General features: G+C 33.5%; 2 protein-coding genes across 6 annotated transcripts; both read left to right on the top strand.

Annotated features, from left to right (window-relative positions):
- The first annotated feature begins 4,957 nt into the window (after positions 1-4,957).
- On the top strand, positions 4,958-6,548 carry LOC138934796 (uncharacterized). Its single transcript, XM_070298883.1, has 2 exons — positions 4,958-5,195; positions 5,731-6,548. The coding sequence occupies exon 2, from the start codon at positions 5,844-5,846 to the stop codon at positions 6,348-6,350; it is 507 nt and encodes a 168-aa protein (XP_070154984.1). The 5' UTR covers positions 4,958-5,195; positions 5,731-5,843; the 3' UTR covers positions 6,351-6,548.
- Positions 6,549-10,585: 4,037 nt separating this feature from the next.
- LOC138934546 (serine-rich adhesin for platelets) lies at positions 10,586-57,977 on the top strand. Of its 5 annotated transcripts, none has more exons than XM_070298414.1 (13): positions 10,586-10,877; positions 44,745-44,953; positions 46,325-46,861; positions 47,090-47,963; positions 48,347-49,213; positions 49,309-49,521; positions 52,877-53,064; positions 53,657-53,917; positions 54,005-54,160; positions 54,575-54,860; positions 54,933-55,164; positions 55,241-55,394; positions 55,656-57,977. In XM_070298414.1, the coding sequence occupies exons 2-13, from the start codon at positions 44,792-44,794 to the stop codon at positions 55,914-55,916; spliced, it is 4,191 nt and encodes a 1,396-aa protein (XP_070154515.1). In that variant the 5' UTR covers positions 10,586-10,877; positions 44,745-44,791; the 3' UTR covers positions 55,917-57,977. The 5 variants fall into 5 exon arrangements, with proteins under 5 accessions (XP_070154515.1, XP_070154512.1, XP_070154509.1 ...); XM_070298411.1 differs by having other exon boundaries at positions 10,587-10,877; positions 52,895-53,088; XM_070298408.1 differs by having other exon boundaries at positions 10,587-10,877; positions 52,877-53,088.
- Positions 57,978-60,948: the final 2,971 nt, after the last annotated feature.

Below are 60,948 nucleotides of genomic sequence, written 5' to 3'. Positions count from 1 at the left end.
AATTTTAATGTTGTTTTTTGAATATTTTTTCAGTATCTTTTGTTTCCTTTTTTCAGATTTTTTCCAAAAATAAGCAAAAACGAGCAAATCTCTAAAGGACTTTTTTCTTAATTCATCGATTCTTCACACGCCCCCGAAGTATTGACATTTAAATTCGTAACACCCTGTATGTATATACGCACAGGATAGCTCATCGAAAACGAAACAGGCATGCTTTTAGCATTTAATCTCATTTGTTCGAAAAACGCTCGGACAAGTTAATTTTATTTGCAAAGGCGACATGTTAATTGGCTATTTCCGTTCACCTAACTTTAACCTCAAAAGAGATGTTAATTTCACCCTAAAAATTTTGCCAAAAAAATACGCCCGTTTCATTTTCGGTGGGCCAGTCTGTATATGTGTATATATATATTATTTTTTTTGACATTTCTTGCATTATACGCGACATGTTAAAACATATTCTGCTTTGAATTTTGTATAGCCTAAAGTCGCACGCATATCTCAGAAAAAAAACGGATAGGAAACAAACGTGTATATATTACCATTTATAATACTCGTCGGTATAAAAAAAAAAAAAAAAAAAAAAAAATTGAAAACGAAGATCCTTCGCGATCCTGGCTTTGTTCGCTCGATTGCATCGTCGATATCTTTTTCGATCAGGATCATCGAACTCGTCCCCGTACTCCTCGCTCTTCTCGCCTCCTCACGTCGACTGTTGTCATTTTCATCCGAGGTCGCCACGTGCGAATATAATTTCTTCACAATCATTATGAGTAGCGAGAGCGAGGGGGAGATTATTAGCGACGGAAACAGGATAACGAAATGGATGACTGTGCATCTTTAGATGCATCTTTAGAGGTTCCACGGACGGGCGAAGGGTATTAGGCGATTTTTTTTTTTTTGAATATGGGGCTATAAAGAAGAGAGAATGGCGGTGTGTAAGTGGGTAAGTGGCGCGAAAAAATGCTCACGTGCTTATATATACCGCTTTTTTTTTTTTTTTTTTTTTCCTTTGGTCGCTGCACGTCGAGATAGCCGCCTCCGCGTCTGATTGCGATTCTTCCCGCGAACAATGGTACATTGCAAAACTTGCGCGCACAATATAACGATAAAACGCTTCTCTCCCTCGGTGAATTTAATCGTTCGGCATCTTCGCGTCAGCCTCACCGTGGTAACAGGTCGAACAGACGGGCGTTTAATAGATACAGGTTTCACTCATTAAAGTGAGATTTTCTGTCGTGTACCGAGTCTTGGGCGAAACTCGATTTACCGGCGTGCCCCGTTACGTTACATACCTCCGCGCGTCCACCGTTTAAAAAAAGAAAAAAAAAAAAAACAATATGAAGCGTGGATATGATCTTAATTAAAAAAAAAAAATACGAATTATATATGTACATTAATGACGACGATCGGAAATTACGATAACGTAAACGCGAATGTACTTACGATGTGAGTAACGTAATTATTTCGCGGAAAAACGGTTGTTTTAGAGTTTATTTACAGTCGATTAGCGCAGAGCCGCGCCCAAATTGCTGGAACGCTACTCGCGTAGAATTCCTCGCTAACGTATTACGAAACAATACTTGCGAATTAATGCGAGAAGGAGAAGATTTGTTCGCGAGTGTCAAATTAATTGACGTTGCTTAAAATCGTGTTGACTTTCTCGGCTCGTCGTCGTGCGTAAGTTGCACTTGAGCGACGTGAACGGGCTGAGAAATCGCGAATGAGAAAGAATTAAGCACAAATTTTCTTACGAACGTGAAATATGGTAATTACCAGAAACACAAAGAGCGACATGGCTTTCCTCGTCACCCAGGAGGTACCATGCCTGGACGCGTTCCCGTTTTTTTACATGGCGGGAATCCCCAGGAGGCCTACACCATGGCACACGCATCCCATATAGCACAGAACATTCCAATTACATTGCAGCAATGTTACAATCTTGCAAGTTGCAATGAAATATTGTTGAGACATTATTGGAATATGGAATTGTAATATTTTATGAGAATATTACAGCAACATTTCAAAAACATTACAAAAAACAGTTTTTGATAATCGCTACTTCGGTCGTTTACCACTATGCGGCGCGCGTTTCGTTATCTATCCCGTATTTAAGTTTTAATCGCGATGGTTATATAAAGCTTGCAAAAAGCGGTTAGTAATATTAAAGGTATAACAACTATTTTTATCAGATTAATTTGTCTGATACAATCCCAACACAGGAAATTCAGATATTGAATTGAGTGTTCAGAAATCGGACACATAATTATCCAAAAAAAGTTAAAATTATCCATTTATTGTCTGCTTAAGATATGGAGTTTAATATTCATATAAATAAAATTTTAATTGTTATGAATTAAATTATTTAATAATTATCAATTTCTTAAACTTGTAAATAATTTATAAAATAGCGATGTTAATTAGATAACAGAAAATTGTTTAATAGTTCCCATTTTTATATAAAAGCAAAAATTTGATAATAATATTTTAATATGCAAAATGCTTCAAATTTAATAGATAAACTTGGAGAATATATAAAGACATCCAAGAGAGACGAGAAAAAACTCGTTGTAATTGCGTAAATTCACAATCTTTTTTCTTATCTCTCTTGAATGTTTTTATATGTTCTCAAAGTTTATGTATTAAATTTGAAGCGTTTTGCATATTTGTAGCAATGTACTTAAATATTACAAATACATTGCACCGTAACATTACTGTAGTCTTACATTGAAATATTTCTGAGGGCGGACATTTCAACGTTGCCGCAGGCTTGCAGTAACATTGCAGAAACATTTCGCAACTTCTATGCAATATTATAATGTTTTAATGTAAGATCTATGCAACGTTTTTGCAATCTTTCGGTGCTGTATGGGATATTTAGTAGACGTGTGGAAAATAATACAATTGCGAAAATAGAAGGAATATACGTCGCATTTATTGCTTTATTGTCAATTAATTGCTCGTGAAAATGTGCGCAAAGCCTCGTAAGAATGTTCATATTTCTGACACAGCTTAACGTTAACCGCTCGCGAACGATATCAGCAAGACTGTATTTGCCGATGATGTTTTAGTAATATAATATTCATAAGTAATATCCATATTACTATTATATCATTACAACGTAATTAACCCTCAATTTATCGATCTTGGAAAATTTCGTAATGCAATCGAATCAAAGTGTTTTATAATATTTTACAAGGCGAAATAATGCGCGAGCTAGTAAGATCTTAGTCTTGTAATTGATTACGTAAACGTGCCTTTAGAAACAAATTTAAATTTATAAACGTATAGAGACGGACGATTAATAATATTTACCCCGTACTTGTCGTGACAGATATCGTGCACGTGTTTCTCAACGTTAATGAGATCCATCGATGGAAAATTGAAGCTCGCATCTCTCGCTTATTTTATCTCACTATTATCGCGAAATGCGTCACTTTAGTAAATATCGTCGTACCTGCTTGATTTTTTTTTTCTTCTAAGCTGCTGAGATCGTTCGTAACGGAACGGAGGAGACCTTACATTACTATGATCGATAAATCTTGTATAATTTATCGGTGTGCGTATCTTACACGCTAAGCACTTATATATACCCAGTGGATGTAATACCTTCCTGATGGTATCTGACGTACAGACCAATTTGAAACGTAGTCGGCCGACAACGCGATCGTGGGCCAAGGAGTCCGTTGGTGCGCGATAAACCGATCACGTGAACTCAAAGAGATGCTACACGCTACCGGAACAGAGCCTTATATATCCTAGAAGTTATTGATCATCTCTTCGCTTCCAGTCAGGTCAGGTCGGTCGCGCTCGGTGCACGTGCGCAGGTTCTTTCCGCCCGATGCGGACGAAGCGCGGAAGCGCTTCCTCTACTGTTACATATATATATATACCTTATTCAACGTTTTCAAATTGATAGATTAACCCATTGTGATATATACACACGGATTAATTTTAATACATGGGCTATTCTTAAATATGTATCTTGAACGCGATAGTCAATTTTTATTATCAGAAGAATATTATTGAAGATATATTTTCAGAATTTTGTATGAATGTTTAAACAAAGTAGCTTGTTAACTATAATTATATTTAATTGCTTTGAGTATTGGAAATACACGAAAAATTAACTATAACAAGTTTATAAACGATAATCGTTTTGAATTGAATAATGAAACACACGATTTCGACTTCAATTTTTTTAAATTTACTTTTACTTCGAAATACATATCGATTTGGAAATATTTTAACTCAGACGACGCAAATGTCTAAAGGAAATCTTCAGAATGTCTGAGATGTCTATAAAAGAACGTCTGAAAGATTAGGACGTCTGTTAGATGTCTGTTAAACTTTCACATTGTCGGGAAGCGAGACCAAGCATAATTGCGGTCATTTAAAATGAATACTCGAATTGTATTGTGGTTGTCGTGAAATTCGCATCTCAGGTTCTACATAACTAAAAACTGTTGTATAAATCACATCTACTTTTCTTTCTCTTTCTCTAATAATTCAATATAATCAATCAGCTATCCGGAAATTAATTATAATTAATAATTTTTATAAAAATTTTTACGCATTGTAATCATATCGATATTTTATCCATTTTAATGTTTAAATATTAATAAATATAATATTTTTCTTAGACTAATATTCCAGAATGAAAACCAGAAAGAGAAAAATATTCTTGAAAATGTCTTTAATAATAAAATAATTCTCGATTAACTTTATTTTATTATACTATTTTGTTATATTATAATTCCTCACTGTTTCTTAATGAACAAATCTTTTTTTACATTCTTTTTTATGTAACTTTCGATCGATTTTGATTTTTTTACAACTTTATATAAATTATTTAAAGCAAATATTATTGATAACAATGAGTGTATTTTTAAATTGACACGAACATCAAAATATACATATTTTTATAGTATCAAAATGATAAATAACTGAATTTGTATCAAACAAGTCTTCTTTTAACAGAATATCTTAACAAAATACAGCTAGATGGCGGGATATACACTTTCCAACAGTTAGCAGTCAGTGGCTGCAATAGATCACAACAAGCAATACGTGATTTCGTTCCATAACATTAGTCTAAGCAAAATGTTACATTTATTATAATATCCAGACATTAGAATAAGATTTAATGTACTGCATTCTGAACACAGCATTCTAAAAGACAGATATTTTAACAGGTATGTACGTTCTGATATTGTATATTGATGGTGTAAGTAGACGCTATACCAATTATAATACTTCCAGTTACTATAGATGGCGATAGCAGAATGATAACTATTGGATACGCTCAGGAAACACAACCGTTGCACAACCGTTGAGCATCGTCTTGTCAACACTCGACATTGATTTGTTGGTTCTAGAAATAAGAACCAATTACATTCAATGGCTACTCAACAGTTATGCAACGATTGTGTTTGTTAAACACACCCATCTACGCATTTTATTTGACGGTTCAAATAGCCGATTCTAAAAATGTTTAACAATTAAAAAATATAAAGTTTATAAATATAGTGATCGTTGCATTTGAATATAATTAAATGCGAAATTAAATTATTATATTAAATATAAATGCAATAAAAATTAGATTTAGAATCATTCTCTTCATCGCTGCAAAACTAGTAACAGACTGGACAATTACAATCTTAATAATCGAATTAGATACACATGTTGTATAATTAATTGATTAGTGTAATACTATATTTATGCTTCCAGGATATATTTTAATGAATTAAATACTAAGAAATGTATAATTTTAAAATTGACGTTTTGAAAAGAAGCGCGCTGATTAATCGCTAAATGATCGATAGAAAACTACTTGGCGTATAATGGGAAAAATGAAGAGAATATTGAGACCGTTGATAAAAATTAAGCGCCTTTCGAGGAGAAAAAAATTGATTCTATTAGGTCGCGAAATTGAGAAACATATACGATGGGAACGAGACAAAATGCAGACTACTTTGAAGGCCATCGCTACGGTTAATCTCAACACATTAAGAATTACAGCGAACTCAGATATTGATATGGACTATATCAAAGCCATGTCAACCGTATCAATTTACGATCATAATTATAGAAGTCCGGTACAAGAAAACATATCCGAAGTTTCCATACATATCAGACCCGACGTGATACATAAGTTGAGCAATTTAGATATCAGCGATGAAAATGAAACAGATTGTAACGCGAATGCGCCACAACAGGACATCGGATACAATATTTTACAACAAACTTCGTATCTTCGTATAAGCGACAATAACGAACCAGATATAAATGAAAGAATAAAGAATATTATCGTGTCGGAGAATGTAAATATCAATCGAAACAAATTTTAAAGATTTAAAAAAAAGATATTACCTGCATATTTAATATAAATGCTCTATTTATCTCACGTGTCGATTTATATCTATGTATATAAATGCGCATCTAACGCATATGCATGCGTATCTTTTTCTGTGACGTTATGCGCAATTTAATCTTATATTATATTAAAAATCTTATGTGTATATAATTATAAGTATTTATATAGTATTTGTAAACTAATTATTATTTTGGATAATGTAATTAACCAAATATAATTTTACATTACACACACAATCTCTTTCTAAAATATTTCTCTCTTCTTCGTTTCTGAGTATTTGTGTGTTGTGACAAAAATTATGATATATTTGCAGTGCCGTTACTACAATAGCTAGTACGCAATGTACGCTCTCTAGCGTAGGGCGCAAAATTTAGAGAGGCGCAAATAATTTTTTATAGGTGCCGATAATTTTTGAAGTGTCCAAAAATATCTGAAAACTGACCGTTCTGTTCGCGATGACTGCCCTTACTTGGCTCAATGCCGCTCGCTTGTAGAATCCTGTTTAACCATGTGGCGGCAAGTCAGAAAACATGATTTTTAAATTGCCTTTTTTATTTCATTTTTACAAAATGTATTATTAAAAAATAAGATATAAAATATATTCTATTAACCCTTGATACACATACACACATACACATACACACAATATCAAAACAAATACAAAAAGAAAATTAAAATTAAAAAAAATATATAAAAATTTAAAAATATGAAAAATATAAAAATATAAAAAATATAAAAATATAAAAAAGAAAAAAGGCAAAATTCTGGATAGCGCTAAAAGCAGGAATTTTTTAGACTAAAGGTCATAACGTTACCGTATATTCGTGAAAAATAGAATTTGTTCAATTGAAATGGATGATCGTCAGTTTTGCAAAAAGAAGTATCGGGTTGCCTACGAAGACAAGTACATTGAGATCAAGTCGAAGTATACAGCTGTAACCTTGAATTAAATATGTGAAGCGTGTTCCAATTCAACTAAACTATGAAAAATGCGAGAGCAGAAGATATTCAATTGACTATATACACTATATAAGCCCGTTTTACCGCGATTAAGATCCGAATAATCGATAGTTGTATTCTTGATATTTTGATTTTAAAATGATTAAGCCAAAACTTTCAAAATTGTCTCAGAAGAATCTATATCTTATTTGTTTAGTTTGATTTAATTTGTGAGATTAGATCAAAACGAAGTAAAGAATTTAATAGATAATTAGGCGACTTATAGAATTATATGTCTTGCTATTTATTACGCTACCATATATATTATATTCTTCTGAGGAACTAAAACGCTACACTATAGATTCTAGTGTGTCACGTATTGCGTTTGAGGCACTTTGGATGCAACTTGATGCATCAGAATCGATTAGGTAGCAAAGGTTGTTATTGAAATTTCAAGTTTCAGTATGGAGCCGTATGATGTTGCAACTACAAAATACCGGTTTTTTAGCGTTCTGTATTAAATAACCCCCCCTCCCCATCGCATTATAAATTATAAATTATTAATTTAATCCTTATCTATTTTAGATTGCATTTATTTCGATTATGTTTTAATTATAATAAATGAAGAATTTTTAGTAAAACAAAGATGTAATATTTTTTCCTTAGCTATAAATCACGATAAAATGAAATTATTTAATATTAAGGTAAACCACATAAGAATATTATTTTCTAGTTTAACAATTGAGATATAACAAAAAACGTAACAGCGATATTACTAATAACTTCAAGCGACACCGGAAATAAGTTGGCGCTCGAAGTTTATATTTTTTAATAATTAATAGCTCAAACGATTGCTTCTTAATTGCTCCGTCAGATTCCACAATCGCTCCCCTTTTAAAATTAATAGTTTTTGAAATATTTACAAAAAACGTAAAATTTATTATTTTTACTCAAAAACATTTTCAATCATTTTCTGCAACTATATCCACCATAAAACGATTGCTCCTTAATTACTCTATATTGCTCCATCATTATTTTCATGATTTATTGCATTTTTTATCGAAAATTAACAATTTAATCATTTTCCAAGCGACGCCGTCGCCATCTATCGGCCGCCTATCGGAACTATATAGCCCAGTAGCCAACGGCGAGAATATTCAACCATAATATAACAGCTCTATTGTTTATATGTTTATAACTATATCTCAAGGTGTTTAAACAACGTTCCTTATTGATTTTTTGGTAAAATAATTGCACCTCGCTTCCTCTATTATGATATTCGCGATCGCTCCACTTGTATAATTAATTTTTTTATGATATATTAGCAAAAAAACCAATCTTGTAGAAACATATTTTTCGTAGTCTACTGCAAGTATATCCAACATAAAACGATTATTCATTAATTGCTTCATATTTAAGATCGTCTTAAGTCCGTATCAGACTATGCATTAAAGATTGAGATTCAAGATCGAAATTTGACTAATCAGGATAAAGAAATTTTAATCCCTTTTGTTCTGATTAGTCAAATTTCAATCCTTAATCTTCAATCTTCGATTTTCAATGCGTATAGTCTGATATGGGCATAATGACGAGCCAAAACCACACTTAAAACCCGTATCAGACTACGTTAAAATGAAAAATTGAAGATTAAGGATTGGAATTTGACTAATCAAAACAAAAAGGATTAAAATTTCTTTGTTCTGATTGGTCAAATTTCAATCTTGAATCTTGAATCTCAATCTTCACTGCGTAGTCTGATACGGACTTAAGACGATCTTAAATATGAAGTAATTAAGAAGCAATCGTTTTATGTTGAATATACAATATTTGCAGTAGACTACGGAAAACTTGTTTTGACAAAAAAATTATTGGTTTTTTTGCTAATATATCATAAAAAAATTAATTGTAGAGCGATTGCGAATATTATAATAGAGCAAGCGAGGTGCAATTATTCTACCAAAAAATCAATAAAGAACGTTGTTTAAACTCTTTGAGATACAGTTGTAAACAATAGAGCTGTTATATTATGTTTGAATATTCTCGCCGTTGGTTACGAGCTATATAGTTCCGATAGGCGGCCGACAGGTGGCGACGGCGTCGCTTGGGAAATGATTAATTTGTCAATTTTCGATAAAAAATGCAATAAATCATGAAAATAAAGATAGAGCAATATGGAGCAATTAAGAAGTAATCGTTTCATGCTGGATATAGTTGCAGAAAACTATTGGAGATATGTTTTTGAGTGAAAATAATAAATTTTACGTTTTTTGTAAATATTTCAAAAACTATTAATTTTAAAAGAGGGGCGATTGTGGATTCTGATGGAGCAATTAAGGAGCAATCATTTGAGCTATTAATTATTAAAAAATATGAACTCCACAGCCAACTTATTTCCGGTCCAAGCGACTAATCGAATTACATGCAATTCTGGTTGTACCGACTGATGCGCTGCCGCTTGGCAGATAAACAAAGACAAAGAATTTACTCAATTGTAAACTAAAATTTTGACTCTAAATTGATGCAACCAATTCTAATTGCACTAGCAGAATTTCAGGATGTATCTTCATATATAGAGTAAGCCACATATAAAGAATTTTAATTAAAAATTAAAAAAGCTTAATTTTTAATATTTTGTATTAATTTCTAGTTTTTAATTTTTCTATTTATTTTCTTTTAATTTAATATTTTTTATGTTTGTATAATCCTTTTTTTATTAAACTTTTCAGGATATATGCATATAGTATATATATGTTCATTGTTCACACATTTTCAACGATTTTTTATAATAGATATATTATTAGATATATTTTTTCTTTTAATTTAATATTTTTTATTTTATTTTTTTGGGTTATAATATTTTTATAAATTATTTTCAGTTAGCGTATTTTTTTTAAGGGACTAGACAATTATTTTGTACCAATTTCTTTTGGTTAAAATATTTTTATAAGTGTTTATTTTTTTCAGTTGACGCTATTTTTGATATTATATTATTTTTGTAGGATATATTTTATACAATTAAAATAATGTATAGAATAGATTTTTACGGTTTAAAATAACACTATTTTGTGCAAATTAAAATAACTGATTTTCAAATAATACTATTTTGTAAATACATATAACATTTTTTTACATACAAAGAACGCAAAGAGAAATAACGTCGGTCGGAAGCGACCGAACCGCCGCCGTGTGTGCGGAACGAACGAGATGCAACAATAGAGGTACCGGGAGCCACGCAGGGTCGGCTCTGGAATGGAACTGGAAACGAAAGGCACGTCGAGCGGGGAATACTGGATGCCAGGCGTGTGTATACGTGTGTTGATGCAAGTGCGGTGGCTGCGGCAGCACCGAAGGAGTCGGTCAGTCAGTCAGTCAGTCGCAGTCAGCGAGTCGTTCTCGGTTATGCCGCGCAATCGCGTTGGCGTTTTGTCTTTTTTCCTATTTTTTCTCCCTTTTTTCTTATTCTATACGGTGTTTCAATTTAGTGACTCTGCAAAGGGCATCGCTTTCGCTACTCATCGACGGGATTATCGTGCGAAATTCGCCGTGTCGGATCTCTGAAAAGGTAAAGACATTTTTTTTGTTAATTTCGTGAATTAGCGCTAAAGCGTTTACATTTATAAAAAGAGCCATCTGTGAGTAGAATTCGGAGCAAATCAAGTCCGGCATTTCTACGAGGTCCGCTACGCATATAAAGTTGTGGATATCTAAAGCGGATCTTAAATTGTGGACTTGATTCACTCTGATACGCTACATGAATCGGCGATAGTAAACACGATATTCTGGATTGTATTTACGCAGGTTTTTAGCGAAGCTAATATGAAAAATTAGAAGTTCGAAATCAATCTTTCGAATCGGAAAATTCATGCTGGCTATCATTTCTCTTTTTTTCTCTTAGTTTTCATTGAGCAAGCATTGCGATCGCAATATGATCCAGGACAAATACAAGATAAGCATATTTACGACCGTATATATATGAATTGTAAACTGATGGAATTCCACTGAAATATGCCTATATGCTCACCCATAATAATACGGATCATCTAAGATTGTCGTTTACCTGTTTATATATGATAATGAAAGATGGAAGGAAAAGATCTATTATAGTGCATTATGCATATAATATACAAGTTCAAAATATTTTCCAGCACTATAATATGTATGTGCGTTTAGGGAGTGTGCGTATCTGAGTCATTTATTCGTCTGCGACTAAAAATTCTATAATTATTTTATTTTTGCGTATCTATCATGAATTTGCCAGCGTCTTAAATGTTTTATCGAGAGCATGAAAGAGTAAATAAGAACCGTATCTTTAAAAAATTTAATATTCCGAAATTAAAGATTTTTAGAAAAAAAAAAATGTTTGACATACAGATAGCCTTTTAAATTATCTTTATAAATATAAATTACGAAGAAAAAATCAAGGGAAAAATTTTGTATACATTTGATAAAAATTATTATGTTATTATATCAATGTCAAGAGAAATTCATTTTGCAAGAGAAAGAGAGTTTAAAATTATGTGAGCCGCAAAATTTCATAATTTTCTTATACATTTAAATATTTTATATAAAATATTAAAGTGGAAATATACATACACTTTTATCGCGCATGCGCATCTGTCATTATTCCTAAAATTTTTCAATTTTATGATCTTTTTAATTTACATTAAAAAAATCAGATTGGGTAAATAGATAAATATTTCTTTTTACCTCAACACAATTTTCATATATGAAAAAGAAATAAATGGATAGAACACTCGCGTTTTCCAAGACTCCATTCATACATGTAGTTATTAATTCAAGTCCGTTTTTTTTTCAGTTTCTTTAAATTTCACTATTCGTGTTTCCGCCGGCTTTCACGAGCACATTTTGTTGCGACACACTGCGTTACGCACCGTTATGATAAAATGTCTGGTGATAATGTATGTAACCCTGCGTGTGATAAAACCTAGAGCTTCTACTTTCGAACGAATCGCGTTTGCGCACCCGATGGCCAGAGGAGCACGTGCGCCTGGATTTACGCACGAATAAATCCTTAAATCGCTCCTGCATTTAATGTCACGTTTCGCGTTGCTACCGCATCTCATTCCCTCTTACGATATGTCATGCGTTTGTCATGCATAAAGAAGTTATGGAAAGATAAAGACAATGAGTACAACTTGGTATAAGTTATATATATATATATACTTCGTTACCCCTTTTTTTCTTGCACTTTTCGGATATTTTCATGTTACAAATATCTTTAATTTTTTGTCCGTGCGATTAAGGAGAGGTTCATTTGAACACAATGCAATTGAACGCAACTACTCGTATCGACCGGTGCCTAGGGTTACCAGCACGATTGACCAATCAAAGGGCCTCATTATCAACTGCCCAATAAGTATAGCGTTCAATTGATATACATCCAGATTAAGAGAGTGACTCGAAACCATGAACAAAAGACTCGAGATTCGTGCCGTAAATAAGAATTTATTTATATTCTATGTACTGTCATTCATGATGACTCTTACATGTATTACTCATACTTTTGCTACGTGAGCAGCGCTCGAGTTCTTTTTAAGTACAGTTTGCACGTTGCTAAACCAAGTCGTAATTACTTATGTCAATAATAACGGCTTTATTCATAACTTTATTTTTAATTCTATCGATCAAAATTATTTGCATTTCATAAAGATACAACATATATGCAGGCTGTCTCTGAAATAAGTTGTCAAATTTTAGAAGCGTATTCCGTTATCTTGAGAATTAAAAAAAAAATGTTTTCTACGAATATATTATCCTCTCCGTCAGAGCCACAAATAACTTTTTATTCGCGGCACAGAACTTATTTTCCAGATATATTTATATCAATCGGAGAAAAACGGTTAATCAATTCAATTTTTTTTTATTATTACATAAAAAATCGTTTTAGCGCATAAGCTATAATTTGATGCTATAATTTATTCTTTAGCAGATTTTGTTGCGCTCAAATCTCCGATGGTAGTACTTGTTTATCAATGTAATTAATCATTTATGTTTTCATACATATCGTAATAATGCTAGTCGTCCTAATCATGCTTCAATATACGTAAAACACATAGCATTTAATTTGTTTTATCTCCCAGCTGATTTCCGTATGCGTGAGTCATTTGTGTACTATGTTCTACCTCAATCTCTTTTTATCTTCTTCAATTTTTTTCGTTTAGCAATTCGTAATTAAACTCATAACTAATTCTATTTGCATGATATTATATTATTTTTGTATAGCAGTTATTTTATAATAGACATATAAAGAGCATTCAACTTGATTTATTTACCAATAGATTGCACGCACTTGTTCCATGACTTGCTTTCTATATCATATATGTTCTTGCCTTCTCTATCATATATTCTATATCAAGAAAAGATAAGTTAATATAATACTTTGGATGTTATTTCCTAAGAGCTTAAAATTTGAAAAAAAAAAAATGTTTAAAAATCTGCGAAACGTTGACAAAACACAAAATATGATTGAGAAACATCCTGTATAAATGAAAACGCACACGAAGCGTGCGCGAATAATTACGCGCGATGATTATATTCGAAATCATTCGCGTCATGTAGAAAATTTTCCGCAGTAAAATTTTTTCTGCGTCACTCGATACGGAATATTATTACTGTTGCGATCCGCGTAGAATGCAAAGTCTCACGTTACCTGCGATAGCGCTACGTAAGGAACATTTTCAATTCCTATATACGCATTCCGATGCCTCTCGAACGTGTCGAAAATGCCCTGTGTTCAATTCGCAAAACTTTTCTTTTCGTAACGATTAATACATTTGTTGTTCTTTTTTCTTTTCTAACTTCTCTCTTTGTCCTTGTATCAGCACAATAATCAACGGAAACGACTCGTATCTTTATTGCGGTAAAAGCATGACCGCGCGCGATGGATTTCGCATAACAGTTGAAAAGTTTCGCTCATAATTTAGAAATCATTATTATCGAAATCAATGCTCGTCTATACAGGATCCTAGAATTATACCGACAAACTTCAGATGGTTATAAAGGACACCAAAACAAGCCAATTTTATCAATAAACCTGTCTTCTAGGACACCCTAATAATTCTAGGACATCCTGTATAATGTGTAGGGCTGCTATCCGTCCGGTTTTTCCTGGATTTATCCTAGTTTTTCGAACGTCCAGGAACGTCCGGAGGGATTTTTCAAATTAGTCCGGGTTTTTTTGAGCGCGTGACACAATCCATACAGCACTGAAGCTTGCAACAACATTGCTGCAACATTGTAATATTGCATATTGCAGTTTAATGTTGCAGAAATATTGCAAAGACATTATTTTACAATATAACTTTAGCAATGTTACAGCAACATTCCGAAAATATTACAAAAAAAGTATTCAATAATCACTAGTTCATTCGTTTACCACTATGCGGCGCATGTTCCGCTATCTATACCGCATTTAATTTTTAGTCATGATGATTATATAAAATTTACAAAGAGCGGCTAGTAAGATTAAAAAGATATAATGACTATTTTTGTTAATTTAAGTCGTATGATATGACCCCAATACAGGGGCTCAGACATTGGACTAAGAATTCTTTTAATAGTTTCCATTCTTATATAAAATCAAAAATTTGATAATAATGTTCTAATATGCAAAAAAGATACTTCAGATTTTAATAAATAAATTTTGAGATTATATAAAGGCAAGAGAGACGTGAAAAAACTCGTATGCGTAAATTCACCACAATCTTTTTGCATCCGGATATCTGAATATTTCGGATACAAAGAAATTGTGAATTTACACAATTGCAAATTGAGTTTTTTCTTATTTCTCTTAGATATTCTCTGTCATTGAAGGAAGTCGAATGTGTACCGAAAAATTTACATTTTATAATTTCGTTATTATTATAATACAGAAAAACTATATACACGCTAGATCCTGACTGTTATAGGCCTAATTTCTTATTATTTTTTTCATATGTTAAGGATATTATATCGATAAATATACATAAAGCATTATTGCATATATATTATATTGCTATGTTGCTGCAATATTATATTGCAATATTTCTGTAGGCGGACATATTACTGTTGCTGCAATATCATAACAATGTTGCAGCAACATTTCGCAATGTTTCTGCAATGTTGCAATCTTGCAGAAAAATGTTGCTGCAATGTTATTGTAATCTTGCGGTGCTGTACGGGAAGAGGATGCGCGCGTCGCATTTTAAGGCTGGCTATATATGTTGTATTGTACATGCGATACTGTTCAAGCCTAAAGCCCGTATCAGACTACGCATTGAAAATTGAAGACTGAAGATTAAAGATTGGAATTTGATTGGACTAATCAGAACAAAAGGGACTAAAATTTCTTCATCCTGATTGGTCAAATTTCAATCTTGAATCTTGAATCTCAATCTTTAATGTATAGTCTGATACGGGTTTTAGGACATTGGAATCAGCAAACAAAATAATGTAGTATTACATTATTACTATTATTAATAATTCTTAATAATAATGACTATTAATAATATCATGGATTATTAATAAGTAAAATAAAAATTATTCTATTTTTATCGTTTTGTCAGCAGTTGCAATAATTTCACATAATAAATTATGGGTGTCCGGGTTTCGATTGGTAAAGTCCGGGGTTTTAAACCTTTCAGTCCTAGGTCTGTATAATTACAGATGGCAGTCCTGATAATGTGTAACTACAGTCTAAAATACTGATTGCTTCACATTGTAGTATCGTGCAAGTGCGGGAAGATTCGCGTTGTACATACGAGATTAAGTTTGCGGATGTGAAGAAAAACAGATCCATACTCGAACAGTATCGCGGCAATTAGTAGTATTGTTAAAGAAATTAATAATGCCTTTGCCGCTCGTACATTTTCAGACTTTCTATATAATTATTGCAGAAAATATAAGTGACAGTGAGAGCGAATGATTTATAGCTGAAGTTAAGAACGATCGATTTTGTAGAATCGTGTTTCCAGACCGGAAGATCTCGCGATGCGTACTATAAAGGTAAACTAAATAAGATAAAGAGTGCGTAAGCATCATAGAAAGTTACGATTTATTGTTAGTCGTAGACTTTCCAGTCGGCGATAGAAACGAAATGCGCATTCAATTAATATACGCCCATCGTCAAGAATGTCCCGGAAATCAGCGAATGCGTAGAAAGTTTGATTCGTTTGTCATTGTTTTTATCGCGTATTTGTGCACCACAATAAGGATTGTGAGTAAATTCAACGAGTTCCTTATCGTTTATCTACTTGTGAATCAGAATATGTACGGAAATTCAGAATTCTAAAAAAAATCGCGTTACGAGTCAAGAATTTCGAAATTAGATACGTTTCAAATACCTTCTTCTTTTTTAGTAGCACTTCAATACACTAAACGATATTTTATTCTCTAAACCCGCTTATCTTTTTATCGCGAAATCTGTTTATTTTATCCTTGTGTCAATTTTTTATTATAAAAAAAAGTATCAATAAATATATTAGAAAATTTTGTTTATTACTAAGATCTCAAATTTGTATCTTTTAAATATTGTGTGAAATTTTTATTTTTTGACTTGATATCCTACAGTATCCTCATATAGAAAATAAAATCTGTGTGTGCGTGTGTGCGCGCGAGCTATTTTTTATATATGTGTGTGTGAATATTTTGTGTGTGTGTGTGTGTGTGTGTGTGTCTGAATCGTTGCAATTACATCTGTTTTAATTGGGAGATTAAAGCGGCCTTTGGTAACGAACGAATTTTAAATGGAACGGAAAGATTCTCGCGAGAGCCGTGTGCGACTGCATTGTTCCTTGCAATCCACTAAAGACGATACCTGAGAGAACTCACATAGCGAAGAAGAGAAACAACCGCGCATGTGTGTGCAATTATACTTGTTTTCTCTCTTCCAGTATCATAATAAAATATCCGTCGAAAGGTTTGCATGTTTCGAGAAGAGAACGCCCTAGTGCGTCTAGTGTGGATTCAGGCGTTTACGATCGTGTGTTATTGCATGATCAGGTATCCGAAATAAATTCCAATGATAATTAAAATGTAGCTCTAGCCTCGATCTTTCCAAGAATCGTAGAATTTTCGTCATAAAAAAAAAACAGTGGTAAAATAAATCTAAAAAAATTTAGTAAAACATTTTAACCTTTTTTTTATTGTTTCCTTATTTACAACATCTGTCTAAGTTTATTTTAGTTTGATGTAACTTGTTGTCACATGACCATCTCTTCAAACTAGATAATCAAGATAGGGAGATATCAGAAAAAAATAGGGAGAGAGAAAGAGAGAGATTTCGAATAATAATCGAAAAAAAAAAGTTTTCGGGATTTCGAGCGATCGAATGAATCAACAAGTCCTAGATTTTTTTTTCTGCATATTCTTTTCGTAATATGAAATATCTTTGTAATGTTCTCTTCGTCTTATGACGTAATTACTTGGCGAGCAGTTATGCTTTCCGCTAACGGCGATGGCATTCCAATTTCGCAGCTGCGCGAAACAGATCGGCCATTTCCAGATGATTTAGCATCGATCAACGTTCCGGATCGATATTTTCCCTGGATGGCAAACTCGTCAGACTGTGTGTGTGTGTGTGTGTATGTGTGTGTGTGTGGCGACGTTTTCATTGGATTAATAGCTCTTCGTGTTAATTACCCGCGAGAAGAACGAATGCGCGCATGATGTTAGCCGTGAAAGCCACATAATTTAATAATTACGTAGATCGAATCAGTTTTCGAGGTGGCGAAACTTCTGCTTAATCATCGCTCTCCATGAACGGGCGATGTTTCACAAGAACATAACGTATCTTCACGCGATGCGTCTATCGCTGATCAAACTTTCGATCGAGTGTCTTGTAAGGCGTGTGTAATGCGTGTACCACGCTTTCCAGACGCGATATCTCTTTTTAGATTTCAAAGAGAATTATCACGATTTAAGAGGAAGTGCACGGAAGGATCGGCTATGCCAGAAGTTAATAAATCTAATACATTTCGAGATTAATAAATTTGATATTGCCCAAAGCACTTTCAGCATTTTAAAATATAAAATCAATAATTAATTTATGAATTAAAGTAAAGATCTGCCCTGTAAAATATAATTTAATCTCAAAATCGTAAATACTATTTTATATCGAACTAATTTTTTTGATAATGTCGTATAATGCGTTGATTTTTAATACCTTTACAACGAGCAACAAGTTCAATACTCCATACATATTTCGATATTATATTGTCTACAGATTATTTTAATATCAAAAACATGTGTGCAATAAATTATTTTAGTTACTTTTATTTAAGTGGATGACGCGACACTTAGTGTATAGTGATATTTATTAAATAATATAATTTTTGCAAAATGTTTTCACAGTATTTTAAAGCGATAAAATAGCAACAAATGCTGTAATTGTTTTTTTTATTTTTTATTCTATATATTTCTTTCATTACAGAGGGGGCTAATTTTGTTAAGCCAGCCCCCCTCCTCATTTTGAACTCAAATTCTTGTTAAATGGTTTGATCAACAAAATCCGATAAAAAATTAGCATATAATTAGCATTTAATTATTTGACAGACGCGATTTTATTCGGTGATAATAGGGGGCGGGAGGGGGGGGGGGGGAGGGTGGAGAGGCTTAATATGAGTCGAGTAACAAGAGTAAAATCTTTCACACAGCGTACACAGATACAGCATACCAGAAATAAGTTGCAGCGTGAAACACATCACGAAACAATTTCCAATGTATAGGAAAGAAGGCTCATCGAGTTGAATTCTAAATTTAGAGGCCGGCCTGTTCCTTTCGAAATTTTTCAGCCGGATGCTTTGAGATGCACTCGCGATGATGAAATAGCGTAAGAAAAACGGATAAAATAATAATGCGTGCTCGTATTAATCTCTATATAAAGAAGGCAAATGCCTTTAAATATATTATTTTTATTTTCTCAATATTGTCTCGCTAGTATCATCATCTTTTAGTTTTTGTGATTTATATTAGATTGATGAGAATCTATTTTCTCTAACTCTTAAGTTGATAAAAAATGTGCAAAAGTTTCGAGTAATTTGATAATTTATTTAGCGAGCATTCTGGTGTAAAAAGTTGAGTAAACACACGCATGTTGTTTATGTTTAGTAGAATGTTAAGTGAAAAGAATTTCGTGTACGAATATAAATAATCAATATTATTTTTTTTATTTAAATAATTTCCTAAAATAATATTTTACTGAAATCCTTTCACATTTCCTATTTCTCTCTCTATCCATAAAATACAGATAGTTTCATTGTTAATGCAGACATTCCGGACGATAACCTTTGATGCAATAAATGCAATAAAACATGTGCTTTTGTTTCGAAACGATCTCCCTCGCTTTCTTACGGGTATTAGAATGCGCCGATGCAGCTCAAAGGTTATCTCAATCACCGACGTTAGCGAAGCTTCATGATAGCAGGATTATCGACTTGTGTGCCTTTAATCGGAAAATCGTTACTGCTGCAGCACCGAGTTCTTCCGCAACAAACAATCAGTAATTAGGGCATTGACTCTGCCAGAGAGTTCTCTCTCTCTCTCTCTCTCTCTCTCTCGCTCTCTCTTGCTGAACAATGTTATAAGAAATATGGATTCACATATCATATGCAACAATAGATATAAAGCAGAAATTGCGTACAAATAGAGACAAGGGAAATACTTTTTACCATAAAATATAATCAAACGCGTATATTCTCTTGAACATAAAAACAGGAAGCGAACAGGTATCCTGCGTTTCACACGATTAAGTTTACATCTCTGATTAAATCTATAAATTGAATCTCTACTTTAGTAACATAAAGTTATATAGTCAATCTGACGATAAATCGAGAAAGTATAAAAAGAGTTTTTTATATTTATATGTTTGATTAAATTTTAATATTCATTGATGTATACATATAACTGAATTATACTCTTCTTCAAATATAATCGTATCGAAATAATATTTCCTATTTAGCGTTAATAATGAGATGCGACAAAAAGATCATTGGATTTGCGAGAGATAACGATGCTAAATTTAGATATCGCGACGAGAATGAAATTCGTACTTTATACGCATAATGATAGACGATTGTGCGACAAATAGAATTAGGTGAGATAAAGCAAGAGATTTTCAGACACCGTAAGTAAAAGCTAAAGAAGCGAATAAAAAAGAGATCAAGAACTAGGCTTTCTCGAGAGGATGCTTCGACGAAGGAGCTGAGATTCAACCTTCGCGGACGGTCAAGCGCATTCGATTATATTACTTCATAACGATCGCAGAGCTAAAGAAAGACGCAAATGTGCAAAAGGAACCCCGCGAGAGAATCTAATCAAGGCGGACACGGCGGGAAAGCGAGTGAAAGCAGTTTTTCACCGCGCCTTTAACATCAATTGAGCGATGCTGAAGATAATGAGCTATTCGAGTAAATAGAACGAATAAATGATCATTCAAATGTATGTTTCCTTCAAATGGAAACAGGGAGGTGCCTTTCGGCAAGAGAGATGCAGCTTTAAAAATATAGAGTGCCACGCGAGAAAATCTTTACTATGATTAAAAACACTCTCTCTCCCTCTTTCTTTCTCTCTTCTTTTCTTTATTTTTGACAACTTTGAAGGTTTGAAGTTAACTTCAAAGCTTCGAAGAATATATATTGGAATGGCGAATTCATTCAGCGAACGCTAAAAATATTGTAAATAAAAGAAATTAATTAATATATTTGCTCAAAAAATATATAATTATTTAACATTAATTATTGCAACATTAGAAATTTTATATTCAGATTTTATTATATAATTTTATAAATGTGTAACTCAATAATAATCGCGGTACTATTATTATTATATTATAAACATTAATAATTGTATAATTTTAATTTTTCGAAGCTTCGAATGTCTTTGAAGCAAATCACCAATCCTACTCTTTACGCCTTATTTAAGTTAATTTACAAAGTTCCTTGTAGATGTTTGTTTGTCCTCCAAAGTATGTGAGACTTCATTCTTTCTTTTTCCATTACGTGATTGAGATGTCGGTCTCGCGAATTTATTTACTTAAGAATCTCTCGAGGCCATGGCCAAATGAAATCAGGAAAACGCTGGAGCATAACACATGAATGCGTCGCGAAGGCGTGAATGCGTTTTCCCCTCACCGGCTGTCAGTGTCAATGCCGGCATACGTACACGAAAGTAGAACCATGTCGCGGGCTTCGCGAAATGCGCTCATGTAACTTTCACTTAATTACCGGAGCCGAATAGAGAGGAACTTGTTAACCCGCACCCGTGTCTAATTAATGCACGCGAGGATCAAGTTAACAATTCGTCGAATACCCCTGGCTCTATCGGGCTATGATACCCTCAGAAAATTCATTCATCCCGCTGACTGTGGTATTAGAAAGAGAATTAAATCTTTCTTTCATACCCGAGGAAATTTTAAAGAACGAATATTAAACGGGTGTATTTAAAACATATAAAAGTACGACGTAAAATATATCTAAAGGTACTTGTTCAATAGAAAAGATGAAATTTCATGAAAACGCGAATGTTTCGGATTGCGTGGCGATGTGTAAACGCTGTGACATGTAGCGGAACTTTGCTCCATACTCCGTTCTTTGGTCTCGGATTTTCTTCCAGAACGCCATGCGTAAGAGCGTATGTTTAAGAAACCCAAGTACACATTTGTTTTACTAATATATTTTAATTATTATTATTATTATTATTATTATTATATATTGCTTACATCAATTTATGATAATGCGAATAATTTGCAAAATTTGCGAAAAACGGGTTTGGATTCTGTATTTGTTGCCTTTACATGTACTACATACTACTATGTATATTTAGTATAATCTCAATTTTATATATATATATACTAATTTATAAATCAAATTCTAAATTAAAATTTATCGATTTGCGAGAATTTAAAAAGAAAATATTATTACCGCAAAATACCCATACAGTACCGCAAGATTGCAATAACATTGCAGCAACATTTTTCTGCAAGATTGCAATATTGCAGAAAGATTGCGAAATGTTGCTACAACGTTGTTATGATATTGCAGCAACAGTAAAATGTCCGCCTACAGAAATATTGCAATATAATATTGCAGCGACATAGCAATATGCAATAATGCTTTATGTATATTTATCGACATAATATCCTTAACATATGAAAAAAATAATAAGAAATTAGGCCTATAAGAGTCAGGATCTAACGTGTATATAGTTTTTCTGTATTATAATAATAACGAAATTATAAAATGTAAATTTTTCAGTACACATTCGACTTCCTTCAGTGACAGAGAATATCTAAGAGAAATAAGAAAAAACTCAATTTGCAATTGTGTAAATTCACAATTTCTTTATATCCGAAATATTCAGATATCCGGATGCAAAAAGATTGTGGTGAATTTACGCATACGAGTTTTTTCACATCTCTCTTGTCTTTATATAATCTCAAAATTTATTTATTAAAATATGAAGTATCTTTTTTGCATATTAGAAAATTATTATCAAATTTTTGATTTTATATAAGAATGGAAACTATTAAAAGAATTCTTAGTCCAATGTCTGAGCCTCTGTATTGGGGTCATATCATACGACTTAAATTAACAAAAATAGTTATTATATCTTTTTAATCTTACTAGCCGCTTTTTGTAAACTTCATATAATCATCATGACTAAAAATTAAATGCGGAATAGATAGCGCAACATGCGCCGCATAGTGGTAAACGAATGAACTAGCGATTATTGAATACTTTTTTTGTAATATTTTCGGAATGTTGCTGTAACATTGCTAAAGTTATATTGTAAAATAATGTCTTTGCAATATTTCTGCAACATTAAACTGCAATATGCAATATTGCAATGTTGCAGCAATGTTGTTGCAAGCTTCAGTGCTGTATGGGTATTAACAAATCCAAATATTGACATACGCAAAACCTAGGAAAAATTGATAAAAATGCCAAGGTACGTCTAATAGTGTCGAATATCTATTGAATCGTATATGTCTCTTTTTGCTTTTACACGCGCGTTCGGATTTAAAACGGTTAGGAGCAAGTTTTCCGCGGCATCCTTTCGGACGGTTCATTGTCCCCGATGACCGAAATCAAAGTTCCGATATTGCTTACGATTTAATTTCGCGCCGTGGACGGTAGAGCGATCGGAACGTTCGTGGTAAATGAACGGGAGAAAGAGGCATTGACCTCTTTGGCAGCTCGCATTCGCACACAACACACATATGTGTGTGTGTAAACACGCACGTGGCGCGAACGCGCATGGTACCGGCAGTCTCGCATCGTCGACTGCATAACACCAAATTCCTAGATAGAAAGTCGAAAGAGATTGTTACCAAAACATTTAAGAAAATTGTATTATAAACCGGAATATTTATTTTTTTGAACAATTTTCCGCCCAAGTGGAATATATCACTGTTGGAAAATTTGGCTTAAATTTAACATATATCGCGTGTCCCAAACGGTCCATACAAATTTTTATGTTAATTTCACATAATATGGATATGTTAAATTAATGGTGACGCTAATACTATGTTAATATTTCAACACGAAATAAATGCAAACACTTTATAATAATTCGAAATAAAATTTTGTATAAAATCAACATATATTTAATGATGTAATTAATTTGGGAAAATGTTATTGACGGTTTATAGTCACTTTCATTCTTATTGTAGAATAAAATCAACATTTTTTTCTATAAATTTTAACAGATAAATCCTGTCATTAATAATACGGAACATATCTATTGTGTAAAATAAAAAATATACGCACATTGTATTATTTTTACATTTTTTTTCACTTGTTTCAATAATTTAACATTTGAGTTCAATTGACAGAACAATAATATGTTAAATTAACATATGAATGTGTTAAACATTTAACACAAAAATTTTAACAAGAAAACAAATTTTCCAATAGTGTAAATGTAAAAATTACAACTCTTATAATTGTTTCAATGATCGTCGAAGCTCCGTATCAATCGAATAATTACGAATTTCGGTGAATTAATCGAATCAATACGCGTAACTATATTAAGACTCGCGATTCATACATTCGTCGATATGTCACAATACCTCTTATCACATTGTATGACGCGCCACATTACGATACAAATCATTAAGGAAAGTGTCTATTGCGATATTACAATGTAACATGGCGTGCAATGCGACGTTACCTTCACGAATATTTTCCAAGCTTAGCTTCTTTTTTTTCTATGATCGCATTAATACTCTCTGTAAGAACGATGTGATACTATTTATAGCTATCATTCGCGTGAGTACATTATATCACGTCATTAAATATCTATAAATTAAGTTGCGAAACCAAGTGATGGAAGCAAGTTTTTGCCATTAATTGCAAACATTGCTTCTCATCAATCAAAAATGAGTATCAAGCGACGCGGTAGCGTCGCATAATAGTATTATCCTAAATAATATTTATCGAAGGGGAATATATATTAAAGAATTTCTATGGAATGCAAACATCGATTTAAAGGTGTGGTATCCTGACACATCAAAAGTTCAAATACAAGTATACCGGTTGACGTAACGTTGCTTATTCAGCTCTTGTCGAACTGTGTTACAGATATCGAATCGGAAACTCTGATAAAAAGAAGCATCTAGAAAATGCAGTTTGACACGATTTGTGACACGATATATTCCATGTTGATCTATTAAAATATTGTATAAATATCGCAACATATTCTGTGCAATTAAATAATATACTTTCTTTTAACTTACAAATAACCAGGGTTGGGAAGTAACGTGTTACTTGTAACGCCGTTACCGTTACAGTTACTTTTTTTCGGTAACTGTAACGGTAATGGCGTTACAAATTTTATTTGTAACGGAAAAAGTAATTTCGTTACATTTTTCGGTAACGAGTAACGAATTTAACAGTTACTTTTATCGTTACTTTTTTCAAATTTTTTGATTTATTTAAGATATTATTCTTGCTATTGTGCGTGATAAAATTTTTATCTTAACCGTAAAGCCGTAAGCAAATCGACCAATTAGCATTCTTATTATGTTGTAAAAATGCTTGAATGTGATTGATCAACTTATGGCTCTTGCAGACCAGTGCGATGACGCGACGTGCGATGTCCAATGAGAGCTTTATCTTTTCGGAAAAGCAGAGCTCTCATTTACTACCAGTTCTAAGTACCTTGCAACGAAAATTAGAAAATCTCAATAAATCTGACCTTATAGATTGCCATTCATTAGTTGAAGCTATTCAGCAAGGTTTAAATAAAAGGTAACTTATTAATTTGATTAATACATATGTTATTTAATTTTAAATAAGGATTTAATTGAAAAATATTATTTTATTTTAAACTATTGATTCAAAAGTATTAATTTCAACAAAACAAACAATGTCGCTTAATTTACTATATTTGATTTTAGATTTCTTACAATATTTGAAACAAAAGAATTAATAATAGCAGCATGTTTACATCCAAAATTTAAGTTAAACTGGTTAACCGGAGAAAAAAGAAAACGTGCTGAAAATTACTTGGAGGATTTATTGGGAATCCGATCAACTGAAAATTCTTCAAAAGCTGGAAAATCTGACGATCACGATGATTTTTTCATTTTTGAGCAAAAAACGGTGCAAAATGAATCTGAACAAGAAGAATTGCAACGGTTTTTAAAATCAAATAATTGTAATATAGAAATGTTAAACGACTATCCAAAACTTAAAAAACTTTTTATTAAATATAATACAGCTCTACCAAGCAGTGCATCTGTAGAAAGAATGTTTAGCATCGGTGGCTCTGTATTAACACCACAAAGAGGGCATTTAAATGATGATACTATGGAGCAACAAATTTTATTAAAAATTAATAAAGAATTTCGATAAAATTTAATCATTTATTTTGTAATAAACCTTGAATGAAATCTTGCTTACAATTTTTTAAAAGTTTTTCTTATGCAAAATAATTTATTAGTTTGTATTGTAAAAAAGTAACGGAAATTGTAACGACTCGTTACTTTTTAGTAACTGTAACGGTAACGAGTTACTTTTTAAAATTAGTAACGAGTAACGGTAACGAGTTACTTTTTAGAAAAAATAACGGTAACGGTAACGAGTTACTTTTATAAAGTAACTTTCCCAACCCTGCAAATAACACACAATTCAAAAATCGTAATTTTTAAATGCGCTTTAACGTTTATATATTTTCCAGCCTATTAATTCGGTTCAAGTTGAAATATTAAATACAGATTAGAGTAATTAATTTTTAGGAAAATATTATGAATGCCCAAGAGATACTTTTTGTATTATCTATATGTAATGTGTTGCAGACATAAAATCAAAAATATTTTTTCTAAATTACACCGCTTGTGATTTTAACTCTTGTAATGCAAAGAGTTTTTTCTCTCTCCGTCTAAAAAATGATAAATTTTGAATCGTGTCATTCAGACGGAGAAGGAAATGAGTTGCGTAGATATGACTGGAGAGGAAATAGAATACAATATGTATACAAGGCGTTTATGTAAAACGAATCACATCCGAGAAGGAGTACGTGTCACTGAAATGATTAAGATGAATTTTCAAAGTTCTTTTGATAATATCACAAGTAAGAAATTTGTGCAACGAAAGGGTAAACGCATCAAAATATGTCATGGTCGCGGAAAGAAATTGCATCGCGAATACGGACAGTTGCTTCTTTCGCTCGGAACAAAAAGGCTTTGGTATTTCTGAAGCGTCTTTAACGATATTTAAATTTTTTTTCGTAGCGCGTGAAACAGCGGTAACCTTTCTTGTTGAAACTTTCAAGGCGACCAGAGTACAAAGGCACGCGTTGCACACGTTCTGCTGATTGTCCCTGTGTACATGCGCTCTTTCGCGGCATTTCGATTGTAGCAGCAGCCTCAGCTTTATTCATTTTCATCATCGTGAAGCGTTTCTACAACGCGAAACGGCGAAGAAAAATTTTTATATTTCGAAATATCTATGTAAACAAATGATTGATTGATCTAACGCGCGAACAGATATTGAGCGAAGTAGGATTAACTGCGATTTATTAAAATCAAACTTTTCTCTGAGTCTTTCTTGGTGTGAAAATGAGAGATATCATGTAAAATTAAGAATTATTCTCATTAAATTCGAAATATCATATATAATATTTCTCAATATTTTAATTACTTTACATGAGAAGGTTACTTTTTTACTGCAATTGTTATGAATTATTAAAATTAATAGAATAATTGTGATACCGGCTTTAAAATGCCTATAATTTCTTGGAATATAATTTCTTACTTTATAGAAGGAACGGGATTATCTCCTAAGTAGCCGGTTTACAGCTATCCATTGATTCGCAAGGATGTGCCAGAACAAGGTTTTTACCTTTGAGGAAGGAAACCTACCTGGCAGTCCTTGTGCCACTTTACGGTCATATCGGTCTGTTAGTTGGAAATAATACATCGTTTGGTCACGCACAACCCATTACCATCAACTACCATCTTTTGACAATTTCTGAAATATTCGCATTAATTTTCCTAAACGCCGTACATATATATTATATCATCTTTTTTATTTATATCTTCATTTTATATATTTTTATATTTTTAAAACAGTATATAGGGTGTTATGAAATTAAATATCAAAACTTCGGGAGCGTGTGAATTGATCGTTTTTGCTTCGTTTTGAAGAGAATCGCCGAAAAACTAACAAAATTTTCATCGAAAAACTTAAAACAGTACTGAAATTATTAAGTTTATCGAAAAGGATTATGAGATAAAAGTTGTGAAGCATGAAATTAAGAAAAGAGAATAAATTAAAATCTTCCTGAGGATCTTCAGGTAAAATTAGAGGATTGTAAATAAATACGCGACAACGCGAAATTATTGTCTAGTTTTATTTCGGCAGAATTTTCACTCACTCTCTATTCTTAATTCCATGCTCTACAATTTTTATTTCATATTACTTTTCTTTCGGTAAACCTAATAATTTTAGTGTTGTTTTAAGTTTTCCAGTGAACATCTTTTTTTGTTTCTTTTTTTGCGCTTTTCATCAAAACGAAGCAAAAACGAGCAGATCTTTAAAGGACTATTCTTCTTATTGTTAGTTTATCGATCCTCTACGATCGATATGCTCCCGAAGTTTTTAATTTCAGGACATCTTGTATATATGGTAAATAGCGTTGTAAAACAATATACGGAAATTGTTTGACGTCGATATTAATTTGGGTGCATTGCAAAGATGCACCGAACGTTGCTCCCGGAAACTGTACAGTTCTGTCGCACGATACAACAAATAAGTGAAGTTCCAGCTGCATAAGAATTGTAAATTTTTGCAACAAACGACGTGCTAATTAACTCGCGAGTCTGCTGTAATGATGAAAAATAAAAAAAAAGTTTGCCTTATTAGACACTCGTTCCGTTTAAAAGGCAATTAGATACAGTCACGAAGAAGAGGAGAAAGTTCTTAGATTGTGCGTGCATGCAGGCTGCTGTAATAAAGCTTTGCATTAATTATGTCACGAGCCGCGTCGCGGACTACGATACTAATGTAAGGAATGCGGAATCGGAAAGAGAGGAAAGTTGAATCGAAAAACAGGAAGTTGACGTTGTAGATAAAATTGGGATTCTTTCGATATCTTATCTCGTATCGGGAAATACGCAAATAAATCGATATTTTTTTTTTCGCGCGTTTGCCAACGGCAAAGGAAAGAACGAAGGCGACGAGAGAGTAACGCGTCGACCTAAAACACGCGTATGGAAATCGAATTATAGATTTATATGATCGAACGCGAAAGTTTACACGTAGCGCAGAGACTTCGGACGTGAGGAAGAAAAAAGGAAAGCGCGCGCACGTCTTTCGATGATCCTAGAAATCGCGATGCGATACGCGTGTCCGATTTCTTTCAAGAAACTGGGAAAACTGGTAGCCTACTTAGTCGACATCGCGGTTGATTAAGGAATGCGATCGAGAAAAGAATGTGATTGCGGGCCGATACATAAATGCTACAATATGATTAAGCGTTATGCAGAAAAGAGGCGAAACCATTATTATTCTTCGTACACGATGCGTTTCTTCGATATATATTCTTTCTTTTACTGAAGGCAGCATTTTTGCGTCATTCGGTACCACCCTCCCCGAATCATTTGACTTTTCTTTCGCAAGTAGAACAATGCATGGATTATTGTGAAGGAGAAAAATACATTATTTCACACACAATATATTGTGTATCATATATGCAGAGTTGGGAAGTAACGCGTTACTTGTAACGCCGTTACCGTTACAGTTACTTTTTTTCGGTAACTGTAACGGTAATGGCGTTACAAATTTTATTTGTAACGGCAAAAGTAACTTCGTTACATTTTTCGGTAACGAGTAACGAATTTAACAGTTACTTTCATCGTTACTTTTTTCAAATTTTTTGATTTATTTAAGATATTATTCTTGCTATTGTGCGTGATAAAATTTTTATCTTAACCGTAAAGCCGTAAGCAAATCGACCAATTAGCATTCTTATTATGTTGTAAAAATGCTTGAATGTGATTGATCAACTTATGGCTCTTGCAGACCAGTGCGATGACGCGACGCGCGATATCCAATGAGAGCTTTATCTTTTCGGAAAAGCAGAGCTCTCATTTACTACCAGTTCTAAGTACCTTGCAACGAAAATTAGAAAATCTCAATAAATCTGACCTTATAGATTGCCATTCATTAGTTGAAGCTATTCAGCAAGGTTTAAATAAAAGGTAACTTATTAATTTGATTAATACATATGTTATTTAATTTTAAATAAGGATTTAATTGAAAAATATTATTTTATTTTAAACTATTGATTCAAAAGTATTAATTTCAACAAAACAAACAATGTCGCTTAATTTACTATATTTGATTTTAGATTTCTTACAATATTTGAAACAAAAGAATTAATAATAGCAGCATGTTTACATCCAAAATTTAAGTTAAACTGGTTAACCGGAGAAAAAAGAAAACGTGCTGAAAATTACTTAGAGGATTTATTGGGAATCCGATCAACTGAAAATTCTTCAAAAGCTGGAAAATCTGACGATCACGAATGATTTTTTCATTTTTGAGCAAAAAACGGTGCAAAATGAATCTGAACAAGAAGAATTGCAACGGTTTTTAAAATCAAATAATTGTAATATAGAAATGTTAAACGACTATCCAAAACTTAAAAAACTTTTTATTAAATATAATACAGCTCTACCAAGCAGTGCATCTGTAGAAAGAATGTTTAGCATCGGTGACTCTGTATTAACACCACAAAGAGGGCATTTAAATGATGATACTATGGAGCAACAAATTTTATTAAAAATTAATAAAGAATTTCGATAAAATTTAATCATTTATTTTGTAATAAACCTTGAATGAAATCTTGCTTACAATTTTTTAAAAGTTTTTTTATGCAAAATAATTTATTAGTTTGTATTGTAAAAAAGTAACGGAAATTGTAACGACTCGTTACTTTTTAGTAACTGTAACAGTAACGAGTTACTTTTTAAAATTAGTAACGAGTAACGGTAACGAGTTACTTTTTAGAAAAAATAACGGTAACGGTAACGAGTTACTTTTATAAAGTAACTTTCCCAACCCTGCATATATGTATATATACAGGGTGTCTTAGACCACCCGTACACCCCTTTTCTTTCAAAAACTAAGCATTTTAGAGAAAAACGTTTTCAACAAAAATTGTATGGTTTTGAGGGGAACATAAGATGGTGTCATTGGTTTGATCTTGGATGGCATCGTTAAGGTCAAGTCAAGGACATCTTGAATTTCTTAAACGGAACCCCCTATTTTTCATTACATATTCTTGTAGCTTATCTCGAGAGCTTTCCAAAACACTATAATAAAGTATTTTTTCATTAAGTACTTAGATAAAAATCGCGGACCTACTCTTACATTGTAATGAATAAACAGTGGATCCGTTATTCATATTTGATATTTTTATTACAACACTTCAATAAAATGTTTCCGGAACTATGCTTATATGTATAACATTTTTTTTTATCATTTCTATTTATAGAATATATTGACGAAATTTAATCGTTTAACTTTGAAACACCTTGTATAATAATCGAAATTTTTTTTTATCTTGATCGTTTTCTTCCATTGAATATTTGCAGATGATGTTAAAACGTTACTTTTTATGCAAGCTAATAATTATTTATTTTTTGATTTTTATCTAACGCACGCGCCTATATATCTGATTTGACATTCTATGTGACACAAGAAAGTTCGCCACTGTTAATCTCACGGACAAAGAGAAAGGGACGAAAAGAGCACGGCTATGCTAGAAACGGTATCGTGATTGGGTTTTTTTTTGCGACCGGACTTTTATGACGTAGATACGGTAAAGATGGTTCTCTCGAGCAGGATTTGGATTTCGATGCGAATTTGTCACGTGTGTCGCGTAAGCTCTCTTATAGAGACGCTTCCGGATGACAGCGAGCGAGATGCGACGATGTGGGAAATTAATAAGAGTCACGCGAAACACATATACTTGATACACACGTCTCTTTCGTTCTTTCTCCGTATATGTAGAATATCGGGGACACTCTGCCCTCTTTTCCTCTGTTCGCCTTCGAGCAATGGGAAATCTGGCGCACATCACACGAGCACTAGATCCGAGACGTAGCTCGGAGCGCTGTGTCCAACCTAGTTGAAGTAGGATGTCTTTCATTCGCGAACCTTAAAACGGAACTTGATTGCTTGCATTATAAAAAAAAGGTATATAAAGTTACATAAATAATGAATATAACTATTACACTATTAATAATGGAGATATACAAATTCATGTACTTTTATAAAAATTAGTTCTTTTACTCTTTATTGTGTAAGTACTTCTTTATAATATTTGATGAAAAATTACAAGATTAGGAATATAATTTATAGATTTTATGTAAATGTACAATTTTTTTTTGTAACATTATATAGCATACGATAATATTACACAATATATTATACTTTCACACATAGAGATTTTTACTTAAATATATATTATATACCATAAAAAAACTAATTATATATTTACAATCATATAATTCATTCATCTTATTTCTGTTGCAGCATAAATTTCAGAGTTCTTCTTCAAAATTAAGAACTCTTGGTTAAACAATTCAACTTTGCGATAAGATATCTTTTTATATGTTTGTGCACTATTTGTTATTACAAGAACAGAAATTAATTAAATGTAATTTTACTTGTGCAAGCTGCTTACTTACTATGTAAGATAATAATTTTATTTACGAGATATAAATTTGCTGATGGTGCGCGTGTGTACGTGTGCGTGTGCGTGTGTGTCTCTCAATATTATCCATTATTACAATTATTACAATTCCGCATGAAAATTTTTTACATTATATGTCACAAAATGTATTAATCTATTTCGATACGCATGACATTTTGTCTCTTGTAGATTGATTTTTACATATTCATCTATTACTTTAGACGTTGATGATGTTCTAATTTATCATAAAATAATAGAATCTTTAATTATCTAGTTTCGATTAATCTCTTCGTTTGTTCGACATTTATTAAGAAATATATCTTTAAGTATATCTATAGCTTTAAGTATGCAGATCTCTCTCCATGTGTTTATTATTATACATACAACAGACGCTATATTTAAAATGAAAAATAAAATATTTCAATATGATGTCAATGAAATCAAGAAATCTGCAAAGTTAAGATAAATCAGATTTACAGCTTGAAAAGAAAGTCGCGTATATAAATGCTCGATATTATTTTATAATAATATAAAGAGGTAGCCTATTTCTTCATGCATCCTCGAATAAAAAACGAAAAAATATCACAGAATTGTAAACTTTATTGCCATTTAGTTCGATACTTTGGTGAGAATTGAAAATAATTAAATTAGAAAATTATTAATTAATTAGTTTTTTTTTTCAAAAATATTTGAATCATTTAAACTTTGGAAATATTTTCGACTTCCGTTCAATGAAAATATCTAAAGAAACATATAGACACAGGGATCGCAATTTAAATATTTGCGCATTCAAAAAAATAACTGTGACCTAAGCGATGATTTTCATTTGTTAGATAGTCAAAAAGAAAAAAAAAACGCAAGTGAGCAGTGAGTGGGTTATATTTGGAAATCAAGTCAAGTTCGAGCGGGTACATCTTAGATCGCGTCTCTCGTTGCTGAAACAGAATCTAAAGTCATTTTACAAGATTTGCGGGATTTTACATTATCTTATCGGGAGACCGTACCGTATAAAACGGTACGATATTTCTCCCTTTTGAAGAGCCACTTGTATTTACCAGGACTATGACAAATTTCAATAATATCGATGATAGAATTGTAGCGACGACGATATCACCATGCGGTGGTTAAAGGCAAGGCTGGTGCGATAGCAGTAGTGGCGATTGCAAGGTTACCAGGGGAAAGTCCACTCCGTGCATCACCCACATGCGGTTTCGCGCATTCCGATTCCCAAAGTGAGAAAGGCGAGGAGGAGCCCGACATTATAAGAAACGTCATACATATGGATAAAGCGTGCAATCTATGCGACGCGATGCGTTGCGTACTCATCGCGGCTTCATCCAGCCTACGGTATACGTGTAAACTTGCATTTTACATGCGTATTGCAATTGCAGAAAACAGCGTGAAAAGCAGCGGGGGCTGCCGAGGAATCGGCGGAGGGTAACTTCAAAATTTTAAATAGGACTTTCCATTTTTATTGCATATTTTTATAGCTTATTTCGAGAGCTTTTCAAAACACTATAATAAAATATTTTTTCATTATTTTATATCTTAATCTGACATATTTTGATGTAAAAAATAAAATATCTCGTAAAGTATTTAGTTCTCGATAATCTTACCGTAATACTTTCATGTACAGAATAATGAGACAAATCAATTAGTGTAAAAAAAAACAATTATTTTTAAAAATACATAATTATTTTTAAAAATACATTATAAATAAATACATATTTTTTCTTAAAAACAATTATTTTTTTATACTAATTGATTTATCTCATTATTCTGTACATAAAAGTATTATAGTAAGATTATCGAAAACTAAATATTTTATGAGATATTTTATTTTTTTATATCAAAATATGTCAAATTAAAGTATAAAATAAGTATCAAAAAGTACTTAATAAAAAAATATTTTATTATACTGTTTTTAAAAGCTCTCGAGGTAAGCTACAAGAATATGTAATGAAAAGGGGGGGTTCCATTTAAAAAACGAAAGTTGACCTTCAAATGACCTTGAAAATGACCTTTAATGTCAAATTTAAGGTCACTATTAGATAGCTCCCTTTGTTCTCTACAATTTTTATCCGAGTCGTTTTCCTTCAAACGTTGATCCTGAAAAGTTATGAGGGTGGAACTTTTAAAATGGAACACCCTGTATATGTATATTTATTTCGATGTTTAGTATAGAATATTATCGATCGCTCATGGCAACTGCGCGTCGATTCGGCGTTTGCCGCGCTATAGATCGAAAACTATTATTCCTATGAAAAAAAAGTTTAATATAAAATTTGTAGAGAATTTTATGCTTTACAAGATGGATAATAACTATTTTCGGTGTGCGATTTATCATTAACAAGATATTTTGCAAAAACCATTTTCACAAAACTTTGACGCGCTGTAGTTCGAAAAATATCTATCCTACAAAAAAACTTCAAAATAAAGAAGGTGGGGAATTTTGTTCTCTACAAAAATAGTTATGACTATTTTTGTCGTAGGATTAACCGTTTATAAGATATTTGGCAAAAACTAATTTTCAAGATGAAGGCCAAAGCATAATCCCCTTCCCCGCCACGCCAACTTGGATTTACGCTTAGGGGGCATCTATGAACAATTTCCAAAAGGAAAATCGTTTGCGTAGAATTATGCATTATGAACCTATATATTTTTGTCTCTAGCGCCTGGACTAAAATAATTTTATTTAACCGTGCATAATTTCACGTAGCTTTAATGAGAGAATACGCATATACCATAACTAATAAATAGATATCGCCGTTTCTCTAGACACTTATATTTTTATAATTTTGTATTAAATAGTTTTACATTTTATACAATATAATTCATGTCATATTCAGAGCATTATTATCTTGTCAAAACGATAAAAACTTCGAAAATTTAGCCATAAAAATTTCTTGCTGTTTTAACGTTACTTTTTTTTATGATGATATCCCTTCCAAGATGTCTACTCAAATCTTGTAAAAAAATTCCATGAAAATTCGCTGATCTTGCAAGTATTTTTGTTCAAAATTTCAAGTAAAGAGAAAATTTTAAAGATTTTTGCAATTTCAATAAGTTTGTTTATTGTATGCGTTTTCTAATGCTTTTCATTCATACGAAAGAAATAAAGCCACTTAAGTTTTAAGCGCTAGGTTTATAAACTGTATTGAAAAAAACCTGAATAGCTTTCGTTATGATAAAAATTTTTAACTTGTATAATATTCCCAGACAGCACAAAACATCCTCAGGATCATCCTGAATATATCCAGGACGGTTCAGGACATTTGTAGGATGTTTTAAGATATTATTATAAATATATTTATAAAAGTTTAATATGCATACATAATTATTTTTAGTTGTGTCGGCTATTTTATATAATTTAGAAATCTTAAGTATTATAATAAGTATTAATGTCTTATAAATGTCCACTGGATAACCCCTGGATGTCTATAGGATATATCTGCCCTGTCTATTATATTGGATGTCTTTTGGATTTCCAGAGGACATATACATGTGCAATTAATTGTTAACGTTAATTTCGTTTAATATTAATAATTGAGTTTGATGCGCACATTTTCATATATCCAAAATTATTATTTATTTAATATTTCATGAGAAATGTTACCGTTCGCAACATTCCAAAAACTTTACAAACAATAGTATTTAACCGCTAGTTCGTTTGTTTACCGCTATGCGACACGCGAACTCGTATTTGAGATTTGGTCATGAGAATTATATAAAGCTTGCAAAGAGCAACTGACAGGAAATTACAAATGTAATTATTTTCTATCAGTTCAATTTCTGATGCAATCCCAACATAGGGAATTCAAATATTGGATTGTTTAGAAAATATTACACAACTCAAACCCGGGAGCCAAACCTAAAATATTCATGTACAGCACGAAAGCCTCAAATATTAAAGAACGGTGAACTATTTTTAATATTAGATTTTTAATATTGGCAGTAAATAACAAAACATAATTTTAATTTATATTGAAATTTTAAAATTTGCTCCTTGAAACATACGAAAAATATCCCTAACATATCCTATAAAAATCCTTAGGATGTTCACAGGATCTCCCTGGATTCTCCAGTGGTTAATATACGGCTATCATTTACTCTTCCTCAGGACATCCAGAGGAGATCTGAGGATTACAATGGGATATCCTGAGGATATCCTACATGTATGTCCTGGATGCCCTTTGGACGTCCTAAGGACATCCTTGTGCTGTCTGGGTTTTCATTTTTTATCATTAAAAATTAAAATGAAGAATACGTACTGCAATATTTTGTTAAGACATTGAATATATTGTTTAATTAGAAATAGATATATACATATTTGTATTTTAAACACACATAATTTACAACTTGGCTTATCAGTGGATTGCGGACTGCTTGTAAAAGCAAAATTATTAAAGACAGAATTTTTTAAGAAATTTCTTGACAATATAATTTCATGAGAAGCCCTGATTTTTGTACACGGAAAAGAAATGTTGTTACCTCAATTAAAGTATACGTCACGGGCTGCCAATAAACATGGATAGTTCATTCAATGATATTTTTATTGGTTCAAATATTTGGATAGTTGTTTTTCCAGGGAGTAAATCCTGCTCTTCTTTCAATTAATATAATAGAGTGGTATCGACCGTGCAACGTATTATTGTACAGCATATTGGAACACCTGACTTGATTTCGGATTCGGATTGCCGCGGTAAAGGATACGCATTTTACTCTTTTATCCCGATCGAATCTCGGAGCAAAAGGATCAAATACAGACGGACGCGGTACAGTCTAGCCGAAGGAGGTGTGGTTACTCTCGTCGGAGCTGGTCGACCTCGTTTAGGACTGGTAAGAGTAATACATAATACAAGCGAGGCCGTGTCGCTTCGACGAAAAAGAGCGAGCATAAAATCGGTTTCGCGCGCTTTGCACTTCAGAGACATGTCAGATAGTAAGTTTTTCGCTTCTCTTGTTGATGATATAACACATAATGCATTTCGTCATCGCTGCATAAAGAAGATACGTGGATGTGCGATATTTTCATTCCGTCTCAAAGGGGTACGGGCTTCCTTAGAAATGTGGCTCAGATTGGCTTATGCCTCTTTGGGCTAAAAAGTTTCTTCCTTCGACGAGAGGTTCTTGACAAACAACTATACGCAGTGCGATGTGGGTGTATATCAATTGGACACAATAGTTATTGGCTAGTTGAAAATATAAGATCGAAATGAGTGGTTGTGTCCAATCGCACTGTGTCCAAATAAATCTCTCCCGCGCGATGTTACGCCCTTGGAATTCGAAAGGTCCGAACGAACCGGCTATTCAAGTATTAAACGTACTAACCGTAGCATTCTCGTTTTTTAAACAAAGGAACAAAAAAATATATCTTGCTCGATGAAGAAATACACCGAATGTTGTTCAAAGTATTGTTCAAGCACTGCTATTTTCTACATAAAACGTTACGTTAGTTCTTTATTAATCTTGCATTTTACTGTGTATATGTATTACATGTATATTCTACATGAAATGTATTATTACAGCAGAAAGTTTCACGCTGTGTTCTTTATATCTTTAGATAATCTCTACCTTTTTTGGGGAGGGGAGAAAAATCCTATTCTGAGATTGGTATTTTGAAATGCAAAGTATCTCGAGAGGGTGTATATTCAAAAATAGAATGATTCTCTTCGGGTCACAAGCCGGAAACTAGTTTAAGTTTGAGTCAGTATGAGATCTGTCACTTTCGATGTCAACAAACATTTGTATACAGCGTTTGTATACTCCATGATAAGTTGAAATACAATCGAAATGGTCTCTCTCTGTTACGATATCTGTGATATTTGCGGAAGGAGAAGAAGACTCGCGACACGAATGCGACACCGAAATGCGACGCTGACATCCTGTTCGCCATTTAATCGCGCCAGGAAGCGTACATTGTGAGCGTCTCCTCTCATTTCTCGCGTAATTATGTGTGAAACGTGTGTAATTATGCCACCTCCCTCAAAACCGTCAGATGACCCAGTTGAGATACACGAGCTGACGCGAGATAAAAAAAAAAAAGAGTCTCGCGGTTACGAACTATATTAAAAAAAAAATGGAGATTGACTATTTTTTGTCAAAACATTAAAGATTAAAACTAAAATGGAATTTAATTTAATTTTTTTGTTTTTTTCCTTATTGAATTATTTAAATAACATAGTAATTCGATGAATATCAAATAATTGTATATTTTAATTGGAAATATTATATTCAATTATATTAATTATATTTAAAGTTATTAATTATATTATTAAGTATAAAAATTATATTTAATCGTAACTCAAGAATGAACTCTATATAAAAATGGAACCTTGTGGAGTATCGAGGGTACGATTTCTATTCATAATCAAATCTTACAATTTTATGAGGAAGCAATTGAATCGCTGATAATAATCGCACTTGTGAGAAAATGCGTAATAATATTGCTGCACATTTGTATAATATCATTTCATTCAAGATGACGGCTCGTACCGGTGAGAGAATTCATTACGAGCATAGATATTTTCTAAAGTTGCCGCATAAATCGCAAACACCGAAGAATGAATTCAACATGGCCGGCTTTATTTGCACGATGCAGGTGTCACGTGAAAAAAAAAATCGTTAATCATGTGACAACGGTTTCCAAACCGTTGTACGGTTTACTGTTAGACGGGATAAATTGCTCGGATCGACAAGATGCATGTAGTCAAGCGCAATTCCTCTAACTACAATATAGTCGTTTATAACATTTGCGAAGAGTGTTAAAGTCAAAATTGCATTTCCAATAATTCTTCATTCATCAATCACGATTGATTTTAATATCGTTGACTTGGATATATAAAAATTGTTGTATTTAAAAAAATTAAAAAGAATACTTAAAAAGGACACCTATAATAATTAAATTAAATTCTAATATAATTTCACGCGTTCAATCGCTGTCTTTTTTTAATTCTAAATTTGTGACAGAACAAAAATCCATTTATTTATGATAGCTACGTCAACTCAATTTATCACGAATACTCCTTCTATTAAGAATATGAAATTAAATTATTGAAATTGTAAAAATTAAAATTAAAAATTAAAATTTTCTATTTGTGACTATCTGCAACCAAAGCGATCACATCTCGCATAAAATGATGTAATCCGAGTGTAATGCGCGCCTCGAATGGCTAGTTACCAGCCAGTTATTACCTCGCACTTGACCCATTAAGTCTTTTGCCTTTGGAGCACTCTCGAACGACGTTCGAATCGACCCTGCGATCTCGAACGAACGGTCCGCGTTTCCCTCTCCTCTTTTGCGAGTATAATTCTTCGTAAGTACGTAACTCCATCGAAATTCCCAGACGCTTTACGGTTAGGGCGAGTTTAATGCCCGCAATCAAGCGGTAGATGAACAGTAATTATTGCAGTACCACGAAAAGGAGCGTCGTAGCGGAATCTCCGCATAACCCTTTTTTTTTACTTCCATCACGATGAGAATACGAAGATCCTTATTATTGCTCTTTTTCTCGTTCTATTAGGGTTTCTGATGTACCGTCGTTTTGTATCTACATGCGAAGATGTGTACGTTTCTAGCCAGTAATGATAATTTCGCTCGTATCTCCTACATATGTTGGCACTAGTTATTACCGTGGGAAGTAACGTAAGACTAACATAAGAGCGGATCGACATTTATTTCACGATACACTAACAGAATTCGTTCTAATACAATCAAGTATCTGGATTATTCATCGATTAATCACTAATTTGTAGCAAAAGTGCAATTTACGAATCAGACAGTTTCAAAAAAAATTAGAACTTGTTATAAAATGTTGTCAAGATCCTAAGATGTAATGTTCAACTAATCTTTTGAAGCTAATTTGAAGCTATTTTTGCGGATAGAATATATTTGAAATTAAGTATTAATAAATAAAAAGGAAAAAAGGGCCAATCGGAGCCTGGTCGCAGTATTTAGTGCGTAGTAAATTGTGCTTTACTTAAACAAGAAACATGATATATGTATTCATGGTCTAAAGTCTAAAGCGATAAAATCATTGTCCTTTGTGTTGGTCCACCAACCTGATTTTACCACTTTAGACCAAGAATACTTATAACATGTTTCTTGTTTAAATAAAGCATAATTTACTACGCACTAAGTACTGCGTCCAGGCTCCGATTGGCCTTTCTTTCCTTTTTATTTATTGATACTTATCATTTGAGCCTCGCCTTAATTGTTTTTATATCTGAAATTAAATTAAATTAAATTAATTAATTTAAATTTTTCATTAAATGATCTCTATTTCAGTTTTTACAAGTTTTATCTTAAAAAATAATAAAACCGCGAGCATTTTTTGCTCTCGTAAAATCACGTTAGCTGCTCGCTTGAGTATAGGTATGTAAAATTCATTGGCCTCGCCCTTCGGCTTGCTTTGGCGCGTCATCTCAATGGAATGAGAAGTTGAGGTCCGCCTCCGCAGCCTCTTCAAAGAAAGAGACTGTACGGAAGATTCGTTTTGCGTATGCGCAAATGCAAAAGTATTACCTCTTTCAGTCATGGAATGCACAGTTATGTATCAGGGGAGTTAACTTTTAATAACTGCGATATAGCAACCGCTACACGAGAGAATCGTTATATCAATAGTTACGTAACAATTGTTAATTTGTAATGATTGCAAAGTGGTATTATCATAAGTTGGCGGTTACTGAGAGTCAATCGTGAGAAATTTATGCATTCCGAGCTCCAATACGATTTTCCGATTTTGAGTAAAATGAAGCGTCCTAGCTATTACATAAAATTCTGCGCAAGAAAGAGATAAATTCATTCCTTGCATGTTACTTAAATATTATCATTTTGTAAGAGATTGAAACCGCAGTTTGCTATCTAATTAATTTTTGTTGTAAAATTTTAAAAATACCTGTGTGTCTAGTCATTGACAGTAATAAAGAAACATTTCATAAATAACTTTATAGAGAAATGTATGAAATCTCATTTCGATGATTATGAGAAAAGAATTTTCTATCAATTGCATGTGGTTTTCTATCATTTCTATCATTATACATAATTCAATTATATATGTAACATTATTTGCAGCGATAAATTAGAAGCCTTAATCTGAAACTAAATCTGAAATCAAATTAAAAAAATCTCTAAAAAATAAAAAAAACTTATATAGACTTTTAAGTTGGATTGCTTCCAGAAAAGTATTTAATTAGAAGTGTATTAGTAGTATGTCTAACAATAAGAGATCACACATTTTTTATTCATTGAAAAAAATATTTAATATAAAAATATAATTCTCTCTCCAATCATAATTAATTTATAATCTCTGCAGAAAGTATATATTTATTATAGAATTCAAGAAATTAGAAAGTACCAAATTCTCTTTCAGAGACGCAATGACGTTTCTTTTAAAGATAAATGAGATTCCAGAACAGGCACACTCTCCGGCAGCTTTATTCAGAGCTGGGTCCGAAATGTTAAGCAACCTTGAAGTTTTCGTCGCTCTTTCACGACAGGATTATCCTCGATCTCGATCTCTGTCAATGCCTAGTTAATGCTGGAAATACGTTTCTTCGTAAAGGGACGATGCGTGGTGCCGGGCGTAGAGTCGCAGGCTGGTAATCGAAAGATTCCAGGTTTGATTTCGCTCGGGTCCCATTCTCCCATATGACTCAAAAAGAGGTTTTCACACATTATCCTATATAATGCCTATATTAGTTTATCATATATTATCCTATCCAATACCTATATTATCCATATATTAACCTATCTAATACCTATACCTAGTTAATGGTGTATAGACAATGTCTTTCGGAAAGTCTCCCAGCCATATCAGAGAAGAAGAAGAAGTTTCTTCGTAAAACCAGCTCTTTTTATGGTTTGCAGCTGGGAAAATTTTTTTCTAGCTTTGTTAGAAGCGTGGAATTTAAATTCACCATCCAGCCGTGAAAAGCACGTTTTCGTCATCGTTAATTTATACGCGAGACAGACATTTCACGCGTACGAGACGCTTCCGGATAAGAACGCAAGAGATGTAACGGATCAACCGAGATTACCAACGGTACCTCGTATCCTGGTCTGCGAGTACTCGCGAGTCCCGCATGCTAATGGGATGTCCCCGTGTCGACTCTTCATTTACTATACGACATTCTGGTATGCTTCCCTGTGGACGCAGCGAGATAGATAGATATTTGCAGTTTCCTCGGTGAAAATTCGTCGACAGCGCGAGGATGAGACAAGAAGTTTTCGGGATGTCACTAAATAATTAACCTTTACATTTAAATCGAAAACATTGATGTAGAATACCATCTCCCGTACATACTTTTGCGCTATCTCATCAATCCCTAATGACATAATCTAACAATAAGAATCTTGGAGCATGTTTTCACTCGTCATCACAAAGAAATGGCCGAGATTATAAATGATTGATGAAAATGAATAGTTTTTCGTAAATAAAACTTCGAAATTAAAACGGAGGAGACATGGAAAAGTATGTAAATTATGAAGATGGCGCATATACAATGCGAAATAAATTCTTGTTTTATTTTTACACAAATTTATGCCGGAAACTGCTCCATGGAAAAGAGGATTCGTGATGGCACAGTATTTTTACACAATATTACTTGCTAATAATGGACCAAAGGCCATCGCTGTTGCACATAAAACCGAGACCGGAAGTGAAGCAATTACTCAGCTGGCCGGGCAGCTCCAGCCAATTGTCCCGATTGTATTTGCAATGGTTATTGCGCTGACCGAAGTTGCGAACAGAAAAGTCTACTCACTCGTTTCGTTTTGATTTTAATGTTCTCCATTCAATAATCGCTCTCAATAATGAAACTGCACTCTATCGTTGAGCGAATTTTAAGAAGAAACTTGAGCCAAATATTTGATTAATTTTTTGTAATAATGATATCAAGATATTTCGAAAAATTAAAGCTAATTCACATTTTACGATACGATGTTATAAAATTTCGGAAAAAAAAACAAAAATAAAAATATTTATTACTCAAGAAAAAAATAGGGGATACTTATCATGCGCTAAACATTGGGCTATTTTCAAACCGCTAAAACTCGGCGAAAGAACATTGTAGATAAAAAATTAAAGAAGCATTTTGAAATTTGAAGTTTCAAATTTATTAATTTTGCTAATTTTTAAAAATCTCTTATCTTCCTTGTTCAGTGCTTTAAAGAAGAATACATTGTTTTGTTCTTTATAATTACGTATTTTTGATACTCTGCAGCTCGATAAAAAAATGTTTTCGAAAGATTTAAGTCAAATTCCATAAATTACATTTTGCCTGAAAAAAAGCTTTTTTTTTATTTCCTTACTTTTTTCTGGCTGAATTATACGATTTTGAAACTAAACGTATTTTTTTAGAAATAAGAATGATATTTAATACGAATTAGTAATAAGTAACTAAATTTTTTTTCTTAAAAACAACTATGTATTTTACATCAATAAATTCCTTTTATTATTTTGTAATAAAAGTATTATTGAGGTAAGATAATCGAAAAATAAATATTGTACGGGAGATTTTTCGTAATTTATATAAAATTATATCAAATTATCTATTCAATTTTTGCGAGGGGGAAGAGAGAGAGAGAGAGAGAGAGAGAGAGAGAGAGAGAGAGAGAGAGATATGCTTATCCAAAATCAAACCGATGGCATCATCTTATGTCCCTCTCGAAATCATGAAACTTTTGTACGAGAATTTTTCTGTAAAAGGCGTAGAAAACAAGATATTTAGAAGGGATATTAAAGTGGCACATCTTATATACATATAAACGAAGAATAGCTTTTTATAAAATAAAAAGAAACAAAATTACCTTCAGCGTTTTTGGAAACAGAACACTTAATCAATTACGGAGATTATTCCTTTTATTCCAAAAATTTGTCAATTTTTTTATGAAAGAATTTAACTCAATTATTATTTTTCCCTAAATTGAAAAGCCGGAATGGGCGGTATTAACACCGTTTGTATCCCGCAAACTTAATTATGGAGATATTCGTCGTTATTTCTAGAAAAAAAAAAAAAAAACGCTTTATAAAAAAATATATTGTTTTATACATTCGGATACTTTCGTGTAACTCTCGCAATCTCGTGATCCGGAACGAAATAGCTTTTCATGCACTATCACGTTCTTTAGCCGCAATGCATCGCGTCGATCGTTGCACCGGCTCGAAGAGAGAGAGAGAGAGAGAGAGAGAGAGAGAGAGAGAGAGAATCGAACGATTACTATTTCCAGGGTGATGATGTAACGGGACTTTCGCTGTCGCTGTGGGTGAGCCAACAATGTCCACACAATGCAATCACTTTGTGCAAAATGCCTGGAAGAAGGAACTCTGTTCGAACTGTTTCAAGCCGAGGGAGGAACATGCAGCAACTGACGATATCCTGCGACTAAATATCGAAAAGGCTTCTACAAATCTGAAAATTGGTCATTTTCAGCTACAGGTATCGGCTTATTATATATATATATATATATATATATACAGGGTGTCCCATTTTAATCTCCTCAGGCAAATATTTCAAAAACCAAGCCCGGAAGAGAAAAATGTTTCAAACAAAAGTTGTTTGGTTTCGAGGGGGCCATAAGATGGTACCATTGGTTTGACCTTGGAAAATCATTTGAAGGTCATGTGAAGGTCAAAATCTTAAATGGAAATCCCCATTTTTTATTTACTATTCTTGTAGCTGACATCGAGAGCTTTCCAAAATACTATAATAAAGTATTTTTTCATTAAGTACTTTTTGAGTTATTTTATATTTTAATCTAACATATTTTGATATAAAAAATAAAATATTTCGTAAAATATTTAGTTTTCGATAATCTTACCGTAATACATTTATGTACAGAATAATAAGACAAATTAATTAGTGCCAAAAAAAACAAATAATTGTTTAAAAAAATACATTGTAAATAATTTTCTTAAAAACAATTTTTTTTTTATACTAATTGATTTGTCTCATTATTCTGTACATAGAAGTATTACGGTAAGATTATCAAAAACTAAATATTTTACGAGATATTTAATTTTTTTATATCAAAATATGTCAGATTAAAATATAAAATAACTCAAAAAGTACTTAATAAAAAAATACTTTATTATAGTGTTTTGGAAAGCTCTCGATGTCAGCTACAAGAATACTAAATAGGGGGTTCCATTTAAGAAATTAAAGTTGACCTTCACATGACCTTCAAATGATTTTCCAAGGTCAAATTATTGTCACCATCTTATGGCCCCCTCGAAACCAAACAACTTTTGTCCGAAACATTTTTCTCTTCCGGGCTTGGTTTTTGAGATATTTGCCTGAGGATATTAAAATGGGACACCCTGTATATCCCGCACATACAGCGTTAAAGATATAAATCTAAATTTTTTGCGATTATCAAATTAAGTGTATCAATTGTCTTAAATATTATGTTTACATTTTGTGATAATATATCTGTATATTTATAAGCAATTTTAAAAAATTTTTATTTTTTACTTGTCAATTTATATATAATACTTGCTATACATTATATAAATTGAAATAAAGTTATTTTAATTATGATTACAATTAAATAATATTATTAATCAAATTAATCAATCAATTATATAATAATAAATATTTTAGCTGAAAAATTGATTAAGTACTCAATACTTTGTACGAAGACAGCACCATTATCGCTGGTTGTGTTAGTTAAGAAACGAATTACCTTGGAATTATTTATAATTATGTCCAATTAACGGGACGATATCAAAATTATCGAAACTAGTTTCGCCACATCGGCGATGACACGTATCGCGCCCATCCGGCATAACAAGGGGTTGATCGTTGCAGAGTATTCTTCGTAGTAAAACGATTTGCCGGAAGGATCAGCGCAAGAAGAACGTCGGCTTCCCGGAGTCTCTCACGGAAGTGATCGGTTACGGCGGCGATGACTTCTCTGACGGCGAGGAGGAGAGAGACGCGGGGAAGATCGACTCGTCCACGAAAGCGGCGGACCTGGTGCCGGATAGCGAGGAGGAACGCGCGTTATTATACCTAACTCGCGCGAACACAAACTTCAATATGAACAGCGCGAACTTGACGACGGACGTCGTGGATAACGATGCGACCAAATCGTCGACGACGATGACGACGACGATGACGACGACGATGATGGCGCCCGCCAAGTCCTTCGCTTCTCTGATGCTCGGAAAAATACAAAGAGATGCCGACGGTAAAAAAACAACTCTCTTGGTATCCGTGACACCTTTCGGCGGAGATGAATCTATACCCACTGCCAAAAGACCTATCGATCGGAAGATCAACTTGCAGACCAGTCCGCTCAGATGCAAATCCAGCGAAGGAGGAACATCTGATAATACTGCCGAAGTAAGTGATAATGAAAATATTATTACAATCATTTATTTAATTAGTTACTTTAATTTCTTACTTTTATTTTAGTCATATAAATAAAATTATTCATATTAGCTATACTTAATTACATATATTTAATATGAAGATACTTTAGATGTAAAAAAATATATGTATTTACAACCGGAAGCTTTTAATTCTGAATAAAATACTTTTTTATAAACACTTTTATTTCTAATATTAAAGGTTGCAAAGAAATTCAGTGGAGCGGAAGGGAAAAAGACCGACGAGCAGGAACAAAAGTTTTCTCCGGAATTAGGAAAGATTATAGATATGCCGTTGATCACTTCTGCCAATATGATCTCGGTCATGCGGAAGGAAACGGACGTCGTCAACATCAATGCGGTGAAGACATCGGCGGAAACGACGACGGAAAAGCATTCGTCCCTTTGTAAGATCGACAAGAGAAACGTTATAAGTATCCCTCTTGACAGCAACGTTTCAGCGATAGAAAATATTGAAGCCCAGACGCCGTCAAGGACATCCTTGCCCAGCAGCATAAAAGAGAGCGAGAGCGCAAAGAAAACGGCGATGATGAGAAGCGAGTGTCCGAGACGAGACGAAGAGAAGCAAAAAGATGAAGGGATCGAGCTTGCTTTGACATCTCTGAAGAACGAGGAGACGCCGGAGAGCGATCGTTCGATGAGCAGTGTTAACGACAAGGCGATCGTCAACGACAAGGTTTCGTTGCCGTTAATGTGCGAAATCGACGGGGAAATCGCGAAGAATCAGCGATTCTGTTTCGAGAACAGTCGAGAACTTGCTGGAGAACCGGACGGCAGAGCGGACGAGAAGGAAGCGACAGAACCGCCGTCGTTGCCGACAAGTCCGCCGCCAAGCGTGATTTCTACGGAACCGAGAACCTCCTTCTTACACGGCAATAACGTTAATAATAACGACTCGAGAATGAAGCCCGCCGTACCGCAAAAGCCCGTGACCTTTTCTACGAAAGCGAGTTTGAACGACGGTCCGCTCACCGTGGTGAGGAAAATTCCCAACGATTACGTACCACCACCGCCATCGGTGCAAAATGCCGCCAGTAGATCTATTCGGAATTTAGGTGAGATTCTTCTAAAATAAAAAATATCTAAATCCTTCCTCCCATTTATTATGTGTTAGATACCTACATACAGGCTGATTCTAAAAGTTACTGACATACTTCAGAAGCTTCCAGGAACTTCCTAGTCGAAAGTTGCTATATTCCGATTTCTCTATACACTTTTGAAGTTTGTCAGTGAATTTGAGAGAATCACTCTGTATATGTATAGTTTTATTTCTCGCTTAATTTGAAATAACAGCAGAAATCTTTGAAAGACCGCTTTTGATTGTTTCCTCTTATGATCTTCAATTATTTTTAAGATGGATTTTAACTCTTGGGAAAAAAACGCACAACATTTCCTTCGCTTATCGTTACGATACATATTACGATCTTTCTCTCTCTAGGTATGCAGGATACGAATTCTCAACGTTCAATGAAAAAGGGCATCTTGAACGAGACTTCATCGGAGACAGATCAGGTTTCCTCGACTACAACTCAAAATTCGGAAGAATCCGTTTCTTTATCGTTATCTACTTCCTTAATTACACCATCGGATTCGAGTAATCATTCGAATAACGAAGAGACAGAGAACGAGAACGTCGCGCCTGATGAGGAGTTCCCCGAGATCACTTCCGTTTCCGTTTCCACGATGGAGCTCGTACGTTCGCCGAACAAGAGACGGATGGCTCCTCGACCGCCAGAGTCCACGGAGGATCCGCCGCCAGTCTCTTCTCTGTTTGCCAGGAATCCGAGTGCCAATCTCAAATCCGATTCCCCGGTCGTTCGCGAGAAGGAGAAGAGAGAGAGATCGTCCTCGTGCAGCCCCAAATTCCGCAGGGCGGTCTGCGATCTGCCGGATCCGATGAACGGAATCGCGGACGCCAAGCAATCAGTCGAATCCGTATCTAGGAGAACGATATCCCTGTCGCAGGACAGTCTGACGAATGAGAAGGAGGTGCGGGAAGAAAAGAAGAGAGGTAGGAACCGAAGGGGTTTCTCCTTGAAGCGATTCCTGAGGATGGGCTCGAGAAAGGACATGAACGTCGTGATCGGTCAAAGCGGAAAGAGCGACGAGATACCGTCGACACCGCAACCGAAGCCGCGATTAGAGATAATCCATCCGCTGGAGTTAGATGGCGCCGCGGTCGAAGTTGTGGTAGGGAATGACAGGATCGCCGTCACCAGGATCATCGGCGAGGATCAGACGGATTCCTGCGGCGCAAAGAGCGACGGTTTGAGAACAGCAACGCGGTTTCCTCCATCGTTTGCGGGTAAGAACGCAGAAGAAATTGTTTGCGATTTGAATATAAAAAAATTTGAAGAATATGAAAACGATTTTTCACCGAGTCCCTCGTTTGTCTCGCAGCGAGACCTGGAAAACCACCACCGCCGCCGAGAAACCAGTCCCTGGAGGATTGGTCGAAGCTGGACCAGGCGAACAAGCCGGTCAGATCGTTACCGCCTCGCGCGGAGGCGAAACCAAGCGCCGCTTCTCCGAGTAGGAGCGACAAAATGTCCTCGAAAGCCACCTGGAGGCCGACGACCGCGACGACTTCGGACTCGATTTACGCGAATCTGGGTAAGTTTAGGCCCATACAGTGCAACTGAGCACGCAATCGTCGCGGATCATTCTCGATGTTAACAGCCATACTCACACGGACCCGTGCGGCAGTCGCTTTTTAAAACGAGAGAGACGTCGCTCTTTACTCTTGCGCGGGTACAGCGATCGAGCCACGTGATCCATATCATGGATGATCTGCACTTAACTCGCATCTTCGCGGAGGATAAGTAATCTCTTGCTTAACGCGTCGCATTTAATTAGATTCTGCGTGTAAAGTTGTAGGGATTGAAAGTGAAGTATAATTTAGGCGAGTTCAAATTTTGATGATTATTCGTACGATGATAGAGAGAGAGAGAGAGAGAGAGAGAGAGAGAGAGAGAGAGAGAGAGAGAGAGACACGATATAAAATATGTCTTCAAATTTGTAGCATTGAAAAATAGACAGAACTCATTTACATAAACTATCACAAACTTCTCAAACTCTGAAGAAACGTTAAAATTATTTTTGGGAAGTTACAATATTCTGTGATACATGTGTTATATTGATAATGATGTTTTTTTTTGTAATATTTTCTTATTGAACTTATTTTTTATTTTTTTGGATGAGATTCAATTGTCAAGAATTGGTATCGTTTTACATAAAGTAATATTGAGCAATATTGATCGAGATATAGTTTTTTTTTATTTTTTCTGCAAAGCAGATGATTTATCCGTTTATAAGATTACAATAAAAGGTTTGAGAATGGCTGATCAAATATATGAATGCGCTATTTGTTATATATCTATATCTCTATATCGATATAAAAGATGCTGTTTGTAAAAGTTCGCTTTACAAGAAAGCGAAAACTATGTAAGAGGTCGAATATTTTGTGTTCCGTAAATAAACGTATATTATATAGACAAAAAAAATATATATATAGCAGGCAATCTTGTTCTCTTTTGATCATTGAAGTCTCGATCGTTCTTCTTTGATCATTTATGAATACGTATTCTCCCCCCTTCCCTCCCCCCGATGCTGTGGCTTGTTCGTTGCACCTTCGCATACGTGCCTTCCCCTTCCTCCCTCTTTCTCCCCTTATTAACGCGAATAACATTCAACGCGCATGTAAACGCGCGGCTCCACTCAAGCGTGAAACCGCGCGCGCATTCCGCATATTTACGTCTCTCTCCGTTTTTTTTTCTCTCTCATTTCGCGATAGTTATGTAATAGTGCGTACGACATTGCTAGTCAACTCGGAAAGGATTCCTCTAACCGAAGCTGGGTGCAACTAACGCCGCATGCATTGCACGTACTGTATCATCGTATTATCCTTTAGAGTTTTAAGCCGATCTAAGAGTTGGATGTACGCTTGCGAAGAAAAATCCTGCTCCTGCTTTGTAAACCTTGTACACCGTATAATACAGGCGTCATCGAAAAGTTTTCTCTGCGAGAAATATCCCTGTGTGATTTAGTTTGTGCTGTCAACTTGTGCTTGAATTAATTTGTAGATGTTTCATTCGAATATGTTTGGGTATTTAGAAAATTCAATATATTCAAGTTTAATTGAGTATTTGTAATATTTGCGAATGCTGGAATATCAGCAGTACTGCTAGATGAATAAATAATTATACACGATACGATTTTATATGGAGAATTAGATCCAGACAGCACAAGGATGTCCTTAGGACGTCCAAAGGGCATCCAGGACATACATGTAGGATATCCTCAGGATATCCCATTGTAATCCTCAGATCTCCTCTGGATGTCCTGAGGAAGAGTAAATGATAGCCGTATATTAACCTCTGGAGAATCCAGGGAGATCCTGTGGAACATCCTAAGGATTTTTATAGGATATGTTAGGGATATTTTTTGTATGTTTCAAGGAGCAAATTTTAAAATTTCAATATAAATTAAAATTATGTTTTGTTATTTACTGCCAATATTAAAAATCTAATATTAAAAATAGTTCACCGTTCTTTAATATTTGAGGCTTTTGTGCTGTACATGAATATTTTAGGTTTGGCTCCCGGGTTTGAGTTGTGTAATATTTTCTAAACAATCCACAATATCTGAATTCCCTATGTTGGGATTGCATCAGAAATTGAACTGATAGAAAATAATTACATTTGTAATTTCCTGTCAGTTGCTCTTTGCAAGCTTTATATAATTCTCATGACCAAATCTCAAATATGAGTTCGCGTGTCGCATAGCGGTAAACAAACGAACTAACGGTTGAATACTATTGTTTGTAAAGTTTTTGGAATGTTGCGAACGGTAACATTTCTCATGAAATATTAAATAAATAATAATTTTGGATATATGAAAATGTGCGCATCAAACTCAATTATTAATATTAAACGAAATTAACGTTAACAATTAATTGCACATGTATATGTCCTCTGGAAATCCAAAAGACATCCAATATAATAGACAGGGCAGATATATCCTACAGACATCCAGGGGTTATCCAGTGGACATTTATAGGACATTAATACTTATTATAATACTTAAGATTTCTAAATTATATAAAATAGCCGACACAACTAAAAATAATTATGTATGCATATTAAACTTTTATAAATATATTTAGAATAATATCTTAAAATAATATCCTACAAATGTTCTGAACCGTCCTGGACATATTCAGGATGATCCTGAGGATGTTTTGTGCTGTCTGGGGAACTGGCAAAACTTCACAAAAATGAATCCAGCCCTAATGACCTTGATTTTGACATATGTTATCAAGGTCACTGTTCTGAATATTCTCCAAAAGGTTTTGAGCGTCGCTCGTTGTTTATTAAAAAGTTATTAACAAAAGAATTTTAATTTTCTTTATTATATTGGGTTGAACAGAAAATTCGTGCCGTTTTTTCGGTCATCTGTTAGCAAAAAATGGCACGAACTTTCCGTTCAACCCAATATTAACAAAAAATATGAAGAAAAATAATGTGCAATATTTTTAAAAAATAATGTAAAAATTTTTTTTTTTTTTTTTTTTTTCAATGAGAAAAGTGTTTTCAACGGTTTTTTCTATAAAAAAGAATCGGATTTTTATATTTCTACAGGAGGGTGCCCGAGTATAAACTCGATCCATTCTCTGGCAGCGATACTTGATTATTATTAACCGGGTACCGAAAATCGTCTGCGTAAAAAAAAAAAAAATAATAATTTTGTTTGTACTGACAGCACTAGTCGAGATACGCGTTACGGCCGATAAAGCTCGGAATGGGTGATCTAATGACTTCGTCGTTGTTGTTTTGTGCGTGACACGTACATTCATCGTTTGCGAGAACTTAGTTGATCTCTAAATAGCTAGCCCCAGTTTCGTGACATGCCTTGTGTCTTGTGGTAACTAACCCATGGCGCTTGACGAATGGCGGACGTGTGCCTGCAGCAGCGGAGGATGTTACAGGTGAAGTGCGCAGCGCCCTGGCACCTTCGAAACCACAACGTACCGCTAGTATGAGGGACCGCACCGTGTCCCAGCCCATCTCTAGGAGAACGCATAACGATAATGTTACGTCGACCATTACGGGAGTGGTGAATCAACATCATCGGGATTATGACATCGGCCTCGCAACAGTAAGATCCACTTCCGACTCGCCGGTAAGAAACCCTTCCCCTTGTTGATTTCATCGAGATTTTCCGCTCCGGACTTTTAATAGCAGAATCTCTGGTAAAATGAGAATCGATTTTTCCTTAGCAAAAATATCGAGGGAGAGATATCATTTCTCTAATTTTTTTCCTCTATTGTATTATTTTTTTAAGTAAACCTCAAATTGAAATTTTATTAAAGTAAATTTCATCTGAATTTAATTGCGCGCGAAAGCTGTAGTTTCATTGATCTTTTATGGAAACCTCTTCTTTTTTTCAACCACGTTTATAAATAAAAAGTTATCGACATCTTAAAAAAAAAAAAAAAAAAAAAAACTCCAAATTAGCCACAGAAACTGCTGTAGAAAAAAAGGAATATTTTTTTTAGTTTTGAGATATCCTATATATTCAATCAATTTTATATCTTTGAATTAAAAAAAAACAAACATCATAGAATGAATAATTAAGTTCCAATGTTGACATAGAAAAGAAGGATAAGTATTTTTATTGCCGTTCGAAATACGGCTTAGCTGTGCAACTTGGTTAGAACGGTATAGCGTGTAATTGCATATTCCGATAGACGTCCAACGACAGTCATGTGTACGAGTGTCTCTCGAGTTCACCCGAGTGTGATTCGAATCTCGAGCTGCGTCATAGCGATAGACATGGTGACGGATTTCGCGGTGCCTGCAAGAGGAAATCCGACAGTAGCGCGATGGGCGGAGAGCCTAAGGTTCATCATCATCATCAGCCGTTCGTGAGATCAACCTCGTTGCCATATTGCGGCAGCGAAACCGAGAGTGAGCTTTATGCACCGTACACCTTTTATACCGGCGACGAGGTTTGTTCCATTAAGTTTCAAAAGATATACTTCAAATTTACACATCTTTTCTATGTAATTAAACTGAAAGCTTTGAAACTATTGAAGGGCGCGGAAGAAGATCAGGATTGGAAGGATGACGAGTCGCGGATGGGTCGCTTAAGGCAACGCAGAGGACGCACTATCGTTCATCGCAGCCTCGAGGATAATTACGGCGCGGTGGTCGTAGCAAATCACGAAGCACTTGCTCAATTTCTCGAACAGGTATGTATCAGGGCTGTTATTGTTGCACCAACTAACTTGAAAAGAATAAATCTAGAATTCTCTGTTTATGCTAAAAATCATCAATTCTTTGCATAAAGATCTATTTTATTATTCTCGATTTTTAGGCAAAACTTCATATCTTACAACCTTCGCTAAAGAGTTCCAAAAAATAATTAATTACCGTGTATGAAAGATGTATAAATTATTTTATATAATATTTTATTTAAGATCTAAGAAAATTCTTCATTTATTTGTAGAGATATAAAATTTAATAATAGAGTATATATTGATATTTATATATTATATAAAATTTAAAAAAAAATATAATAGGACAGGATCTTCTAATAATATAAATATAATTTAATTCTTGAAATAAATAATGAGATATATTATTGTTGTAATCTTTTATTTCAGGAAAATCAAGCTGTACAGTTTCCGGCAGGTTTGCGTGCCCTCAAGAATGCGAATCCACAACTAAAGCACTTCAACATCGACATTGCGTCGTCAATTTCCATCGGCAGGAGGATATTCTGTTCGGCGATATGGAACGATCAAAACGTTACTCTCTGTATGACGTTTGATCTAGCTATGGCTACGCCGCAAAAAGATTTTTATCTGACGCCTATAATAGAATTCGTAGATAGAGCTCCGAAGGAAATAATCAATAAGATTCGACCGTTTGCTAACAAAAATGTCAAAGGTAATGTTACGTTTCAGCGGTGATAAGGAAATTTGTATATTTAATAATTTCGTAATTCTCTCGCAATTTCAGTGACGATCTCAGTCCTCCCATGCCTGCACGTGACCACCATACAATCGTTCGGCGCGATATTGAGGGACATAAGCAACGAGGGTACAAACCGAGAAGCATTGTTCGTGCTTCTTCAATTGGTTAACGCGCTGAAGAGTCTCCAGGCCCGCGGGATTGAAGATGCGAACAGATCCCTGAACGACATTATACTCTGCAGAGAGAATGTTTACTATCGATTGTATCTTCTGCAAGGGTCAGTTACTTTAATATTTTCTTTCACGTCATGACAATTTGATAATCTTAATTCACGTTTAATTCTCGTTTTATAGGAAATTGAACATAGAGCCGAGCGATGAACCTGGAGAAGAACGAGTCTCTTTGTGCGAATGCGCTCTAATAGCACTACGGCAGTTGCATCTGACGAGCGAGTTGCCTCTTGTACAGGATCTACTAATACGCGAGAAAGCGGTCACTCTTTCTCAGGTGAGAACTTCAATTCCGCGGATATATGTAAAAGCTTATATAGAAAGATTCTCCAATTTATAATTATCAATTTATATAAATTTATTTTATATTGTCAAAAATAATTAGCATGCTTCCTTCGTAGATCGATTTTCTTATTGATGCAAAACGCCAGTATTCAATTTTTATTATCTACAATTATTATTGTATCTCACATTCAGTTCTATTTAATTGTATTCGTATATTGATAGATTAAATAAAATTAATTGATTCGATAATTAGGTTAAATCGGTGCTGGAATTTTTCTTGTGGGGCCCGGCCGACGTGCCCCTCGGTGGTCCACGGGAAAGAGAAGTGGTGCTTCAACGGTGGCTCGATCTCGAAAGGGCAAATGTGCTCCACGCCCTTGTCAAGACGAAGGTAGCTCTGACCGTTATAGACGAGTATCAATTATTATTCTTGGTTAGGACTACTGCCAAAATTATGACCGAGGCTTCGATGCTTCTGGACGAGCAGCAGAATCGCTTGTTGCAAAGATGCTAAAGAATATATTCTCTATCGTATATGTATATTATGAATTGCATTAAATATTTAGCGCGCGAAAAAGTGAATATCCAAGCGCAAAGGTAGTAACGCAAATTGCTATAATATAATAATTCTTTCGTCATATAATTGCAGTTTATATTTTTTATTATTGCGACATCTCTCGTAATATAGATGTAATAGATGTTATATATTTTAAGATATCAAATATATATATAATTCGCTCATTGTAATGTATTAGGTGTACAACTTTGCTTCCGCCGTTTTCCTACAGATGGCTTTAGCGGTAAGTAGTGGTCGAAATAAATAGATCATAGACGTCATGCAATAAACTTGGGCATCTGTCAACATAACCCCATAGAAACATTAGTCGATTTGTATCTGCATCATAAAATTATTCTTGATTGAAAATGTCAGTTTACGAGCCAAATTCTCGTCATTTGCGGGAGGTTTTAATTTTCTGCTTCAATATGAAGAAATCTGCGGCTGAGGCTCATCGAATGCTCTCAAATACTTATGGTGAAGCCGCTATTAGTGAAAGAACGTGTCGTGAGTGGTTTCAACGCTTCAAGAACGGTGATTTTCACGTCGAAGACCGGCATAGCGGTGGAAGAGAGAAGGTTTTCGAAGATGCAGAATTGGAGGCATTACTTAATGAAGACTCGAGTCAAAGTCAAAAAGAATTGGCACGATCATTGGGAGTGACTCAACAAGCAATTTCAAAACGCCTCAAAGACATATAACCAGTTTTTTACAATAAAGCCTCGAATTTTGGAAAAAAACGGCGGAAGCAAAGTTGTACACCTAATAACATTAATTTGTTTTCATGGGAGAATGTGTAAGATATATAATTATAATTAGATATACTTATAATTAATTCTCAAATAACTCAAAATGTTATGAATATTTTCAAATTACATAAACGTAATGCGTGATGTTTAATATGATAATATAAATGTAGTATTATAGGAAAGTGCCAATGCTCAATCGAAATGTGATTTTATGTACACAACGCTCGGCTATGGGCACCATTTTAACGATTCATCTCGAGTCTAGTTTAGAAATAAACTACTTTAAAAATAAATACTTTCACATAGTAATCATTATAATTGATAATTATTTATAAATATTTAGTAGATACTATCTTTGATGAAGTACAATAGTATTTTGTGTAATATTAACAAAAATGTCGAAAAAAATTTGGGGTGATTGATTTTTGTGAATTCCGGCCTCACAAATCAGGGTGCTTGATTTTTGTGAGTTTTCTCGCCTTTTACATATATTTGTACTGATATTATTCTTGTATATAAATCAAAAGAATTTTGTTTGTATCGCTGAGTATTTCTGCTGATTTAAACATAAAAAAGGTTTTTTCTAACGATTGAGGGTGATAGCGGCGATGAAGATTAAGAACATTTTCTTGATTTTATAATAAATACTGGAAGCAATATCAGTATATATATATATATGTGTGACATAAAACTAAAGCACCCCGATATTAAACTCCCCGAAGAAGTTTAAACATACTGCAATCTTTTGGCGGTAAACTCTGGAAACTATTGTATTATGGGCTAATTTTAGACCCTAATGAAAATATTGTTATTAATATATTAAAATATATAACTCCTTTTTAACTATCGAGAATTTTCATAAAATATAATTATTTATCATTGTCGGTTTCAGATAATCTCATTTTCATTAAAACATAACAAAAAAAGACCTTCAAACATTTAATTGAATAAATACATCAATCAAACTAAGATCTTAATTTTCACCAATTTTGATGGCAATTAAATAATGCAATAAGAATAAATTCCATTCTACTAGCCGACGATGCGCGGTGCGACGCTGCGTGCATAAGTTTTATTTTTTTAAATCATGTTCTACTACTCCTCTTTGAAAAAAATATATATAAGAATAGGGTATTCAAAGATATTTTTGTGAAACTGTATTAGATGTTCCTCAAAAACATTCCCTTCAAAAAATTAAAAATATTAAAAATTTCTTTTTTACCTACTTCTTTTGGCAAAAAAATTTTAATTCTTTTAACACAATTGTTTTATTGATCTCTACAATATATATTTTTTTCATCAAAATTGGTTCAGCCGTTTTTAAAAAAAGTCACTTTTTTGACAAAAATCGATAGAAGGGCTTTAGCAGCAAATATTCGGATATTCATATAATAAAAATTTACATTTAAAAAATAAAAGCGGGCTAGATTTAATTTTAATAAAATAGAATAAATTAATGGACATACGAAGTACAATATATGTAGTGTGAATAATATAGTAAAATTAGTAAGAAAGCTACTTATAATAGAAAAAAATGCAATTAATAAAAGAAATTCGCAAATATTTTTGTCCTAATCTGGATACTCTTCAGTATAGCAATTGATAAATATGCATAAAAGGTTACACCTTACCGATTTTATCGCTACTTAAATATGTTATAGGGGAATCTTTTGAGTAATTCTCCGCAAGAAAAAAGTAGGGGAAAGCATTTGTTTAGAAGATATAATAAATTGAAATTTCACAATTTTAATGCTTTCTTTGAAGTATTATAAAATAAAGTTAGGAACAATGATATTTGCGTACATTTTATTTCTTGCAGAGAACGTAGAAAATGTTTTTCATATACTTTTCCCATCCACACAACAATTGTAGGGTGAACCTCGCTTCGCATTGTAAAGTATATGCGTAGACGCAGTGGGCCCCCCTCCCTACGAGGGGGCTTCACTTCCGGAAGATATAACCTAATCCAAACCTATTTTCGGTTTTAATTGGTTCATATTGGAAGCTGTTAACGAAATGTGAGAAACCGATTATTGACAAAATATCTATGATCATGTATCTATCCCGTAAATGTAAACAAATACTTTTTCCATATCTGTCCTATAACAAATACAACATACAAAAACTTTACTTTTTCTAATATTACTTTATAATACCCGAGAAATAGCATTCAAACTGTAAAATTTTAATTTGTCATATCTTCCAAACGAATGCTTTCCGCCACTTTTTTTTTGCGGCGAATTATTCAGAAGAACCTCCCCTACAACATATCTAAGTAGCGATAAAATCGGTGAGGTGTAACCTTTTATGCATATTTACCTAATACGTTATGTATCAAGAGCAGCGGTCAATGAATAAAAATTAAAGTGACGCAGTTAACAAAATAAAATACCACAATAGTCGATTGTTAAATATATTGAATCCTACACACAGTCAACATCTCTCTCTCTCTCTCTCTCTCTCTCTCTCTCTCTCTCTCTCTCTCTCTCTCTCTCTCTCTCTCTCTCTCTCTCTCTCTCTCTCTCTCTCTCTCTCTCTCTCTCTCTCTCTCTCCTCTCTCTCTCTCTCCTCTCCCCCTCTCTCTCCTCTCTCTCTCTCCCTCCCCCCCTCTCTCTCCCTCCCCCCTCTCTCCCTCCCCCTCCCTCCCTCCCTCCCCCCCTCTCTCCCCCCCTCTCTCTCCCTCTCTCTCTCCCTCTCCCCCTCTCCCCCCTCTCTCTCTCTTTCTCTATCTCTCTCTCTCTCTCTCTTTCTCTCTCTCTCTCTCTCCCTCTCTCTTTCTCTCTCTCACAAAGTATATAATTTGAACTACCTTTTGTGAAATTTTCGTTAAAAAATATTAATATTTACACCTACAATAGCCAACAGTGTGAGCTAAAAAAAAAAATGGGCGCACGTACAGCGGGGCAACGAAAAGTCTGAAACAAAAAAAAAACCAGTATTTTCTTAAAAAAAAAATATATATATGTATATTATAATTTTTTTAAATATATATATACATTATAATTTTTTAAAATATATATATTATATAATATATACATATATGTATATTTTTAATATTACACAGATGATAGCGATAAAACGTTGATTTACTGCGGCTAATCATTATACCGGAACATACTTATATTATAATTAACCGCGTATAATTTGCGGTATATTTCAATTTTAATATACGCAATAAAAGTTATTAATAACAAAGCATTTTTATGTGTCTTATTTTTCCATTTTTTTCATATTATATTATGATAGGGGGAACACTGGGAGAACGCGTTTAATTTGTCTAATTTTACTTTCTAACAAAGAAATGTTTCTACAGATACCTGAATCATAAAAGTAATATGGTGATTTTAAAACTATTATTAAATAAAATAGCGTCTAATAGTTATCGCTGCGATGATTGTTTTCACCGACAACCAGAAAATTATACTATTCAAACAAAATATATCCTCACAACCGAGCTATATAATATCCAAACATCATACCACACATCAAGCTGATATCATATATAGATGAAAATATTGTTTTTTGCCACTGCAATGTTACTATTAAGATTTTTCGACCAATACAACACATAAAGTTGTACTTAAAGATAATATGTATTATTGATATAACAGTGATTGTTGATCTACCAAGATTTTCTGTGTATGACACAGAAATGGTCATTTATACCATAAACCAATAAGATCTTTGTATGATATTGCCGTATATTTTTTTCATAAATGAGCTATCGGGACATTACATCTTGAATATAAAATTTATCAATATTATAGCTGACAATACATATTTAACAATCTCTTATGATAGAGATGGACAATGATGATAAATAAAATGTTAAATGTTAAATGTTAAAATGTTAAATATATAACAATTACAGTGATTCTGAAAGATCTGGTCAAATCTTGGTAATATATTCTACTATCCAAAAATATTTTTTTCTAAAAAAATATATCTATATAGACATCTGTTCAAAAAGTTTCTATTCCGCATTATAGGTTTCTTAAGATATTAGTAACAAATTTTATAAATTTTGCTTATTTATTTTTCTTATTATTAATTTCCTATTTATTATTCTTATAATTTTTATTTTTTTTATCATTATTATTATTACAATTAATGTAAACTGCAAACAAAGAGCAACCGCAAGTTTTGCTCGTTTGGGTGGACCTTACGGAATGAATTGAAATGTGGTCTAAATGATAGCTAATGGTGATAATTAATCTGAGAAAAATTTCAAGTTGAGCATA

The sequence above is a fragment of the Polyergus mexicanus genome, unplaced genomic scaffold (genome assembly GCF_030449975.1).
Source record: "Polyergus mexicanus isolate NDT 795.1 unplaced genomic scaffold, iyPolMexi1.0 SCAF_7, whole genome shotgun sequence".
Taxonomy (NCBI): Eukaryota; Metazoa; Arthropoda; class Insecta; order Hymenoptera; family Formicidae; genus Polyergus; species Polyergus mexicanus.
This window is presented reverse-complemented; position numbering and strand designations above follow the sequence as displayed.

Coding starts and splice junctions, on each gene's coding strand:
- LOC138934546 (XM_070298408.1), top strand. CDS start 44,792: ATGTCCACACAATGCAATCACTTTGTGCAAAATGCCTGGAAGAAGGAA. Junction 47,964..48,346: donor TAGATCTATTCGGAATTTAG/GTGAGATTCTTC, acceptor TTCTCTCTCTAG/GTATGCAGGATACGAATTCT. Junction 55,165..55,240: donor CGATTGTATCTTCTGCAAGG/GTCAGTTACTTT, acceptor CTCGTTTTATAG/GAAATTGAACATAGAGCCGA.
- LOC138934796 (XM_070298883.1), top strand. CDS start 5,844: ATGGGAAAAATGAAGAGAATATTGAGACCGTTGATAAAAATTAAGCGC.